The 72,089-nt window shown below is 35.3% G+C and overlaps 1 protein-coding gene and 1 pseudogene across 1 annotated transcript; one reads left to right on the top strand and one right to left on the bottom strand.

Moving 5' to 3' along the window:
• The first annotated feature begins 48,240 nt into the window (after positions 1 to 48,240).
• LOC143616299 (protein AGENET DOMAIN (AGD)-CONTAINING P1-like) lies at positions 48,241 to 50,134 on the top strand. The gene is made up of 2 exons (XM_077089172.1): positions 48,241 to 48,667; positions 49,959 to 50,134. Exons 1-2 carry the CDS (start codon positions 48,248 to 48,250, stop codon positions 49,971 to 49,973), a joined length of 435 nt encoding a protein of 144 aa, XP_076945287.1. The 5' UTR covers positions 48,241 to 48,247; the 3' UTR covers positions 49,974 to 50,134.
• A 3,907-nt stretch (positions 50,135 to 54,041) lies between these two features.
• On the bottom strand, positions 54,042 to 54,788 carry LOC143616298 (putative xyloglucan endotransglucosylase/hydrolase protein 30 pseudogene; annotated as a pseudogene).
• Between the last annotated feature and the right edge of the window lie 17,301 nt (positions 54,789 to 72,089).

Here is a 72,089-nt window from a genome sequence, read left to right as displayed (position 1 = left end):
TTGATTAAACACCCGAATAAAGCTAGATCTAGATCCAAATGGCTCATACGGCATCACGAGGCTGTGGTGTCGGGTTCTGATATGTCGGGTCAGCTGAGATAATGATTCCTTACCTTCGGTTGGTCTTAGATCATTGAAAGGATTAGTATAGAGAGTGTTTGGCTTAAGTGTGTGTTTTTGATGGTGGAGGCTAAGGTGTAGAATGATGGAGATGTAAAGGATTTAGGGTTTAAGGGGTATTTATACTCTTTAAGCCCATGGACCTTAGGCTCATCTTTCCTTTTAAGTCCATAATTAAATTCCATCTAATTAGCAAGCCATTCTTCTATCTTTATTATTTATTTATTATTCTACTAACGCAAATTAAATTGTTCCAACGCAATTAATATATTAAATACGACACTAGGAAATTTCGGGATGTTACAACTCGGTTAAGCACTTGTTTTCTTATTTGTTTCTTTCCAAACCAAACTCATTTAAATTAAGTAATAATTATCATAACTTAGTACTCTTTTAAAAACTAGAATAAAACAACCCAAACCATATTTTTAGGAGAAACAATAATTATAAACCAAAGTATCTACGTTTCCTTCGAAATTATAAACCGAACAATCAAGCGTCCAAATTTTCTATCTCTTTCTTTATTCCCCGAACACTATTGTGATCCTAGTTATCTTACCTAGGGTCGCTCTTTGAACCAGATATCGTCGGTTCACTTGTTTGAGATCGCGCTCGTCTTAATCTTGCCCTACTTTCCAAAGCGAGGTTCTCACACCTCATTTTTACTCTTTTAAATATTTTGGGGGTAGCATATATATCCTAGCAAAACACTTAGCTTTATTTAGCCTCATTGCCTCAAACTACAATTCACATCATCAACTCGTGTGTTAGCACTTGCTTGTATGAATCATGCCCCTCTGTTTGATTACCATTATTATTATTGTTGCTTCATAACCGTAGTAGCCACAAAAAGTATGATCATATGCTCCCTTACTATTTAGACTATATGTCAAATACAAAAGGGCCTCATCGACATTTTTACGTAATCTATTACTTGCTTGTCTAATATGCATGTTCAGGGAATTGTATGATTTTGCCTCATAGTATAATATAACATGAAAGAAACCGTACTGAGAAGTAATCTCTATGGATCTTGTGAGACGTCTATTTGTGTCAGGGCCATGGATATGTAACTTCTCAAGATATCATCTTACCGCCTTATGCAAAAATTGTTGATAATACACATCATATAGCTAGCTTGAAGGAACCCATTGAGTTGGTTATTGGATTACAAATAGAGAAAAATCACATATATCTTATAAAAGCGCCAAATACCTTTCAAGATGGAAGTTATCCTATAGATCATGTATTCATGTCTGTTCGAAATGCGAATCATAGTATTCATTCTTATGAAAATGGTAACAAAAAGAGACTATTTCTCGAAACATGGACAAATGGAAGTTTTACTCCTAAAGAAGCACTTCAGAGCCTCCCGGAATTTGCATACATATAGTATACCACTTAATTACCCTATTTCCTTTATGGGAAGAAAGAAAATTAAGGAACCTGCAAATATAGGTAAAACTACAATTATTGTTAACCAAGGAAATTTGTTTGTGGTAAAGACAAGATACACTTGGACCAGAAAAACCTGTTCTCAAAAATAGATTATTTTTAGCACGTGTTTTTGTGGTAAAATGAACTCAAATAGGGGTTTCTGTAACGTATTAATAAGTTATGCCCATGCTGCGGGTTGTTTCATGCCATAAATAAACTCCAACACTCAAGAAATCTGTTGGTGGATTCACATATCTTACAACCGACACAATCCTCCGTTCTTCGAGCAAAAGCTATTTGTTTAGCTTTACATCCGTCCCAAGGGATCATTTCTAAAACATCCATAAGACAACCTCGGACACATTGAGTACACCCGATACATGTACCATAAATCTTTGCTGAATGTGACATTGAGAATATCTATATGTGAACGTGATAAAGTTTCCATCTAGTAAACCGAAAAAATAAATTATATATTTAAACACTAGATGAATCAGTGAGTTCCACGTTTTTCTATCTATTTCTAGATTGACAGTGCCAAAATAGTTTGATTTCTTATCTTTGTGATAACATGATCATATCTTACATGGCAGACATGCTAATTTCAATTAATTTACTAATTTAAATTAATTTATGAAATGATAATGATAATTTATAGTATAATATTATTTATTCAATAAATTTGATTGATTTATATGAGTGATATTATGTTACGATAAATTGATGAAACAATAGCAAGTCCAATAGTGGTTTCAGCAGCTACAATAGCTATAACAAAAATAGAAAAAAAATGGATCCTTTTTGTTGACTCCTATAAAAAAATCATAAAATGTTAAAAATTTGAGATTAACCGCATTTAATATAAGTTCAAGACACGTAAGAGACCTAACCATATTTCGAATTGTAATCAATCCATATAAACCAACATAAAATAAATAAGCATTCAAAAAAGTACTTATTCGAGCATCATTAACCAACTCTTATAAATCTCGATTCATTTCAATATGAACAAGAATTTAACCAATTGGATTGAATAGAATATAACGAGTAATACAACAAAGTAATATATTGGTAATAGATTAAACTATTAAACAATATCTATTTTATACAGAAAGTCAAATAGAAAAAAAGGTAAGAAATGTGATAGCTCATAACAAGGTTTTTCTAGTTATAGATTTATTATTGACGAGCTACAACAATTGTGCCGATTAACGCAACTAAAAGAATTATTGAAATAAGTCCTAACGGAAGAAAAAAATATGTTGATAAATGAATCCCAATTTGTTGACTATTACTTACCAGATCTTGCTCTACAATCTGGTTTGCTTTTGTAGTCCAAATAATCCTGTACCATGACATATCTGGAATAGTAGTAATTAATGAAATAAAAAGACTTGTACAGACCACAAATATTACTCCATCTCCCACAGTCCAAAGAAGTAAATCTTTAAAATATTCTGAACCATTTATGAACATCACCGCAAAACTGATTAAAATATTTATGGCCCCTACATAAATAAGGAGTTGCGCAACAACTACAAAATAGGAATTCGATAGAATATAGAATAACGATATACAAACAAAAACAAATCTCAATGAAAAGGCAGAATAAATACGATTGACAAGTAATACTACTCCCAAACCCACCCTAATATAAGACCTAATCCCGGAAAGACTAAAAGAAAATCATGTATTAGTCCAGGTAAATCCATTATATATACGAGATAAATAAATCAAAATCTTGCATAACTTTATTGACACGGCCAGGAAAAAAAAGTAACTCCAATTTTTTTCTATTTTATAATAGTTCTTAATTATTCAATTTGAAAAATTCCATTTTCATGGATATGGATTGATGTAGATGTGGTTATTCGCCTAATCTCTCGAAGGGGTAATTTGAACCTATATATTTTCAAATCATCAATCATCAATATAGACTATAGAAAAAAAATATATTTTTCATATTAATATAAATTAAAACGCAATTCTCACCGCCTAATCCTAATTAATATAATTATGAATATAATTGTAATTATTCACCAAAAAAAAGCCTTCATTCTTTTATATCAAAATGAGTTCTTAAGTTTTATTTCAGGCAAATCTAAAATTGTTCGAATTGTGTAATCGTCAATTATTGACATTGGTAACCGACCCAAGTAATTTGATTATAATTCAATTTGAGACGATAGTTACTGATAGACAATTTGTTGGACAATACTAAAAGAAATTACCACAAAAGAGACATATTCCGAAATCAATGCTGTAATTAAGCAATCATTTGTTTTGAATACCAATTTCCAATTTCCAATCAACAACAGGCACATCTATAAGACATACACGAACACATACTTCCAAAACAATACATTTATCAAATTCAAAGTGGATTCGACCGCAAAAACGCTCGGATGTCATCAATTTTTCATAGGGCATTGAATAGTTACAGGTAAACGATTCGCGAGTCATAAGGTAATCATGAAACCTTGACCAATATACCTTGCGGCTCGTACTGTTTATTGGCCATAATTTATGAACTCAGTTACCATAGGAAACATATCGTGAATGTCTATAAAAAAAATAAGATACTTGTTTCTTTCTCTTGTTCGAAACAAGCCGTGAATTGTAACATCCTAGGCATATCCCACATCGGCTGTGGACAAGAGAGATTCTTGGTTCATAAGTAAATGCCCAGCCTCTTAAATCACCAACGCGTTTTTTGCTTAATGCCAGTGGATGAGAGGATAGCTCCACAGTTAAGCATGCTTAGCTGGAAGTAGTAGCAGGATGGGTGACCTCCTAGTAAGTCTACACCTGGGAAACCAAAAACAAATCAGTGCGCTCTTCGTGGGCAAAGCGGACAATATTGATGGTGCGAGGGGCCGGGTGTTAATAGTGGTATCAGAGTCACTCTTGTGCCATTCGGGATGGTGGAGCAAACCTCATCAAAGACGATGAGTCCCCGGGGTGTCGTGAGGTACACCTTAGGAAAATCTCACATCCTGGATGGGATGGTGGGGCAAACCTCATCGAGGACAATGAGTCCAAAGGGGGGATGTTTGTAACATCCTAGGCAAATCCCACATCGATCGTGGACAAGAGAGATCATTGGTTCATAAGTAAATGCCCCGTCTTTTAAATCACAAACGCATTTTAGGCTTAATTGTAGTGGACGAGAGGAGAAATCCACAGTTAAGCGTGCTCAGCTGAAAGTAGTAGCAGAATGGGTGACCTCCTGGGAAGTTTCCACATGGGCAACCAAAAATATATGCGTGCGCTCTTCGTGGGCAAAACGAATTTTCATTTGGAGCGTTGTTTTAACTATCCAAAGTTCTGTATTATGATTATATAAAAAAATTAAACCTTCTTTTCCTCAAAAATTTAATGGTGTTATTTAGTTTCCTTTAATTTCGGGACTAAATTCTTTAAAGTATGGGAGACTGTAACAACTCGGTTTTTTCCATATATTATACCCACCCGCCTTTATATTCAGGAAATTTTACTAATAAAAACACCGGGTTTATCGAGTAATAATTATCAAATCATTAATTGTTTATTATTATTTTTTTAATATTAAAATATATGTAAACAAAATTTCATTGATATTGATTTTGAACCCTAAACTTAGGTTTTAACCTATTATTTTTCCACACCCAAAGTTTAAGGACTAAAATGCAAAATCTGGAAACTATTATACTTAAACCCATTAATCAAACCCGGAAACCCGTTTTGAACCCAACACGCGACCCATTTCTTGTTCTTGTAGCTTAATCTTCGCGTTTTAATTGGAATTGATGTTATCTAATTCAGAAAACTCGATTAATCTGATAAGTGTTAACATATATATCAAACCGTCATTAATCAATAAATCGAAATGCTATATAGACTAACTGATAATCCAATTAAACTTTTCGGCAAACCCTATTCAATCTCGCGTCCAACATATTGTAACCGGTTAAAGATCTTGATCCCGTTTCATCGTCGGCTGTCCATCCAGAATTGACCTCCTTTTGATCATCATTGAAGGTAATAAAACTAGGTGTTGTGGTCATTTTTAGTCTGTAAACATAAGCCCTAACATCAATTAACCATACGAAGAAAAGATTTATCAATTGCAAAATCTAGGGTTTTACCAGTAATGTTTTTAAAGATTATTTCTTGGGTGTTAAACAACTAACACACCCAGCCGGCCCAGTTGGCTGGGTTTTTGTGCGCTAACCTTGGAGTCGATGGGCACCCAGTTCAAGTTCTAGCTGGCCACTTTTGTCTTTTATTTTTTTTTTCGTTTGATTTAACACTTTATTAATTAAACTATAATTAATAATAAACAATAAAGTAATATTATTATTTATGTAACCGACACCGTATATTGACGTTTTCTGGATGATTACTCGTCTTTGTATTTTAACCATTATATACGTATGTGTGTGTATATATATATATATATATATATCTTTATAATATATGTATATATATACACATTTTAGTTATTAAATAAATGATATAGTAATTATATAAAGAGTACATTAACTATAAATTTTCCGTAAACCGATTTTCGTTAAACATTCGAAATACTTATTCATTTAAAATATTGCATCCTACACATATATATTTATTTAAATGTTATTATTACATTTGTAATCAATTACGTAAACATTTATCTATTCAAAAGTTTATATACTTGTATTTTATTAATTCAAATAATTATAAGTATATCTCAATTTTATATTAATCAGAAAATTTATTTTATTTATCTAATTATTATTTTATGTATATTTGATATTAGAACTAGTTATATAGATTTTTAATTATTAAAATGGGTTATATATTTACCACATCAAGTGTAAGCATATGTGATGTCAAATAATAATAAAAAAAAGTAATGTTTCTTGTAAATAATAATCACTAATATCAATCTTTGCAATAATAATTACTATAAAAATCAGTTTTCGAATCAATATATTCTAATCACAATCATAATTCAAATCACATTGAAATTCTTAATTCATTAAATCGTGTATAACGTACTTTTAATTAATTCATATTACTATTATTTAACTAGTAATTCTTGACGGTAAATTCTGAAGGGTTTATCTTTCCCACCTCATCCTTTGTCTTTTGTTCATCTAATCAGGTGAGTATCGCATTCCCCATTTTACACTTATTTTTACCGTTTTGGGGGCGTATGCGTTACTATATATTTTCCTATTTACGCAAATTGCAACTGATTGTCACGTGTGTTTAATGATTTATACCTTATGTGTTATATGCTTATATGCTCTATTTGAATCGCATTCGGAGAGGTCCGGCATAATCTCATAACAGTATGATCATACGACCGTCGTAATAGCCATCGTTCAGTTTATCTGTCATCGTGCTTATCGACAACTTATTTATTTTCTCATTGGTTGTATTGCTTATGTCATTTGACATTGTTGCATTCATATATACACCAAATCTGGTGTGCTACTCACTCAACCTCGTGTTGATAAACCTTTTGTATTTTAACGCATATGCTAGGTCATCGTGTGATGTGATGTTCAAGCTGTTTGGAAGAAAACTTAGGATCTGCATGATAGAGATAATAAACAAGATTATGAACTTTGATATATTTGTTTTGTTTGAATTATCTGAATGGTGGATTTTGTATTTGAATACTTTTGGTTTATTTGAATTAATTTAATAGATATTATAACTTTAAATATTGCATGAAAGTACCTTGAGAGCTGTGAGCAATTAGCTCACGCCCTGACATTTCCGCCGTAGGTTGGGTTGTGACATGAATATCAAAGTCTTTTTTTATAGTGAAACAAGTTGGGAAGAAGTTGTTAATAATAGATTACCTTGTGGGAAATTCCCAAACTATTTTTAGTTGACCTTTAATTTATATATATGCTACAAGTATGAATGTATGGTGAAATTATCAAGATCGAAGACATTAGATTGCTTTAGGTTACTTTAAATAAAACAATGTAATAGTTAGTTTGCTTTGTTATGATGTTATTTACGTTTTGATACATAAGATTTTATATGATAATGATAATATTGTCGTTTTAATAGTGTCACTGTTTTGTGCAGTCTATACATTATGCCCGGCGTTAGTTTGCTTTGTTATTATGATATTTCTGTTTCACATCTTGCTACAGTAACGCTAGAGTGAATTAGCTGAGAAAAGTCAATTACATGGTGACTTAAAGTTAAATCCATCTAAAAGTGATCATGGGGACTTTCAACGCCTCCTTATGTGAAGCAGGATTACACCGCTCATTAAAAAAGGATAACTTATTTGTGAAAGCCAAGCCAAGGAGATGACACTTTACCCATTAAAGAAGCCTAACTGACTCGAGGGTGCTCTTACATAGCCAATAAAAGGAATCCTTTTCACTTGGTATTTGGTAACCTTCATTCTAATTCTCTCACTCTCTTAAAATCTCAATATACTTACTCATCTCTTTAACACCACTCGAACTAGTATCTTATTTTTATGTCGGTGGCTGATCACATAAGCCCCCTCCCCACCCCTCCTACGGTAAGGCTAACGATGTTGTTGTTCTTAACAGGTTTAGGAAGCTCTGAGCTGAAAATATCATGCCTTCTTTATCTTTAGTAAACTATATCCTTGTTGAAGAACAATATAAAAATTAGGATAACATTTAATTTAGATAACATGCTAACCAAAATAAATTATTTATATTTTTAATAAAATCTAGTCTGTGGCATTGTAATAAATTTTGGGTGGTTTAAAGGAAATGAAATGGGCAAAGTATCGGATGATTCAATTACCAAACATCTTTTTTCATTCCCTCGTAATGGTTCATTTTATTCCGCATGTTATTCATGCATATTAAATTATATCTTAGTTTTTATAAATCTTATAAAATAACATTATATTTTTCTTAATAATAAATACTCATTTTTAAATGGAAATGACAAAATAGACATCTTTGACCTTTTTTTTCTATTGTTTTTCAAAAATTAGAAGGGTGTATAAACTCTAGAGAGTTGTCGGCTAGAAACCTATTACGGAAGAAACAAAAAAGTTAAAACATGTCAATTTGGCTAATTTTTCATATTTTTAATTAGGGGTGGGCAATATACTGAATTAACTGAATCAAAACCAAACTAATCGAAGATCGAACTGAAAAAACCGAACCGAAGCATTAACAAAAGGTTAATTCTTTGTTTTTATGAAAAACCGTATTTTCGGTTTCGGTTCGTTTCCATTTTTACCAAAAAGAAAAAACAAACTGAACCGATTAATGGTGATGAAGATTATGAAGACTGATATTGAACTTTTAAGATGAACAAGATGATAAATGAAGATTACAACTAAACTTTTTTATGTTTTTTGATTAAGAATTTTGTTAAATTTTAAACTCTATTACTCTAATAACTTTGTATTCATTTGGTTCCACGTAAAATTCCCTCGCAATGGTCCATTTTATTCCGCCTCATTCCCGCATACTAAACACTACCTTAGTTTTTATAAATCGTATAAAATAACATTATATTTTTCTTAATAATCAATACTCATTTTTAAATGGAAATGGCAAAATAGAGAGTTGTCAGCTAGAAGCTTATTACTGAAGAAACAAAAAAGTTAAACATGTCTATTTGGCTAATTTTTCATATTTTAACTAGGGGGTGAACGGAAAACCGAACTGAAGCATTAACCGATGTTTAATTTTTTGTTTTTTGAAAACCGAATTTTTGGTTTCGATTCGGTTTTCCATTTTTAAAAAAGCTAAAAAAAAAACCGAACCGGACCGATTAATGGTGATGAAGATTATGAAGACTAAGATTGAACTTTGAAGACGAACAAGATGATTGATGAAAATTAGAACTAAACTTTTTAATGATTTTTTGATTAAGAACCTGGTTAAATTTTAAACTCTATTACTCTAATAACTTTGTATTCGTATGTTTCCATGTAACATGCATCTAATTTTGTTTTTTTGTGTTCAATATATTTGTGGTATACTAATTACACTCTTACAAGCTTAAAATTATCCCCTTTATTTTTTTTTTCCAATGTCTACATATAATTGAAAAAAACCATTATAACCGAAACGAAAAAAAAAAAAAAAACCGAAACCAAACGGTTTTGTATATTCAAAAAACTGATGACTTCAGTTTTGATTTTAGTTTTACCTGAAAACCGAACCGAACCGAACCAAATCGAAAAATACAGAACCCTATTCTTAATCCATCTTATGGTAAAGTAAATAAATATGATGATATTTAATTTAAAAATGGTATCTATATTAATTTATTAACATTTTCAATGAAATTGGGTGTGTTATAAGTACAAGTGTTCATTTGCTTGAGCTTCACGCCGCTTAGTCCGCATTCACTCGGTCGGGAAACCCTAAACCCTAGTCTTCTTGTTCTTCAACACCAACTCCAAAAATGATGAACACAAGATCCAAAACCAAGAAAAAGAGGCAGGAGGATTCCGATCATCAATCTGGAGCATTGGTTGCTTCCAACGATGACCTTTTAATTGAAATCCTTCTCCGGCTTCCTGTCACCTCCGTCCTTCGCTTCAAATCTGTATCCAAACAATGGCTATGTCTTTTGAGTCACAGACATTTCACTACCCAGTATGATAATTATAATAATTTTTCAAAATCTCCAGCTGGTCTTTTTGATGACAGCGGCAAGTTATATGTTCCATTTGATGTCGAAAACCGATGCACTCCTCGGCCTTTTCGTAGCCTCAATTTCTGCCGTGACCGTAGTTTCAGGATCCTGCAATCTTGTAACGGATTGCTTCTTTGCAGAAAAGGGTACGGAGATTCACGTATATATTACTTGTTGAATCCCACCACCAAGCAATTTGCAGTCTTACCGTCTGTCCCGGGAGGTCAGAGAGTTCGTCAAAGCATCCGTTTTATGGCTTTGGCATTTCATCCAACAGATTGCCCTCACTACAAAGTTGTTTGTATTCGCACAGTACATGCCCATGAGGCGTTTGTTGTTGGGATCTAGAGGTCATTTGCATTTAATACTATATCGTTTTGGCCCAGATAAATTACAGTTGAACGTGTATGAGTTGAGCGATCATTTGGGGTGGTTTGTCAAGTATCAAGTAGACCTTGTTGTACTTACCCGTGCTTTCCCAGGGATGTTCCGGTCGAGTTATTATGATTTTAAAGTCGTTGATGTGGTCATAGGTGAAGAAGAAGAAGATACATTTGTGGTGCTGGTGACCCCTGGAAGGATGATAACCTATAATGTGCATGACAAGAGTTTTAAGCATATACATAGGGTCGTCAGCTGCTTCTCAACTTTTCATCGTTACACCAATACCTTAACTTGTTTCTAAGAGACAATTAGGTTTGTTTAAGTTTTTTGTATTTGGATGTGTGTTTTAAACTTATAGTCTATTAAGTACTTGTTTTCTGTTGTTAAAAACATATTTTATTTTGAATTATGAAAGTAGGTTTTTTCTAGTGCTTCAAACGAGTTCAGTTGATTGGGTTTGATTGTTTCATAATCAATTTGTCTCGCTTGTAACGTGTTTTGTACTTTAATTCAGATTCGGCGGATGGATTTTGAAGCCGCTTGGTTAATCCAGAACATAACTAGGTGAAGATGCTGCATCAAGCATGCAAACTTACCAAGATCAGGTTAGGTAAGATCATATAATTGCTGTTAGTTTTTATCTACCGGGTACTAATTATGGATCAAACTGAAACGATAAGTAAAGTTTTGCTTATTTAGAAATTTGAATTCATTTACTTGTAAGTTTAGATTTTGGCTTAACTGGATTGTGCATATATATGGCGCCTGTTATTTTGTGTATGTTCTGTTAATATCAGTTATCTAGCCATTGATATTTATACAACCATATGCACTGTTATGCTTATTTACATGTAAAGTGAGGAGTTTCATGATAAGCAATTTGTTTCGGTTTTTGTTCTATAACTTGTATGAGCATGAAGCAAGTCCAACAATTCCTTTTCGAGACAGCGTAATAACGGATAACTTTGTTGCAAATTTTTTGCTAGTATATATGTTATCTCATAAAGCAATCTCCTTTAATGGCGAATCTTTAGGCGTAACATAAACTATTCAAACACAAGAATCTGTTTGATAGTACAAATCTAAATACACCCTTGAATGGAAACAATCAGATAATGGATACACACGCAGAAGCCTAATTCAAAACTTGAAACTAATGAGAGAACTATATATATATCACAACTGCAGACCCTAATATCATTTACGATTATGTTGTGTTTGGTTGTGTAATTGGTTTTTGTATATAGACATAACATTGGGTTTTTGACTATCTGTTATTGCACTTTTTAGTTTTTAGAGTGTTAAAAATTATTCACCTACACTGTTATATAATTTTATAATAAGCAAGTTTGGGTTCTTTTACATCGTTGACTCTTGAAAGACAAAGTCAAACAACAGATCCTACGTATTTCAAACTGATCTAAGCACAGTCTACAGACGTTGTTAACAGGTTTAGGAATCTCCTGAGGATATCATCCATCATTTACTAAGCCATATTCTTGTTGTAGCAATAATACAAAAAATATAAAATTAGGATAACATAAAATTTTGATAACATGCTAAACAAAATTAATTATTTATATTATTTATTTTAATAAATTAAGGTAAAATAAATTAATAAAAGTTCATGCTAATTCGTTTTTCTTAAATTTAGAAAATGTTATGAACAAATATCGTTCATATACATAATCGATATATATATAAATAGTGCGTATGTTATATTACCTATACATAATTACGCTTTGATATATCGTCAAAATTCAAGAGCAAAATCTTACGTTGTTGCGATGTTGACCAAATAGAGGTGGAGAATTAGGAGCGAAAAAAAGGCCTTTGGCTAAAGGTTGTACCCAATCAAGGTATCACTGACGGGTCATAGAAATATTTTATTTTTATCAACATAACAATATATTATAAAAATTGGTTATTATTTGCATGATTTAGACTTGCAGTTGGATGTCTATGGCATAGTGGGGCTTGATTAGGATGCTAGTTAACTTATTGTATTTTGTTGAAATTTTGAACTTATTTTTTATTTGGTAATTGAACTTGATTTAGATATGTTTTTTTAGCTATTAAATGATATTTTAGACTATTGAATTTTAAATGATATGTTTTGAATTTTTTTTTTAAGTCTGAGCCTAACAAAGGTGAGCCAACTCGGTTAAAAAGCAAGCCGCGCTCGAGCTTAAATCTTCAGCTTTGTTTCGAATCCTAGTCTGGATGAGTCGGTTCGGTTTACAATTGAGCCAAACCCGAGCATGTCATGGCTTGGCTCATAAACAACTATAATCTAGTCTTACCGAGTGATGCTAATAATTGATAACTGTATGAGTGGAGACACTTTTTGGGTTCATCTTGGGTTCTTTTTTGGGTTGAACATATGAATAAAGGTGTACAGACAAAGGGTAAATTGCCAAAATAAACAAGTTTGACCCAATTTTTTTTCAAAATAGACATGTTTAATTTAGCCTACATCTCTACAATCATTGAGTTTTTGACCAATAAAAAAGTGACACATCAGCGAAGCCGGCTAAGAAGGAACATGCGATCATTGTTGATTTTCCAATGGTGAGAACATAAGATTAAAGAAGGCGGCGAGAGTGTTTTTTGTTAAAATTAGGATTTTGCCTGAAATTGGCGTGATGTATATGTGAAATCAATCGAACTGATAAGTCAGCGAAGCCGGCTAAGAAGGAACACGGAATTTTGTGAAAAGTAAACGGGGCCATATTGTAAAAATTCGGCACATGTTAAAGACGTCTAAACTTAGCCTACATCTATGGTTATTTAGTTGGCATCCTTGACTCTTAGCCGACTTCGAGATATGTCTCTAGTCACTTAGATGGCTCCAAAAAATTTGGATCAAAATTGTTTATTTTGGTAATTTACCCTTTTTTGTGCACCTTTAGACTTTAGTTGATAGTAGATACTTTCAACCCAAAAAAGAACAAAAATCAACAGAAAAGCCCAAGATGAACCAAAAAGATGTCTCAGCTCATAGAATTATCAGTTATTAGCATCACTCGGTAAGAGTTAAGACTATAGTATAGTCGTTTATAAACCAAGCCATGACAAGCTCGGTTCGGCTCAATTATAAACCGACTCAACCCGACTCGGATTCGAAACCGAGCTGAAGATTTAAGATCATGCTCGGCTTGTTTTTTAACCGAGTTGGCTCACCTTTGTTAGGCTCAAACGTTAAAAAAAACAAAATAATTCAAAATATATTTAAAATTCAATAGTCTAAAATATCATTTAATAGCTAAAAAGAACATATCTAAATCAAGTTCCTTGTTTAATTCAACTAGAGATGCACAAAAAACTAGATCATGACATTATTACATTAATTAGTTGTGTCGACCATCTAAACCCGTTTAGTTATAACTAGAGACACACACAAAACCCAAACATGAAAAAAAAAACAGACCTAGAATTTCACTACCCAAACCGTAGGGTATAAATATGGTATGTATATATCAGTACCAAAAATCATACCTGAAACGGGGTTTTTACTATCCAAAGTCGTTTGGAAACTAACTACTCAAGATACACCAACCACAATGTGTTGTTAATCAATGGTTCAAAAAAATAAATATTTATAGAGAACTTATTTGAAATATACACTAATTTTTTTCATTCATATTAAAAACAAAAAAACATTAAATGGCTATAAAGCCTTATAACTAATAAACCACCACCCTTCATCAATCAACTCTTAATCAAACGGTCCAACGAAATAGAAATTCATAGAGAACTTATTTGAGATACAGACTAAATTATCTTTTTTCATTCATATTAAAAACAAACAACCATTAAATGGCTATAAGCCTTACTACTAATAAACCACTACCATTCATCAATCAACTCTTCTTCAAGCAGCATATTCTGGAACCTTGTGGTAGAATACATGTTCAATTAACCTAAGTATCATGCACTTAGCAACCGTCAAAGGATAAATTTGAACAATAATACAGCCCGTAAAAGCAAAGGCAGTGGTTCCAAAGCACAAGCATACATGCAAACAATCTAGCCCAAATGTTTAGAGACGGATCCGCCGAAGAACGACGCTAATGATATTCCAAACCAAGCCAAAACACGTATGAGGAAAGCATACATGTACCAAATACAATGATTGATAGTTTATACCCCTCTTCATCTTTGTGAAGATGCTTGGAATGCTTTAATTATGTGAGATATATCTCTAAACTTTTTAGAGGGTTGTAAGTGGTTTTGAGTTAAAAAGAGAGAAAATTTCAAAGAGATACGTTAATTTGAACGAAAACTATTCATTCTCTATTTATTTTTTAATATATTTAAAATTGGTTGTAAGTGGAGGAGAGCAAAAAGATAACGATATAGGTAAAAAAAATTATGTAATTGTATATAAGAGAAAAAATGTAGTGTTTATAATATAATTATAGAGATAGTGTCACACCCAGCCATAGCGAAATGTGGGTGCACGATGTTCATGGATAATCACGGTTATTGATTAACGCAGTGGTCCAACATGCAATGTGATGCTTGTATATGCCCAAAAATTTCTTCATGATTTTAACACCCTGAAAAACACATTTAAAATGTCAACATAATGTTGATGGGTTCATAGGTTTTAAATGCATGATTAAACTCATTGATTTGAAAAAGTTGAGTTTCAATATTTAAAATATATATGGCAAATAATGATTTCTCAAATAGATACTTTCATGATTAAATCATTTATCAAAACCTCATGTTATCATGATTAATTTTTAGGTAAAATACTAAGTTTGAAATATGCTTGAAAATATATGTATAAACGGTTAAGAAATTACTTATCAACATATATATCTACTTTGAATAATATACATATTTTAATGAAAGTTTAAGTAAAAGATTTTATACACACTATATATTTTGTAAACCGGCATAAGAAAATCGAGTAGTTATATATATAATATAATTACACTTGTTAGTCATATTAAGTGACGAATATTTTATGATAACCAAACTAAGTGTTCATGTATATATAACTATATATACATTTAAATATGTATGTGCCTTAAAAACATTTAATAACTATATTTTGTTCCTACATACATATATTTTAGAGTATAGTTTAATCGAATTATTTGTAACTTAAAATACTATACATAATCTAGTTATGTAGAGAACTTTATATCTAGTAAACACAATATTTTAATAAATAATCGTAAATAAAACTTTTAATACTCTGTTTTTTATCATGAAAAATATCTCTAAAAATAATAAGTAACGGTTTTATAAATTTAAACATACATTTAACACTAATAATAACTATTATCTCTATTGGAGTTCATATATTTATTCAAAGATAACACACATCAATATATCTAAGTTTTATAACCATATATAAACTAACATAATGCTAGATTCATACTATTATAATATATTTTAAGTTACGTTTTACATCTGGGTGAGCACTTATAACATAAAATCTTAAGTGTATAAATAAAAGATTATGTTAGACGTTCGATTATAATTTGAAACGTTACCTGCATTATATTAAGGGAGATGATGATGATGCTGTCGAACGCAAAGATGAAGATTTCATGGGGAAGTTACAACAGGTATAACTTCAATTATTATGATATATGAGCTCACTATAAATGGATTTCGCCTATTATGGTGAAGAAAAGATATTGAACTTAGAGCACTCCAAACCAACTTCTAGTAAATTTCACATTCTTGCTTCATTATAGTGCCTTGTTTGTTAGGTTGAAAGATGGTTGTGATGAGACTGAGTTGGTTTCGGTTTGAAAAGGGCAGAGAAGAAGAGTTTGGTGTGCTTGTGTATGTACTTTTGTTATTCGAAAGGGGTGTGAGTTTTCTTCAAATCACCTGGTGTCTTATATAACCACTCGAACCATATTTTCAAACTTAAATGTTATTTTGATAATGTATGTGTATGAATCGTTAATGTGAATGCATGGGGAAAGGTGGAATTGAAATGGTATGGAAGAAACATGGATCCGTTCCTCTGGTACGGGTCCTGGATCCAATGAGTCCACAGGGTAAAATACGATAATTACTAACACAGCATGAGCACTACTTCCCAAAGTCCGATGACCTGAACCTGCAAAACAGACACCGTGAGCCTCGTTACAGGAAGGACAAGAGGGGGGGGGGCTTTCTGTAACCACCCTCCGGCGTGTGAATCAGTATCGTTCGTAAAGGAGAAAGTACTGAAGTAAACAGACTAAACGTAATCAGAGTATATGTGAGTCAGAATGCAAGTGAGTGAATGAATACATCATGCAGGTTGACAAGGTATTTATAGCCGAAGGATGTAGGAATGTGATTGGGCCAACTGTCCTCTTCTGGAAAATCTTTGATAACTGCCTGGACGCGTGTCCTCTTATGATAGGTTGAGCTATATGTCCCATGTGCATGGGTATAACAACCTGGACACGCGTCGCCCAATGATAGGACAAATTGCACCCTGGCCATGTGCACGGTTATAACAACCTGGCCATGTGTCCTTTGCTCATTGGCTGGTAGGTCACGTATTCTTCAAGTAACAATCGTGGACATTCTTCTAGAGGATAGTTAATTGGTGAAAACTGTCTCGTTGGCATTGCCTTCCGGTCATTTTAGCGGACAGATGTCATGTCCTGCGGATGACTTCCGAGGGTGCCAGAATGCTTCCGCGCGTGGTATGAGGACGTTCTTCCTCTACCGTGATATGCGGGTGATCCATATGTCCCGCGGGTGGCATATGAGAAGCTCCTCTGTGACCCGCGGGTGGTACTTAAGGGTATATGGGTCTTTCTGGTACCCTACCTCTATAAGTCCCCCAGTCCAGTGTTTCTTCCGTGTGAAGTATTTATGCCGGTGAAATTCTGGACTTAATGTATGTTGGGGGTTTTTGAATTTTGAAGTTAGGTAGAAAATATCTTCTGTTGGTATAGATAATCATGAAAAAAGGACAAGTTGACCACTCGCAAGCGCGTGAACAGATGATGGAACGTTTATGACGGCTGTCATTGTACCCGACTGTGCAACTTTTTCTCTTTTTCGAATTTCTCACATGACGTGGAGGTTGCTGATTAGGCGATGAGTTTCTCTCTCCATTGTTCATATCCCACTGCATTAATTGCGATGGGTATAAATAGGAAGAGATATCTTCTAGTCGAAGTTTTATCGTCTATAATTCTTGATTATCTTCTTGCTTTCTCTCTGATACAATAATGATATCTTCGTATATCTTCACCAAAGCTTATTATAATGTCGAACGTTCAGACCAAGGTTGATGAGATAGAAGTTTCATGGGATCGTACGAAGTACGAGAGGCTGCTTGTGACTTACGGCATTCCACCGGAGTGGGAGCCGGAGTTTCCTTCTCCGGGCTCTATAGCCAGTCTATCACCGCCTGGTAAAATGGTTGTTTATTCAGATTATTTTGTTTATGGGAATTTCCGTTTTCCCATAACGAAATTTTTCATGAAGTTGCTGACTGCTTTTGGGATTCATTTATCCCAGTTGCATCCACGTACTGTAATGCGAATTCACCATTACGAATTCGTATGTACAGCACATGATATGGTGCCACACCTTGACCGATTCCCCGTCTTCTACCGTCTTACCAATCGTAATGGTTGGTATACGTGTCAAGGTTTCTCCGATCGAAGTATCGGATATGAAGTTGAAAAGGGATCCGCCGACTGGCGTAATAAATTTTTCTGGATATCCGAGGACGTGGTTCCCGTTGCCATGGTCCGTCGTCTAGTTAATTCTGCGTTGCCGGACGTTGTCACGGCTGCTCATGAAGGGCGCGATTGGTTCCGCACTCTGATGGCGGAGCCGACACCAATGCGGGCGTTACCTGAGGAGGCCCTGGTGTGGGCAGGCATGAGCCGCTTATGGCCATCGGAGTTTATGGAGCCTATTTTTGTCGACTTGAATGAATGTGAGTTAACCTTGTTGCTTCCTTTCTTCCTCGAAGTTTTTTATGATTAAATCTTTATCTTTGCAGGTCGAGGTTCCATGCTCAATGCCCTTTTTGAGGACAAGGGTTGTGTGCGAAAAAGCATCCGGGATGCGGGCGACCAACCCATTCTTGAGAAAACTAAGAGTCGGTTCCTCTTTCCGACCAAGGTTCGAGCTGAGCCCATTGTCTCGGACGCAACCTTAGAAACAGGTGCGTATGTTCTAAACCCTCACCTGCTTAATGCTGTTACTTCTGATGGGACGATCGCCATTTTATTATCGAGTGATGATGATGGCGATGCCTCTTAGTTTCCACCTCTCAATAGGAGAGGAACTCTGATGATGATGCCCCTGAATGTTCCTCTGTCTCTTCTCTATTGGCAGAATTGGAGAAAAAGAGGGCTTTCTTGGCTTTTCAAGGAAGTCAAGCGGGTGCAAAGATTATGGACGCTGAGGCGGGACCTTCGAGGAAAAAACGAAAAACTCATCGTCCCAAGAAGCCACAGTATAGTCTTGCTGAACGCATTGATACAGTAGAAGGCATGTATTTCCTTTTCTGTGTTTTACTATTTTGAGATATTAGCTAAGTATAGCTTTCCTTTTTGTAGATCCATTGATCTTTGGGGATGATGTATCCGAGAGGATACCCACACCAACTCCTCAAACTGAGAAGCAACCATCTCCTCCTCCAGAGAGGATTACGGAAGATCGGCCAACGTCTCCTCTGCTTGAGGTGGCAACAGAAGAAAGGCAACCGACTCCCCCTGTTGATACTACTTTTGAGGGACCAAACATCTAGTCTGGAAATGATAATCATTATGACTACCTTTTTCAGACTGGAAGTGCTACTAGTTTCCAATGAGACAACCCTGTCATGAATGGGGAGGGTTTCAGGATTAACGAGTCTCCTCCTCGTCCTCCTCCCCAACAATCATCCTCAATCCCAGTTCGCCTTGAATCCTCAGGTTCCCGTTACTATGGGGACGCGAACTTGGGAGATAAGTTTGACTTGTTTTTCCCTCCTTGGGATATTACTAATGTTCTCGGTTTTCTGACCCTGACACTTGTATGAGCTTTGTCAAACAATGTGTGCCGCCAGGTGAAATGGTGCACCAGCGTGACCGTTCCCGCCATGAACTTCACACTGACCATTCCTTTTCCTTGGCTAATTCTTTACCCTGTAGCCAGGAAATATTGCAGGAATGGCGTACTATGGGCGGGAAGCTAGGAGAAGCTTATCGAGCCGCTAAGGCTGCGAAAAAAGAAGTTTAGGAGCACCATGTTGCAGCCAATACTGCTAAATGGAAGCAAACGGATGCAGAGATCGCCCTCAGGGGCGAGCAAGATCGGAACGCTACCGCTGCTCGCCATTGGAAGGAAGCCTGTGAAAAGCAGAAATCCCTTCTTGAGGCTGCCCGGGCAAAGGCTCAAAAAGAAAAAGATGATTTGGCCCGGGCTCAAGAAGCAAACTCGGCCTTGGAAAATTAAGTGAACCTTCAAGGCACTCGAATCCAAGAGCTTGAGGCGGAGCACAAGTTGCAGAGGGAGCAAGTTGAGCTTAGAGACAAAAGTGCTGCTGAGATTCAAGCTGCTTATGACTCCCTCCTACAAGCTCGTGAGGAAGCCACTACGGAATCTCAAGAGCACCAGATGCGAGCTGAACGCGCGGAGCGAGACCGTCAATGGTTCCTTATTCGAGGAATTGATGCTGTAAGTTTTTCCACTTTAATGTTCACTTCCTATTTCGTATTTTGATACGAAAGGCTTATGTTTTTATTTTGGCAGGTCATCCGTCACATCAAGGGGAGTGCGGAGCTAACTGATAGCTTTGCCAATCTGATGGCTGATTCCTCCTCGCTTGGACGTGTGAGAGGCTTTCATGAAGGGATGACCTACGCTCAGAGTAATCGCACATTCAAGGATCATCCGCTTTATGGCCATGACATCAAGCAGGAACGTGCTATACGGATCAAAGAACATGATGACCTGGTATTCCCACTTCAGAATATGCTTCCGGAGTTTGCTTCCGCCCATGACAGCGTGCAACAGTTGAAGAGCTATCAAGGTGATGAGTCTGAGGATGATTCTTCCGAAGACGCTTCACCAAAGGCTCCGGAAGATACAGCAGCTTAAATCCGTAGAATAAGATAGACTAGATTTCTAAATTCTTGTAATTATCTTTCTACGAATTTTGTAATCGTCTTTTGATATAATGGAAAGAAATCTTTTGAGAACTTCTTTTGTGAGTTTTATATTTGTGAATGTGATAATATCTTTTGAAGATATTTTTGAAATTTGAAACTCTTGCAAGTTGGATAGTTATGATGACGTGGCGGAGAGATAAACTTCTTAGAGGCAACTGACAAGACGTGTATGGCGCCCTTGACAGCCTGTTTGCACTTTCTTGAATCTCCCGCCTGACGTGGCAGTCATCTAGCGGTCCGCGGTTTCTCTCTCTTCTGGCATTTCATCAGTCGCATTAATTGCGATGAGTATAAATAAGCCACTCGTGGCTTCCATTCAACTCTTATCACTTTAGAATTCTCTTTATCTCAAACATTTAAGATTTGAACTTTCTGAGATTTCTTTGTTTATCTTACTTAAATGGCTAGAGAGAAAAAAGGTACCCCCACCATTCGTGATGTCGTTGTAAACCTCAAGGAGAAAGACTTTGATGACGTTGTCAACGTATACGGTCTGGCGTCTGAGTGGGAGACCGAATGTCCGGCAAAGGGTTCTGTTGCCACTAGTCCACCGCCTAAGAAGATGGCTGTGTATGTGGACCATTTCACGACCGGGAACTTCCGGATTCCAGTGACAAAATTCATCCAATCAATCTTGACAACTTATGGGATTCATCTCTCTCAGATCCATCCTTTTGGGATGTTGAGAATTCAACACTTCGAATTATGTTGTCAAGTTCGAAATTTTGAACCATCCGTCGGCATGTTTGTCGTGTTCTACAAAATGACCTTCCGCGATGGATGGTACAGTTTTGCTTCCGTTCTGAAGAACGGCATTGGTACGGAATGGATCCGTAGCCTTCTTGGCTGGAAGCCCAACATAAGGGATTAGTTTGAACCCCTTATGTGTTTTCTTAACAACACTATAATATGACAAACATCGATTTATTTAAGATCGAGGTCTATAAAAATATTATATAGTAATTAAATAAGGTTCTAAAAATGTTGAGTCGGTTTTACAAAATAAAAGTTTACAAAATGAATACAACTCGAGACTCGAATTTTGACGAATGTCACACCATCACCTTGCCCACTCATGGCCATATCATAAATACAAGCTACTGCATGCCTACATGGCATGCCAGTCAGTTCCCATCTATTGCATGAGCAAGTCCTTTGTTCCATATCCACAACTCTCGTCTCATTGGTTGGACATGTAACCTGATATTTTGTACTTCCATTCCAAATAACAGTGTAGTTATTGGCTTCGGCCATGATTTTGTCAAATAACTTTTTTGCAACTGGTGTTAATGGCTCTTGTGACCTAGCAATAAGCTTATGCACCACAACCATCCTTCTCATTAGATACTCCCTTATAAACTCAAGACAAGTGATAGCAGGTTTGTCTCTACCCATAATCAATTTCCTATCTCACAAAGATTGTTCAATAAAACATCACACCTAGGCCTAACTGCAATAAATTGAAGGAAATACACAATCACAAAAATTATATAAATTCATTTCAAGGACCAATGCTCTTTAGCTATTGAAAAGACATACCACTGAAATAAGCTCTTGGTCAATGCTTTGGTGGAATCTCTTTCAACCAATCATAGAGTGTGGTATCTTTATTCTGGATTTCTTTCATACTCCTTTCAAGTTCTTGTGGTGTGGTTGCAAAGGCACATTTTTGAAGCATGTTTTTGAACACAACACCTATCCACCTTGGCTTCATGTTCTCATGTATATGTCTTAAACAATACATGTGTTCAGCACTTGGAAACACCTTCTGTACAGCTGGTATTATACCCTAAAGACAACAATTAAATGCATGAATAATAATCAAACAAAAAAACCATATATGGGTAAAAAATCAAGAAAGCTAAAACAAACCTTCTGCATGTTACTTATGAAGGTGAAATTACTATTTGAATGCAGATCCAAATCATCCATCAAACATTTTAAAACCCAGGTCCAGCTAGAAGTTGTCTCAGCCACCACCAATGAGTATGCAAGTGGATAAATTCCATTATTTCCATTCATTCCAACTGCTGTCAAAATCTGTCCTGGAAATGGCCCTTTCATAAAACACCCATCAAGACTAAGTATATATCTCCCACCTAGCTTAAATCCTTCCTATAGTGCACCAAAGCATATATATATATATATATATATATATATATATAGGTTTAAGTTCAAGAGAAAAATGATTATGGACCACTAGTTTTGTTTTAAGTTTTAAATATTTAAAAATAAATAAAAAAGATGTAAATGTAACCACAAATGCACTCTCTCTCTCCAATTAATACAAATAATATAACCATAATAAATCCATCTCTAACTAATATATCTAACTAATTTACCTATAATAATTAAAAAGATAAAAACACTACTTTAGTTTTATTTTTTATTTACACATTCTTCATTTTATTCAACATAAATACAATTTATTCATATAATACTGTTTCTTTATACTAAAAAATAATTTCCAATCAATTTATTAGCATATATCAACGTGTTTTTAACACTAAATATCAGAACATAATATATTTATTTTTTAATTGGTATGCCTATAAAAATTATTGTCATAAATAAAATAAAAAATAAAATATCATACAAATGTGTCCATTAAATGTAAACAATAAATATACAACCTACACAAAGTTATATAACCTACACTTGTTTTAAGCAATAAAAACGTACAACATACAAAAAGCATACAACTTACATATGTAATTCGACATAAACAATTATATAAACTACACAAATATACACATATCCTACACATGCGTAGGTTATATGTTTTTCGTATGTAGGTTATAGGTTTTCTTATTCTTAGAACAAGTGTAAGCTATATGTTTTTATGTAGGTTGTGTATTTTTTATTGACATTTAATGCAAATATGCGTAAGATAGTTTTTTGTATTATTCATCACAGTGTAACTACGTGGTGATGGATATTGATATGTGGTTTGAAGAAATTGGTTTTGAATAAAAAGAAATTAATGTATGAATAAATTGTATTTGTGTAAGATAAAATTTTTGTGTGTAGGTTATATGTTTTTCTGTGTAGGTTATATGTTTTCGTGTGCGTGTGTATTTTATTGATGATGAATTTTGTGTATAGGTTATATGTTGTCTTATTCTTAGAACAAGTGTAGATTATATGTTTTTGTATAGGTTGTATGTTTTTTGTTGATATATAATGTAAACACATGTAAAATAGTTTTTTGTTATTATTCATTATAATGTAAGTATGTGTTGATGGATATTAATATATTGAGTTGGAAGAAATTGGTTTTGGATAGAAAAAAATTTTAATGTATGAATAAATTATACTTGTGTAGGATAAAAATTAAAGACACAAAAAATAAGTTATAAAAATAAATGAGTTCTTAATATTCAAATTATAATAATTTAATTAGTTATATTAATTAAGTAGATAAGTATTATGGTTTATTAGTTATATTAATTGAATAAAGAGAATGATTAATACTTTCTTTATTTAGCTTTAAGCATTTAATACTTAAAACAAAACTAGTGGTCCATATTCATTTCTCGCATTTCTTGCAGTAATATCATTTCTCTCTTGAACCATCCTATATATATATATATATATATTCTTCTAAACTGCCTTGTTGGACTCCTAGGGTTGCAACAAGGTTCAACATCTAATTTCACTATTGTACCTGGATTAGATCTAACAAGCTCTTTAGTATAATCCCTTATACTCCCATACTGAGCTTCATAATCTCCAAAAATGTTTTTTTCAGCCATGGCCTTAGCCCTACAAACCTGATATTGGGAAACTTGTATTTGAAATTTCTTTTGCAAATCTTCTAAAATATTTCTAGGCTTTTTGTCTGGATCACTTTTATCTGTTGGTTCAATTTCCCTAGCCAACCAATTGAAGGTGCACAAGCTAACATCTCTTGTTTGCAAACACGTGTGGTCTTTAAAGTATGAATTCACAGTCCAAGTACAATCTTGTCTAACATTTGATATGTGTAAATTCCAAGGGCAAGAGGGTTTTTGTCCTTCATTTTAGGTGTGGATTTTACTAAACTGCCCTTTGATGCACCTACTTCTTTGGTCCCACTTGAACATGCTACAGATTTCCCCTTGGAAGTCCCAACATTTTTTTCCCAACCCGTTTACTTACACACCTAAAAAGGCTTGGGTCCACACCTAAACAAATCACCCGATATCTACGATTATCATTTAGCTTAACATTCAATTGCCTTCTTGAGTTAATTGCATGTTGTTTAACCAACCACTTTATAGAATCTTTATCTACAAAAGTTTGGCCAACATAAAAAGGACAATCAACATCTTCTGCACCCCTTTTCTTTTTCCTATTGATCCTAAGAGCTTGTTGCAATGGTGTCTCATAACCACTAATACTATCAAACTCCTCTAAGTCAATCTCTTTTAAAACTTCATCTTCATCATCTTGTTCACCTTCATGACTTATGTTAAACTCCACAACAACCCTATAATCATTCATATCCACATTAATAGCATCATTTAAATAATCTTCATCTACTATGTAATCAGAATCATGCTCCTCACTATCATTACACCCCTTATCACTACCAACATCATCCCTCTCATCACTCCTAAAATCATCCTCCTCATGACTTTCATCATACCCCTTATTACTCCCATCAGATCCCTCAACATTATTGTCAATAATACCCTCATTACTTCTAAACTGATAATCCTCCAATTCACATTCAAATCTTCATCATTCCCCACTCTAAGTTCATCATGCCCCCCTTTAATATTCAAATATTTCCTAGGATGTGTTTTAAAATGTTCAACATATACCTCAATAACTCTAGTATTTTGAATATTTTCTATCAGTTCAATAACATCCTTATCACTACCTAAAGATCTTAAACCAATATCTAACTCTTCTCCAAGGAGCTTGTAATGGTATGCTACTACATCTTCATCTAAATAACCTAGGTCTTCAAACATATTCTTTAGAATAATAATTGAGAAATATTCAGAATGAACCTTATCAATAAAGTCCACATGACCTAAATCGTATGTTCTCCCACCTGGACCATTGTTAAACTTGCCACCTTGGTGAACTTCTAATGTAAAGTTATAAGGGTTGTCTGCTGAAATTTTAAGGTAAAAACATATTAGTATTGAGAAAGAAGTTAAACAATATTAAAGGATGATCGGATTAAATGAGGATTTTGATTAACTAACCGTATTCAACATCTAGTTGGAAGTCAGATGATTCTTGCCGAACAACCCACAATTAAGCTATGATCAATGATCAGATTGCTCAATTGCAGATGTTATGTTGATTATTTGGGTTGTTTGTTGAAGGGTTGATTTTCGATTGGAGGTCTAGATGTTATGTTGATTCAGCCATGATTGATGATCGGAGTTTGTAAATGATTTGAATATAAGGGTTAAGATGATATAAAAGGGATTTTATTATTAGGGGTTAAAGAAAAAATGAAAATAAATAAAATAAATAAACTTACAATTATGCCCTTGACTTAACGGACAAGTTAAACAGGGTTACGAAAAAGTACTAAAATGGCCAGTTTTTGAAACATGGAATAGCCAGTTGCGATATATTAAGAAAAAGCCCTAAAGTTGCGTAGTTGTTCAAACCACAGGTACTAAAATGGCACTTAACTAAATGATGTAATTACATATACAAATAAAGTAATTATGTAATTACATTATAGAGTAATTACTTTATGATGTTTTACATAATTACTCTACTTAATACTCACAATTAGCACGTTAATTTCATTTGTATTTGATCCAAACCATATATGTGTGTGTGTGTATTACACACACATATAGTATAAACTTAAAAGATTGTGCCCCCCCCCCTCTCAAACACTCTTATCGTGGGGGAGGACAATGTTTTCGCCGGAAATCACCCATTGTCGTCCCAAAATGATCCCACTATATAAAGACTAATAATTTATCTTTTTCGAAAGACGACATTTTATATATTGTAAGGACCCGGTCCCGGTGCCCTACTTTGCCATTGGATTTACTCATAAACACAGTTATAAATATCAGAGTTAATTAAAATTTTTCGCGAAATATAAAAACATCAAACATATTTTAAAAAATCATAGCATTCTTGTTTAAAACATTCAAATTGTCTTAAGATAAAACATCATAACTTTCCTTCACTGGATGATAGTCAACTCAATCCATGCCATTTGTCCCCCTCAAGCCAGCTCCTTCATCTTATTTGCGTGCGTGCATACTAAAAGTCAGTTATGCTGAGTAAGTTCTAGTTAATCAGGCAACAAACAATACGTTCATATATTACATACTTAACATGATTTACTTTCTTTCGTACATACATAAGTATATACCTTCATTCTTACTTTCATATTTTTGTACTTTCATTCTTTCATACTTTCATTCTTTCATACTTTCATACTATCATTCTTTCTTGTTTAAACTTAATAATACATGCATAACCATCTCTACGTTTTAAAGAGCCTTTCGCGCTATAACCTCTCAAATATTATAAAGGTCTAGTTCCTATCCTCTCAAATATTATAAGGGTCTGGTCCATATCCTCTCAGATAAACTGAGGGTCTGGTCCCTATCCTCTCAAATATTATGAGGGTCTGGTCCCTACCTTCCATACAACCATACAACCATACATTCCTTTCCATATAACCATACATACTTTGCCATACATACATTAGATATCTATATATATTTATACATATAATCATAAACATCTACATGTATACTCCTAACCTTTTCTACATTTGTTCATCATTTCAATATCATTCATACATATGTCATAAGAAATTCATATAGCATACACTTACCACTTAAGATAAGTTTATTAACTATCACATAGGAGTATGCACACAGCCCCGAAAAACATAAAAGAGAAAGGGGCTAGAAACTCACATGTGTCTTGTGCTTCTCAGAGTTAATTGTAATACCCCTCCTTAGCTATGCACGGCTAATTGTGTAATAATTATAAGTATCAATTAACTACATCTAACTATATCATCTAATCAAATCATCATTCTAATCGAATTACCATTCTAGTCGAATCACAATTCTATTCGAATGACAGTTCTAATCGAATGACAGTTCTAATTAAATGACCATTCCATTCGATTACTTTGTCAATTTGATTCGATTACTTTTCAATTTGATTCTATTACTCTTCAATTAGATCCGAACATGTTTTTTCGTATCTTTTCTTCCTAATCAAATCTTTTCATCCCATTATGCCCGTTTTAATGATAAAACGAGTTATGAGCCATAACAAGTTCGTTTTCGTACTTTAACTTGGTCCAAACGTCACTCGTATAACCTGTTTCATTCCAAACAACTTGTTTATTTTCAAGTTTACTTTTTTCTCACATAATAAGGTCTGATTTACTATCCTACCAAGTTTCATTCAAACTCGAATTCGTTTACCCATCCTTTTCACGAACCGAACACTGCTCGGTTTACCTGAAATGAAACAACTAACATGTTTAATCACAAGTTAATTACTTTATGAATAAATGTAGCCTGTTTTATTATACAACCAATTTTCATGTAAATCCTTACACGAAAGGTAAACCTTTTAAACAAAAACGTACATTTGATGTTTATGTTCAAAGTCACTCGAATAGACCAAAACCATATCAAACGAACTCGGATTTGAGTGATTCAAGTGTCCACGGAACCGTCTCGCCGTGATCTACAAATCCATCATCTCTCCGTCGCTGGAAAATGCCGCTACGGTTTCCGGAGAAGCTGAACAGGCGCCGGAATTTTCATTTTTGATCTGTTACGGTTTTGCTGATAAAAACCAGACTTCCCGACCTTTGATCGTAGATCTGATCGATGGAAATCTTCACTTATATGCCATGAACACTCAGATACAATTTGAGACTGATCCGATGGTTAGATCTCCTGTAATCGTCGTGTCTTTATGGGTGGTTTTCTCAAAAACGGGAATATGGTAAAGGAGGAGTTTGGAGGCTAGGATGGGTATGAATGAGATGGTGGCTACATCTATAAGAAGGGGTAGATTTTCATGTTTAACTTTTCATCTAATGACACGTATTCCCCTCACACTTTAGATAATTATATTTATCTTCTATATTTCATTTAAACCCTGATTCATTTAAATATTAAACGAAATTTGGGATGTTACAAGTCTATCCACCTTATAAGAGGTTTTTCGTCCTCGAAACCTGCTTAGTCCTTGTAAAAGGAATACTTCTTGTATCACATCCTTTCTTGGACCCATTAGCTTCCTATCTTACTGGTTTATCCTTTTGTCTCACAAACAGTGAGTGATGTTCATTTGTTTTAGCTGTCTTAGGTAGCTTGTCCATGAAGTCCTCGATGATACGCTTCCTTATATAGACTTAGAAAGACCCCATAATTTCCTTAATCATGATTTTATTTATTTTCCTTCAAATAGAAACATTACACTTACCGAAACAACACTTAGCATCAAATGACCAATTTTTATCCAATTACAAATTTTAGCAAATATACTTATTTGTATTGTGTTCAAAACATAAGAAAACATTTCCAGTTTCTAAGAATTATTTATTGAAATCCTTTTGTCTATTCCTCAAAATAGAATGTTTCTTACAATTCTTGAGCACATCCATTGCATAACTTGTCGGAGAACTCCTTAAGTCCCTATTTAAACTTTCTTTCATTCTCAACTCCGCATCAACACGTAGGGTTCATGAGTTATAGCTGTCTAAGATAGCTTGATCATGAAGTCCATGTTGATACATCTTCCTCTTCTTGACTATTCTAGCCTCGTCATATTCTGTGAATCCATTGATGGCTGCAGTTGCCTATCAGGTTGCTTGATATATCACACCTATATATCCTAACTAATTCTATTCCAGACATGTCCTGGCCCTTATATGGACATTTATAATACTATTCTGTCGTTACCGTTCTAGATGACTTCCCTCTCATGATCACATGATAATCAGTCACAACACTAATCATTCGTGTCAAGACTCAATTCAATTACACATAACTCTAAACCATCATTACAGCTTCCTTGCATGTCTTTCCAGCTTTATCCTTGGTTTCTTACATAATCTTGTTGTGTTACTGCTGGTTTCACCTTCTTAGCACTTGCGGTTGTTCTTGTCCGTGTAGGCAAAGAATCATGTCCTTCTACAGCTGTCACATATTACCATGGACTCATCTTCATTTGACTTCTACTTAATGGTTTCACTTTTACCAGTATATGCCTTCGTTGTAATAAAATTCTTTCCTTTCGAAACCTCGATATAAATCGAGTTCTAGACAAATGAGTTTCAGCTAGGATTTGGCCTCGAAGATCTCCATGACGTGGAATCCTCAGGCGACCAAATCTGATTTTCACATCATAAGTATTATCTTCCAAATCTCGGTGTAACCAGAAAATTCATTTCTTTTTTATCTTGCTCTCATACTTTATACCTTCTATTGCCTAGCAGATCTTGCTCAGGCAATCCAAAGTGCTAACTAATTTATACAGCTTAGTTTTCAGGATAATCCCTTCACCGTTACGACTTAGTGTGTCAGCGACCACATTAGTCTCTCAAGGGTAACACTTGATTTTACAATCGTAATCCTTTATCAATCCCATCCATTTCTCTGTCTCATCTTCAGGCGTTTCTGATTGAAGGAATACTTCAAAATCTTATGGTATGTATAGATGGTACACTTGAAAACCTATCATACAGTTACTCTTTCTTCAGCGTCTCCCACACTTCTCTCAAGTGTTCAGCATGGTCGGAATTGTTCCTTGAATATTTCAAGATTATCATCAACAAAAGAAATGCCATATTTTTTCAACATCGGATAGCATACCCTATTCATCATAACCATATATGCTGTTGGAGGATTCCTTAATTTAACGATATCACGAGAAACTCTTAGTGTACATATCGTATCGGAAATGTTGTCTTAGGGATTTCTACATCGTTTACTTTCAACTGATGATAGCATGCTCTGAGGTCTATTTGCAAGAACCAACTAGCACCTTGTAATTGATCGTACAAATCATCAATCCGTAGCAACGGATATCTATTATTCACAGTAAGCTTGTTCAACTCGCGGTAATCTATACACATTCCTATACTTCCGTCTTTCTTCTCCACAATATCATCGGTACACCCCGCAAAGAAACACTCGGCATTAAAGCACCTTTTTCGAGGAGTTTTTGCAGTTGGGACATTACACTTTCATCTCGGACAGCGCCAGGTAGTAAGTTGCTTTCACTACGGGTCATGCTCCTGTTATTAATTCTATCTGAAATTCTACTTCTCGTTCCGGTGGTAACCCCGGAAGGTCCTCTGGGAACATCTTTCATTTCTTCTATCTCGGTCGTAGCTTTGACAACAAACGCCAGGTAGGCATTGCACCCTTGCTTAACAAACTTTCGGCTTTTATCATCAGCATGACGTTAAGCCTTACACTTTCCTTAACACCATAAACCGTCAGTGCTGCCATCCAAAGACTTCAACCTTATAAACATACTCTTACATGTTATATAAGCTTCAAACTCAAACAGCAAATTCATTCCTAAATGACAATGAACTCTCTTAAGGTCAAACAATAAAAGTAACAAGGAACTCATGTCCCTCTATTTCTACCTTAAAATCCTTAAGTCATTCTCATACTTTAACGAAAGTATAGCTAGTGGTCTCTTCCATAAGGTCTCACGTACACAACTACGTTCTTTTTAGCCTCTTCCTTTCATATTCGCAGGACTATGTAGCCTCATTGTTTCATGCATTTTCAATTAGGATACCTTTAAAATCACCCATCCATATCCATCATCTCTTCTTTCTCATCATTCGTTTCGTTACTCACGATCCCAGAAAGTTCCCTTATGGAGTTAAATATTGCAGGTATACTACTTATCTTGACTCATTCAAGTTGCCTTATCTCCGTTTCTTTCATGTTGATTCCACTTGGATTTCCTAGTTTGGGTTGCCTATGATGCTTTGGCGAACATTTTTGGCATTGAAGTGCGAAACAAATGAGCAACTCCCTTAGTGTATTTTACTACAAGCTCCAAGGTGATCCTTCCTCATTACTTCCTTCAGTTGGAGTCCTACTGCTTCTGTATATCGTTCTGTCACACATTCTTCAAAAGGGTGTCTAGTTGGCACGTGTCCTACCACAGCATCCAGTATGACCTCCTTGTGCCCGTCCCTTGGTATCAGTCATCTATCTTATCTATAAGGAAACACAAACGTTATCACTCTAGGAATTATTTAGCACGTGATTTGTAAGGTAAGTAATTAATGAAAGCGGCCAAGTGTAATTAACTCTTTACATTACTCCTCACGTTCTACATACTTCCATTTATGATTTCACTTGTGCTAGTTTCTACTTCTCACACAATCATGTAAACATGCATATAACCTACATTCTTATCCCTAGCAATTAAGCTAGCATACACACATTCTTTCCCTAGTAATTAAGCTAGCATACAAACATTCTTTCTTTAGCAATTAATCTAACATCATATATTATTCCGCATTCATTTAACATGCATTTACATATATTTCTAAATCTTTACATGAACTTAATCATGGATTTCTTGAACTGAGTTTCATTCTTGAACTGCTTGAGCGACACATGGATTTCTTGAACTGGCATCTTCTTTCGTTTCTTACTTAAGTTTCATTCTCTGTTCGAGTCTAAGAATGTAGGATGCTTATTTCTCTCGAACTTAAACTCTGATACCAACTTGTAAGGCCCCGATCCCGGTTCCCTACTTTGGCATTGGATTTACTCATAAACACAGTTCTAAATATCATAGTTAATTAAAACTTTTCGCGGAATATATAAACATCAAACATATTTAATAAAAGCATAACATTCTTATTTAAAACATTCAAATTGTCTTAAGATAAAACATCATAACTTTCCTTCACTAGATGCTAGTCAACTCAGTCCATGCCATGTGTCCCCCTCAAGCCATCTCTTTCATCATATTTGTCTGCGTGCATACTAAAAGTCAGCTATGCTAAGTGAGTTCTAGTTAATCAGACAACATACAATACGTTCATATATTACATACTTAACCTGCTTTACTTTCTTTCGTACATACATAAGTATATATATACCTTCATTCTTACTTTCATACTTTCGTACTTTCATTCTTTCTTATTTAAACATACTAATACATACATAAATATCTCAATGTTTTAAAGAGTCTTTCCCCCTATAACCTGTCAGATATTATAACGGTCTGGTCCCTATCCTCTCTAATAAAATGAGGGACTGGTCCCTATCCTCTCATATACTATAAGGGTCTGGTCCCTATCCTCTCAGATAAAATGAGGGTCTGGTCTCTATCCTCTCAGATATTATGAGGGTTTGTTCCCTACCTTCCATACTATCACACCCTGACCAAAGGCGTAACATGCCGGGGCGTAACGTATTGATTGAACAGTAGCTCAGAAGACACAAATTAAAGTGACAATAATTATTTAATTCATTAATATCAAAACAAGTACACAATTATAATAATCAGAACAATTACATCATATTTGTTGTTTGGATAAATATCCTAAGGTAAAAACTAATATCTTCAATCTTGATCAATTTAAATTACTTGTACCTGTAGCATGTATAAAAATAAAGTTTGTCAACACGAATGTTGGTGAGAATACATAAGTTTTAGTTGAGATACATATATAGATTAAAACCACAATTCATATGTTAATGTTGAGCATCACAATTCCCATGAAAAATGTAAACAACTAAATAGATGTGGACCAGTTCCTATTGATACAAAATCAAAGTACTTGGGTAAGTGTATGATCATACTAGATGAGGATAGATGAGGATGAGATACCAACCACCAAACATAAAATAAACAATTAAGCACATAGAGCATTATCATAGAGCATGCAATAATCACACATAAACATATATTGAATTGTGTTATGAATAGATGAATAAATTAAAATGAGTAATTTAAATAAGGTATACATGTCACCCCCAAAATTTAAAAGATGAAAAAGGGGGATATGTAAACTCACATGAGATATAAAGGGCGGAAACAAGTAGATGGTTTAAGCGAGTTAGTTGATCGCGCGAGAATTCCTGACCAGTTGTCCTAATTTCAAGGGGATGAAAGAAATAAATATCTAATTGAATTCAATGTTTTAGACGCGATAAAATGGATTAATAACGGATTTGGGATCTATAAAACATAATATAAATTATCACAAATTTTATGAAGTTGGATTAAAAACAAAACCAATTAGACATAAATACAATTTACTTTCAATTCTTTAAACAATGAAACACTCACTTTAATATCATATATATATATATTACGAGAGAGAGAGAAAAAAAAGATGTGTTTCTAAACGTTAGGACGAGTCAAACTACTTTTAGATCAATTATGTATTTAATTATTATATTAGGTTAAATACAGGAAATAAATAGATTTATTAATATATGAAAAATTATATGAGTGTGTATTATACGTATAACGGAAGGAAGCATTTTAATGTGTGACGGTGTTTTGTCCGTTAAATGGTTAAAAAAAGTAAGTATCTTTTTAATATATTCATAAGATAATAATATATAATTACAATAAAAGAAATAAACAAAATTTAACAAAAACGGGCTAGGAGAGACTCGAGCCCGGGTCTCTCCGGTCAAGAATCCTAAAGAAAATCGCACCAGCCAACTGGGCTGGTGTCTAACACGTTTATAGGATGGAACTGAAATTATTTATACACTGTTTCAACTCAACCCAAAATCATAATATAAACCCTAATCGATTAAACCCAAAATCCGATCAAGTTTCCCTCTGTCAATACAAATGGACAGAGGGCTTTTGTTCTTGAGATTATAACGAAGTAAATGCACAAAAAAATTACCCAAAAATATGTTGAATTGAATGAGAACGAGTGAGCTAGGGTTCGACAAGAAAACGAGATCAAAACCGCTTCTGGACTACTTCTAGGCAGAAATTGTTATACGGTTTTGCTTATAGTCGATGTAAGGAGTGTGTAGGTTCCATCTAATTACATTATAATAACGTATTTATAGGTGGATTAAGATCAAGTTTAGCCGCGGTCCGCATTAATGTGAAATTGATTCGATTTTGATTTGTGATTTATGTCAATTAACAAGTATACCATCTAGAATGAAGCTGTAACTGTGTATGAACTGTCAATTGGTCAAAATCCTGGAAAATCAGGCTCGATGGTGGGGCTGGTTTGCATCTGTTGTGGGAAAGAAAAAAAAGAAAGAAAAATAAATAAATAAATAAAATGGGAAAAGAGAAAGGGTTTACGGGATTGAAGAGAGAGGGGGAAAGATGGAAACAAATTTGGTTTATTTACTAATTGGTCCTTGATGTTCGGTTTGGTGTCAAAAGGTGCAATAAGGTTTAATCAAGGATTTAAAATGAAATCTTCAAATACTCGTTTGCGAATACTAGAACACGAGGAAAATGTAATTGCATAATGGAAATAAAAATTCATCAATTTAGTTAATAAGTGTGAATCCAAAAACAAATAAGATTTTTAATAATGGGTCGGGTTTCGGGTTTGAAAAAAATAACGAATGTTACTATATTCACAACTTTTTGAAAATTTCGTCCCAAAATTATAGAAAAAACCATAACAAAAAGAAAGAAAGTAAGTGTCAAGAGATATTATATTTTTTAAAAAAAATAAAAATAAATAACACAGATCTTCAAGTGACCCAAATAACGCTACAAACGGAAGAAATGATACTCACACTTATATGTAGAATGTACCAGCGGCGTATCCACCATGCCCTTATCACATCGATATTTGTACCGTTACCAAAATCACCCTCTGTTCTGGGTTATGACACACAACCGTATTAATTATGAGTTCCATGCGAGGATTTTCATAATTATGTGTGCACTCGTAATTATTTAGATCGTCGCATGATGCACATGGTTCGTCCCGTTGTGCGGGTTCGAAAAACAAGGTAAATGAAACACTTTTTAAGTCGATAAATAAATGGAACTATCTAAGCAAGAGCAATAAATAGGAAAAATAAATAAATAAATGAGTGAAATTTGATTAGGATAAATAGCTAGTAAAAAGTTTTGCAAAATTAAACGAAATTACTAAGTTACTCGTCAAAAGTAATAGTAACTAAATTAAATAATTAGATAGAGGGAATTTTTTTGAAATAGAAATACTTATGATGACAACAAAGTTTATGAATAAGTATTCACATAGTCAGGTTCACATATCAAACGAATCACATATGAGGCTCGAAATCAAGATTATACAAATCGGATGAGAAAAGAGTACCGTGAGAATGAGGTGAGTTTGGAGGGTTTGGGTAGCCATGTATTAAAATATCGAAATAAAATTTGTGTATGTGACTCCTATTAGATAACTATGTTGTCACACCCTCAAAATCCACTAACGGAGTTTTACCGTCAGAGGGTGTGAACTAACAGGGTCGGAATCATTAGTTATAATCAAACCATAAAAACGTTTAAATGAAAATAAGTGCGGAAGCGTAAAAACCAAAAGACAAAAGTTGCGTCACGCGGGACGACTTAAAAACCCAAGTAATAATAGTTAAAAACATGTTTGCATATCAGAATGTTCAAAAACCATGCATGATCCTATACCGCGCGCCCGCCTCGGCTACCTGAGAATAACATACTAAAAGTGTCAACACGGGTTTGGTGAGTTCACAGGTTTAAATAAAATAAAGCGTTCAGCGTTTTGCGTTTAGCGTTTTGCGTTCAGCGTTTTGCGTTACCAGATAGTGTTAAATCAATTATATATCGATAGGTAGCTAGCCTATACAACAAGTATTACTAAGTGTTCGACACCGAAGCTGACTGTTTATCAAGTGCCTTGTCACCAGGTCATCCAGACCATGGTACGTGTTAGCCAAAATTACACCCGCTCGACCTCCAGTCGAGTTTAGCGTTGGGTGGGGTTTGTCAAACCCAGTAGTACTACTCAACAGTGACTCGCTATTCCAAATATTAACCGGTTCGATGTGTAGGACTTCAAATGTTTCGTTTGCCACTTAGCCTTTACAAGTGATATATAATTTACTAACAAAATCTTAAATGCGTTTATCGGAGTATGTTATCTCCCCCAAGTGAAAAGCGTTTAAAACAGTTTAAAGGGGTAAGTGAAACTCACTGTTTGCGAAGAATTCCCAAAATAAATCACCAAGTGATGCGCGTCACAGAAAACTCTCTCTAGCGTTCTAAAACAACAAGGAGATTTTCTAAGTATCGGAACTAATATCGAGTCTCTAGACCCGGCACCTAATTCCTAAGCACAAGATAGTTTCGTGTTTGTTTGTGAATCGTGTGTGACTTAACAAGTACATTTGTGATACGATACGTGTGTGAGCAATTATTTACGTGTCATGTATTAAAAATGTACATCACTAGCAATTACTCCCCGTAAGGGCAATTTGGTCACACATAACAATTAACTAGCAATTATTCCCCGCAAGGGCAATTTGGTCAAAACACGACAACTATTTAGCAAGTATTCCCCGCAGGGGCAATTTGGTCAAAACATAACAATTATATAGCAAGTATTCCCCACATGGGCAATTTGGTCAAAACATAACAATTAACTAGCAATTATCATGTTTCATGCATTTTCACAAAATTCAGCAGCTAGTTTCACCGAGACAGAAATTCTACTTGAAAGATTGTACTATTCCACTGATCATAGCATCTCAATTAATTTACCAAAAATCATCACTAAAGCATGCATGTGTTAGGTGTCGAGAGCATATTTTATTTTATTTTTATTCCAGATAGATTTCTCATAATGATCAAAACACTACAGCAAGCTCATAACAGTCAAATTCATGCGCAACAGAATGTTATTTGAAATTCCTGTTAAATGAAAAATCCAACAAATGCAAGACCACTTGGGTTAGGTTCCTAACTCAATAAGTCAACTTCCAGAAGTGGAACCAACCTAATTGGTCTCGCAGTTCATGAGATATAACATTTACAAAACAACCTAACAGCAGGTCTAACAACTCAGCTTTGCACAACGTTTTTGTAAAATCATAAAGGTTAACTTTTATACGTCCAAAAATTGCAAATTTATATTCTTTAGAAACTAGACTCAACCTAGTTTACTGTAGTATCAATTATCTCAACCAATTTTCACCTTTACACCCCGTTACAGTCAATTAAACATCAATAACACAATCTGTCCAGAAACTGTTTGCATCCAAACTCAACATATTAACTATCTATGAACCATAATTCATTCATATAACACTCTAGACTCCATAATCACTATCCATGCACATCAATTACACATTACATACATGATTAGGGTTTTTGTTTGAACTCAAATCAAAGACACAACAATTAACATGTAACAATGTCAATTCTAGTTATCAAATCATCATCAATACATCATCAAATCAAACAAAGATCATATGAACACAATATATGAAATTTCCAGATTTTAGGGTTTATAATTATACCTTCAAAAGCACAAAAATAAGCAAGAGGAAGGTAGAAGATGGCTAGAAACGGATGTAGGATGCTTCAATTGTGAAATACAAGATCAAAATCAAGAGATATATGTGTGTGTGTGAGCCGATTGTGAGGAGAGGGGGAGGGGTAGGCTGCCGTCGGTTTTGGGGAGAGGGAGAGGGAGAAGAGGTTAGGGTTTATATTTATTAATAATAATAACATGTTACACTTTAGTCCCTCAACTTCTAGTTTGTACTTTTCTAGCTTAATTAACTAATTCTAGCACATTGAGTTAACGTTTATAACAATGTTATCACATAACACATAAGTCTAACACATAATTATCACATAATTATTGTTTTGACATTTTTCGTTTATTCACCAATTGTTTGCGTCAACTCGTTTGCGTTTCGGTGCAATTCCCGAAAGACTACACATGTAGTAAGTGTCAAGCGTCATTTAAACCCTAGTTTAAATGTAATGAAGTGTGCGTTATAGATTCAATGATCTTTAAGTTTGAATTGACGGAGTTGAGTTAACGGAGTTAACGGAGTTAACCTGAAATTGACGATTGTCACATATGTACAACACATGTTCATACTCCCAATTTCCAAAATGTTTGTAGGAAATCGGTCATACGTAGTGTATGATACAAATACGGTACTATTAGATAACTATACACATCGCCACGCACATAGTCCCGGTAAATAACCGGTCATAGACCACTTAAATCATGATAATAAATTGTGTAATAATAAATAGTGTACTAAACGACAAAATAGGAATAAATGATTGATTGAAACACCATTAATAATAACCAAAATTCCATTCATAACAAAACTAGAGATTTAATAAAGTCAATACATTATATTTAAATGAAAAGAACTAATTAAAAGAAAGGTCTTTTGCGTAGCATGTCTTCATAAAGGGTAGGCTTAGACTTGGGAACCGTTGATGTAACACACTTGTCCTTGAGCACCTATAGTAGCTTGGTTATCTTAAGGTTGGTTGATTGGGATTTGGTTGACTTGAATTAGTTGAATGGGTCGGGCTTGAATTGCTTGGATGGGTTGAGCTTGGATTGGTTGAAGTTGATTTACTTGGGCTTGATAAGCTTGATATTGAGTGGTTTGAGTTGGGTAGGATTGAATTTGGTTCATGTGTGCGAGTCTTGGGCATGCATTGCGAAAATGGCTAGGGTCTCCACAATTGTAACAAGCTATAATAGTTGAGGGTGCTTGAGTAAACGGCTGAACATAAGGTAAAGTTTGGGGTTGGGTAAGAGATGAGGTAAATGGTTGCATCATGAGTTGGTTGCGTTCACGACATGTGGAAAAGAGGTGACCAAATCGATTGCAATGGGTGCATTGTTGACACTTGAGGTTAGGAGAATGGTGAAAGTTACATGTATCACATAATGGGTGGGGTCCTGTGTAGGGCTTCTTGGTAGGTTGGGTTTGCGATTGGGCCAAGACATAGTTTTGGGAATTGGACTTTCTTTAATTGTTGCGGTAGTGGGGAGAATTGTTGTTGTTGTGCTTGAAAGATTCGGGCTTAGAAGACTTGGGTTTGGGAGATTCGGGCTTAGGTTCTTTAGTGGGCTTGGATGCAGGCTTATCATTGGGCTTCTTGGAAATTTTCCGCGTCAAGGTCCCGGCCTTAACGTGGTTTTCGGTGAGGGTACCGGCTAAGGTGATTACATAATGGAGGGTTTGAGGGTCACGACTTATGACGGAATCTTGGATTTGCATAGGCAAACCTGAGATGTACTTGTCGATTGAACGTTCAAGGTGAGTGACCATGTAAAGGATGAGAACGCTCAGTTCATGAAAACGATCGTTGTAGATGGCGTCATTTCCACTTTCTTGTTTCAAATTCCAAAACTCCTCTTCCAACTTCCAAAGCTCATGTTTCGGGCAAAACTTCTTGGGCATGAGTTTCTTGAGGTCATCCCATGGCAAGGCCATGGCAACCTCAGCGTCAATCGTGCGCTTCACACTGTTCCACCAATTGAGGGCATTCTTCTTGAGCATGCTTGAGGCGTAAGTGGTTTTCTTGTCCTCAGGAAATTCACAATGGAGGAATATGCTCTCCATTTCTTCGAACCATTGGAGGATAATGGTAAGCACCGTTGATACCGAAGTATTTGGGCGGGTTGGCACTCTTGAATTGTTTGAGGGGGTAAGCAATTGGGTTCGGAGTTGTGGATGATGAAGAAGCATTCACAGTTTCCAATTGAGAGATGATCATTGGGAGGGCTTTCACGTTGCCTTTAGCAATGCGGGACAACATGCTGCGGCCAGAGTTGCCGGTGCGACGGTTACGGTTGATAAGGCGGGAAGAAGACATGCTACAATGACGAAACGTGAAAAAAGTTTATTATGTTTTTGGAAAGAGAAAAATTGAATAACTATGTGAAATTTCGAGTTTTGTGAAAATTCATGAGAATACAAAATAAAAATTTTAATAACCTTAACTTAGAGTATTGATAATTTGAGAAAATATTCATGCTTAACAAAATAAAAAAAAATTAAACAAAAATCTCATCGTTGATTTAAGAGTGTGATCGTCACATGACCACGTTTGATACAATGAGGGTAGCAGATTTGGGTACATTTGGTGTGATATGCTTTGGCCTAATAAGTTCCACACCCTCACCGAACACTCCAGGAAGGCAACCAGGTCTCGCGGTTGATTGAGATTTATGCAAACTGCACTTCCTTAGGCTCGCAAGCCTTGGTGTCAAGGGTTCGGTAAACAAGTGTGTCCCTCTTACAGTTACTAAATATCCGTCCCACGAATCATCCTCAAGGTGGGAGGTGAAAAAGCCGGATTTCGTAAGGAATTTCCCATTTTTTAAAAAAAACAATCGTCCTAAAGTTTTGAAAACAATTTTGAGAGTGAGTAATGGCCTAGGATTAAGTGTGTGATTTTGTGTACAAGAATAATATTAAATCATTAAATAGTATTTAAGCTACTGCAATCAATAATATAAATCATGGTGCAAACACGTAAAGGCATATCACGTATAGGGACCCTATGCATGCTACTAGGTCGTTATATCTAACCACCTATCTTATAGCCTTCGGATCTGATACCAATCTGTCACACCCCGACCAAAGGCGTAACATGCCGGGGCGTAACGTATTGATTGGACAGTAGCTCAGAAGATACTAATTAAAGTGACAATAATTATTTAATTCATTAATATCAAAACAAGTACACAATTATAATAATCAGAACAATTACATCATATTTATTGTTTGGATAAATATCCTAAGGTAAAAACTAATATCTTCAATCTTGATCAATTTAAATTACTTGTACCTGTAGCATGTATAAAAATAAAGTTTGTCAACACGAATGTTGGTGAGAATATATAAGTTTTAGTTGAGAAACATATATAGATTAAAACCACAATTCATATGTTAATGTTGAGCATCACAATTCCCATGAAAAATGTAAACAACTAAATAGATGTGGACCCGTTCCTATTGATACAAAATCAAAGTACTTGGGTAAGTGTATGATCATACTAGATGAGGATAGATGAGGATGAGATACCAACCACCAAACATAAAATAAACAATTAAGCACATAGAGCATTATCATAGAGCATGCAATAATCACACATAAACATATATTGAATTGTGTTATGAATAGATGAATAAATTAAAATGAGTAATTTAAATAAGGTATACATGTCACCCCCAAAATTTAAAAGATGAAAAAGGGGGATATGTAAACTCACATGAGATATAAAGGGCGGAAACAAGTAGATGGTTTAAGCGAGTTAGTTGATCGCGCGAGAATTCCTGACCAGTTGTCCTAATTTCAAGGGGATGAAAGAAATAAATATCTAATTGAATTCAATGTTTTAGACGCGATAAAATGGATTAATAACGGATTTGGGATCTATAAAACATAATATAAATTATCACAAATTTTATGAAGTTGGATTAAAAACAAAACCAATTAGACATAAATACAATTTACTTTCAATTCTTTAAACAATGAAACACTCACTTTAATATCATATATATATATATATATATTACAAGAGAGAGAGAGAGAAAAGACGTGTTTCTAAAAGTTAGGACGTGTCAAACTACTTTTAGATCAATTATGTATTTAATTATTATATTAGGTTAAATACAGGAAATAAATAGATTTATTAATATATGAAAATTTATATGAGTGTGTATTATACGTATAACGGAAGGAAGCATTTTAATGTGTGACGGTGTTTTGTCCGTTAAGTGGTTAAAAAAAAAGTAAGTATCTTTTTAATATATTCATAAGATAATAATATATAATTACAATAAAAGAAATAAACAAAATTTAACAAAAACGGGCTAGGAGAGACTTGAGCCCGGGTCTTTCCGGTCCAGAATCTTAAAGAAAATCACACCAGCCAACTGGGCTGGTGTCTAACATGTTTATAGGATGGAACTGAAATTATTTATACACTGTTTCAACTCAACCCAAAATCATAATATAAACGCTAATCGATTAAACCCAAAATCCGATCAAGTTTCCCTCTTTCAATACAAATGGACAGAGGGCTTTTGTTCTTGAGATTATAATGAAGTAAATGCACAAAAAAATTACCCGAAAATATGTTGAATTGAATGAGAACGAGTGAGCTAGGGTTCGGCAAGAAAACGAGATCAAAACCGCTTCTGGACTACTTCTGGGCAGAAATTGTTATACGGTTTTGCTTAGAGTCGATGTAAGGAGTGTGTAGGTTCCATCTGATTACAATATAATAACGTATTTATAGGTGGATTAAGATCAAGTTTAGCCGCGGTCCGCATTAATGTGAAATTGATTCGATTTTGATTTGTGATTTCTGTCAATTAACAAGTATACCATCTAGAATGAAGCTGTAACTGTGTATGAACTGTCAATTGATCAAAATCCCGGAAAATCAGGCTCGATGGTGGGGCGGGTTTGCATCTGTTGTGGGAAAGAAAAAAAAGAAAGAAAAAAATAAATAAATAAAATGGGAAAGGAGAAAGGTTTACGGGATTGAAGAGAGAGGGGGAAAGATGGAAACAAATTTGGTTTATTTACTAATTGGTCCTTGATGTTCGGTTTGGTGTCAAAAGGTGCAAAAACGTTTAATCAAGGATTAAAAATGAAATCTTTAAATATTCGTTTGCGAATACTAGAACACGATGGATATGTAATAGCATAATGGAAATAAAAATTCATCAATTTAGTTAATAAGTGTGAATCCGAAAACAAATAAGATTTTTAATAATGGGTCGGGTTTCGGGTTTGAAAAAAACGAATGTTACACATACTACCATACATCCCTTGCCATATAACCATGCATGCTTTGCCATACATACATTAGATATCTATATATATTTATACATATGATCATAAACATCTACATATATACTCCTAACATTTTCTACATTCGTTCATAATTTCAGTATCATACATATATCATACATAAGATATTCATATAGCATACACTTACCACTTAAGGTAAGTGTATTAACTATCATATAGTAGTATGCACACAGCCTCGAAAAACATAAAAGAGAAAGGGGCTAGAAACTCACCTTTGTCTGGTGCTTCTCAGAGTTAATTGTAATACCCCTCTTTAGCTGTGCACGGCTAATTGTGTAATAATTATAAGTATCAATTAACTACCTCTAGCTATATCATCTAATCGAATCATCATTCTAATCAAATCATCATTTTAGTCGAATCACAATTCTAATCGAATGACCTTTGCATTCGATTACTTTGTCAATTCAATTCAATTACTTTTCAATTCGATTCGATTACTCTTCAATTAGATCCGAACACGGTTTTTTGTATCTTTTCTACCTAATCAAATAGTTTCATCCCGTTATGCCTGTTTTATGATAAAACAAGTTATGAGCCATAACAAGTTCGTTTTCGTACTTTAACTTGGTCCAAACATCACCCGTATTACCTATTTCATTCCAAACAACTTGTAAACGTTCAAGTTTATATTTTCTCACATAATAAGGTCCGATTTACTATCCTACCAAGTTTTATTCAAAACCGATTTCGTTTACCCATCCTTTTCATGAACCGAACACTATTCGTTTTACCAAAACGAAACAACTAACCCTTTTACTCACAAGTTCATTACTTTATCAATAATCATAGCTCGTTCTATCATCCTACCAATTTTCAAGTAAATCCGTACACGAAAGGTAAACATTTTTAACAAAAACGTACCTTTGATATTTATGTTCGAAATCACTCGAATAGACCAAAACAATATCAAACGAACTCGGATTTGAATGATTCAAGTGTCCACGGAACCGACTCGCCCCGATCTACAAACCTATCAGCTCGCTGTCCCCAGAAAATGACGCCACAATTTCCGGAGAAGCTGAATAGTCGCCAGAATCTTCATTTTGAGTTGTTACAGTTTTTCTGTTAAACCGGACTTTTCGACCTCTGATCAAAGATCTGATCGGTGGAAATCTTCATTTATAGTTTCTGAACACTCAGTTAAAATTTGAGATCGATCTGACGGTTAGATATCTGGGAATCGTCGTGTCTTTATGGGAGGTTTTCTCAAAAACGGGAATATGGTTAAGGGGAGTTTGGAGGCTAGGATTGGTACGAATGAGATGGTGGCTACATTTATAAAGAGAGGGTAGGGTTTCATGTTTAATTTTTCATCTAATGACACTTATTCTCCCCATACTTTAGATAATTATATTTCTCTTCTATATTTCATTTAAACCCCAATTCATTTAAATATTAAACGAAATTTGAGATTGTTACATATATCAAAAATAATAATAATAACCATCCTAACAAAACGCTAGGGACTTAATGAGTGACATTGCCATGGTGTCAATCTGCCATGTAGGATTTGAGGGGTGAACCGGTACCCACTAGAGGTGCACGAATAATCCAAACTTGAAATCGGACCCAAAAAAAACCCATAACTGGTTATTTCATACCTGGGTTTTAAATACCAAAACTTGTACTCGACCCTACCCGTAGAGTACGGATAAGGTATGCATTTCGGTACTAAACCCCGAACCTGAATTGGACCCAATTTATACCCGGTTATACCCGAAATCCCGAACCGGTTCCATACCCGAAACCGGGTTTTTCCAATACCAGAAACCGGGTATTTCAAATATCCGATCTAACCCCGAAAAATATCTTAAAAATACCCGGAAAAATACACCTAAAAGTGCAACATCTTAAAAAAATCCAATCTACACCTGAAAAATACCGAAAAAAAAGCCCGAAAAAACCCGAAAATAGGGTTTTTCAATACCCGAAAATAGGGTATTGAAATACCCGGTTTTAGAATACATGTTCTATAACCGACCCGAACCCGATGCATAGGGTATAGTTTTTAGAGATAATACCAGGACCCGGACCCGACGCGGGTATTACCAATACCCGATTTTCCAATACCTAATCATACCCGAACCCGGTTCTATTCCCGAAACCGGGTATTTGGAAAACCCGATTTGTGCACCTCTAGTACCCAAACGGCCACACCACTCAATCTTGCACTCTTACTAGTTAAACGACTTTCTTGGGGTGTTCACATCTGCTCTTTGTTGGGCTGAACTTATTTATCTATTATATCCATTTATTTATTCCGTATCTCATCGTAATTACTTGCTACGTAATAAAATTAAATACTTATAAAAAGTGTTGTGCAAAACGTTATCAAACACTAGAAATATAAAAGTCATAGTTATTAACTCTGTTTATAAAAATATAACTTTAACTCATCATATTTACAAAATTAATCTTGCTTAAAACTTACCAAAATAGTAAAATAGGCATTTTGAGTACGTTATTCTATTAGGCCATGTGTAGTGGGCGAAAAAAGGGGCGAAAAGTGGGGGATTTGGGGCGCGAACACCGCCCCCCTAGACGAATTGTGGGGCGAAATGTGGGGGGCGACATTAACTTGTCCAGCGAATTGTTCTTCTTGGTGGGGCCAGCATGTATGGATTGTGTGTGTATATATATGCATATGTATATGTATATGTATATATGTTGTGTGTGTATGTATATGTATATATGTTGTGTGTGTGTATGTATATGTATATGTATATGTATATGTATATGTATATGTATATGTATATGTATATGTATATGTATATGTATATGTATATGTATATATGTTGTGTGTGTGTGTATATATGTATATGCAAAATGAATCCTAGAAACAACCCGAACCAACCGAACCACTCATTCCCTCCTTTCGGACAACACTATGGTTCGCAAAACCAACCGAACGTGAACTTACAATGGAACCCGATGAACCTAAACCAACCGAGCTAACTGTTTCAATTTCCCGACCCGAACCTAAACATGTACGCCAACCGAGCTATATGTTTTTTTATATTTTTAGTTATGTATTTTTTTTAGTTATTTTTTTGGTATTTCTTTTTAATTTTAATGCAATTTTATTTAATTATTTAAATAAATTGGTTTTTATTTGATTATCTTAATTATAAAAAATTATTAAAAAAAGATACTATGGGCCCAACTTGTAGCCCCTACACCATTACACCCCAAAAACAAAGTCGCCCCCTTTGCTGACTGGGCGTCACGTGTCACAATTCGCCCCCAATTGTAGCCCCTCCACTACACATAGCCTTATAGACTTAGAACTCTAGCCTACAACTTTATAATCATCTTCATATTTGTCCAATAAAAATTCGCCATGTAGATATAGCCGATTAATCATATACGTCACTTTTTCGGTGTTGAAATTTACGGAAAGTCAATAGGACCCTTCGAAGTTCTAACCAACCATTATACGATACGTGTCTCAAACAGGGTAAATTTAGTCAGGGACGTCTCGTGGGTAAGCTAAATGAGGCCATGACTTTAGGCCTCCACTTTAGAGGGTCTCCATATTTAATTAGAGTTATGTATTATGAGATTTTGAAATTATAGTTCTTCTAGAATTAGTAACTCATTGATAGGTCACAATCTAATGAGGATTGCTTCATATCCATTATCAGTGCATACCATCCATATTCTGTAGTTCTTGAATACTCTCTAGTGCTATACGCATAAAGAAAAGAAAAGAAAAATGCTTCAACATTTTAGTTAGTTTTAGGCCTTCAAAAACATTGAGCCGGCCCTGAATTTAGTCTACAAATCAAGTGTTTTAGTCATATGCAAGTGGGAGAAAAAAAAAGATGCCATTATAGTTTAGCTTTGCTTCTTTTAACGCACTTAGAGCATTCTCATCCCGTTCCCTATAATTATGTGAGAGAAGTTTGCAAATTATAGGATGAGGTTGTGAGTGTAAATTATAGGGTGGAGAGAGAAATATAGTGATTTTTTTGTAAATTTGGGGAAATATTTACATTGTTTCCCCTGTTTATTTTTTAATATTTGTTGGATTGGTTGTGAGTAGAGGAGTAATAAAACTGTAATGATAAAGGTATAAAAAATATTATTTAATTGAATATGAGAGAGAAATGTAGTGTTTTTTAGTGTAATTATAGAGATAGGGATGGAGAACGGGTTGAGAATGCTTTTACACTCGTTTAAAAAGCTAGAGTTTTAACTTTAAAATAAAATAAAAAAATATAGCCTACATAGGATACATGTCAAGTCATGGTTATCTAAAAATGAGTCATCCTAAAACTTTTAAAAATTTCAGTACTCAAAAAATATCTGTTAAAAAATTAGCTTCTTTAACCGGCATGTCTCTCGTTTAGCAATCAAGTTATCTTATTTTGGTAAATTTCCTACTGAAAATTTGGCCAAAAGTAAAACTCTAATTTTTGAAAAATAATAATGGTTTTATTCGGTAAATTTTCCCTCATTCAGTTGACATCTGACAGCTTAGTTTTCAGGATTTTATAACTTTTTAATTTTTCCAGATGGCCCCAAATCCACCCTTCAATTTACGTCACCCTTATCTTCTTCTTTAAACTGTAAAGAAAAAAATGCCATTAGGGTTTCATTATTCACATCGACCCAACAGTAAAATTTCTCTTGTTCTGTTTCTTTAATCTTTAATAATTTCCAGCCAAAAAAAAAGAAAAAACATGTCGTTTAAAAGAGGTGATCAAGTAGAAGTCTTGAACAAAGAAGATGGTTTCAAGGGTTCATACTTCCCAGCAAACATAATCTCCACTATCTCCAACAAAGACTACATTGTCCAGTACCGAACCCTTGTCGAAAACGACGGATCAGGTCCCTTGAGAGAGATCGTATCCGTCGATAAAATCCGTCCGAAGCCGCGGGAGATTGTGGCGACTGACTTTAGTTTGTCCGAGGCGGTTGACGCCTACGCGAACGACGGGTGGTGGGTTGGGAAGGTTATTAAGGTATTGGGGTCGGAATACCTGGTGCATTTTGAGACTTCGGGTGAAAAGATTGCATACCCGCTGAGTAAGTTAAGGGTTCATCAAGAGTGGAACCCAAAGGATGGGGTTTGGGTGATTGGGTCTATTCCGAAAAAGAAGGTATTGTAAATTACTAAATTTACATGTTTATTTAAACGGGTCGTGTTTAGGTTGACGTGTTTGACCTGTTTTATTAAACAAGTGGACCCACTCACTTGTTTAGTGGGTGTTTGGCTGAGCTTCTAATTTTCTTATTTGCTTTTTAAAAAACAAAAGCAAAATTGAAAAGCCTTTTTGAAGTTTTAAAATGGATGTTTAAGAGCATTCTCATCCCACCCCTCTTTTTATGTGATGGGTGTTTTTATAATTTAGTGAGTGATTTAGTGTGCTGTGAGTGAAGAGTTTTTATATTTTAGAGAAAGTAGTGATTTTTCTGTATATTTGAAAAGTTACTGTTCATCCCCTATAATTTTTTAATATATTTTGAAAGTGGTTGTGAGTGAAGGAAAGAGAAAAGGTAATGATAAAAGGTATAAAAAATATTATTTAATTGAAATTGAGAGAGAAAATATAGTGAGTTTTAGTGTAACTTTTGGTTTAGGGATAGGGGGTGGGATGAGAATGCTCTAACAAACACTTTTTGCTTTTCAAAAATCAAATAAGCAATTTTTAAAATTTCAGCCAAACACCCCTTTAGTTGTTTAACCCATAGCTTGTTAAAAGCTTGAGTTAAGCTGAGTTTAAACGAATTTGGGCTCTGAGGTTGAGCCCAAAACAAGCTTATTCAATAAACGAGCTCGAGTAATTGTGATTGAGCTAGCTCATGAGCCTAACTAGCTTAGTATTTGTATAAATTTTATTTAATATTTTGAAAAATATATTTTTGTAATAATAATAATTATGATATATAAAATTATGATAAGAATTCGTTAATAAGTAATAAACGAGACGAGTCAGGCTATAGAAATAGAGCTCGAAACCGGCTCGGCTCATCACCTCATTTTGATTACTACCCTCAGCATGACAACCTGTTTGACCCTTTTAGATGAATTTGTTAAAGGGGTCGTGTTCTAGTTACACGATTATAATCGTGTGCGGGTTATGGTTGAAGTTTTGACTCATATAAAAATACTGGTCGTGGTCGGATTAATATTTCAACCCATCAACCCCCCTAACTCGTCAACTGACACAATCGACACATCTGGTTTTTAAGCAACTGTTTATGTGATTCTGATTTATAATCACTTTGAAAACACATATTCAAGAAGGGGTTGTTGACTTTGAGCCGGGTCAAACAATCTATCATTAACCGAGAGAAGTTTATTTAACGTCCTTAAACAATCTCCTTGCAAAGAAAGAATACGAACTGTGATCTCGATAGGATTATGAAAGTATTGTTGACTTTGTGCAGGGTCAAAGATCCTAATGCAGAGCTGGGAATCAATGTCAACCTTTGCAGGTTTTATATCACAGTGGCTGTAAATTGTTTCCTTTGTTTCTTGTTTTGAACTTGAATGTTGTGAGTGTCATTTGTTTTCAGTTGCTTTTAGTTTACTCAAAGTAGCTAATGTTAGGTTATTATTAGCTCCTAGTTAAGTTTGAAATTGGTTATTATTTAGACACTCTCCCTCTTATGAATTGTGTTAACTTTTTCTATATGCTCTTATTGATCATTATACTGTATTATTATTAATTCTGCGGATTTATATATGCAAAGAAGTTGTTAAAAAATGAATATGTTTTATCTTATTTAATTTGGGGATATATAAGCTCCAAGCAATGGAAATTGTAACTGTCATCTTGGAATGTCCTAAACCTGCAACTATTTCAGTTTTAGGGTATCTTGAAGTTCATTTGTTTCCACAAGATTTGCATAATTTTTTCCAAGTGTTATGTCATATTGTTTAGGTCATATTGTTTATGTCCTCCAGGTTACGTTTGAAGTCTTCTTTGGAGTGATGTAGAGTATACAACTATTAGTCACAGATTAGATGTCCTCTTGGCCTTTGACTGCTTTCGTTAGTTGAAAAAAGATGATAAGAAAAAATATATTGTGAATGGAAGATCTAATGATACGATTTAAAAGCAAAAAGGTTTGATCTTTTTTAACCCTGCCATTTTGCTGAACTGTCAAAGATCTAGCGATCGATACGATTCAGTGTTAAAAAAAACTAGGCCCAAACTGGCAAACAAAACTGTTTTGGCTTGGCCAACCAGGCGGTTCAGTTTAGTTTTACAAAAATCGTACTTGCGTGTCGGTTCAAAATTTTCATCAAAGCCAGTCGAACCGAATCATGAAAACCTAGTAATGTATTTACTCCTGTAGGTTTACAGATCAATAGTTAATTTGTATTAGATTGTTGTTTTGGGCCTCTCATGAAATTTAGACATGTTATTTTAGGCCATAGATGACTATTGTCTAGTCTTGTATGAGTGGTCCAGTGGATAAGCCTTTATATGGTTGTGTAACTTTATAAGTTGGCTGTCCATCTTTTCAATTTTGAATTTTATACGGGGATTGAACTCTTAACCTCTTATTCTATACCCTACTCGGAAATAGCCCAACATTCTATGTGCTATTGATTATACACATGTGTAGATATACATTAAATGCATGTAAATAAACATAACAATAGTTGGAAAAGTATTCAAGTAAGTTTTTAGAAAAAATGAGTGGTACTTTCTCCATAGCCATACATTGTCTAAAGAGTGGCATGTTTTTAACCACCATATGGTTGGTCATAGTACAATTAAAATTGCAAACAAGACTATAGTCAAAGTATGCTAGTCTAGGATGTTTGTCGGTTTGTGTCACGCACATAACACTGCCAAATAAGAGTTTTTTTCCTATGTAACCTTAAAGTTTCTTCTTAATACACACAAAATGTAAGTGCTACAACTGATAGTTATACAATTCCAAAGTGTTGTTTATTGTAATTTACATGGGAAGTTGACACATCCCAAATAATCCACTATGTGAAATGTCTTAGCATATGCGTACATGTAGTTTTCTTTCACAAATAACCACTTGAGAATGTGTAAATCCCAAAACATTCATAGGGGAACTTAATCCATCTCAATTTAAGCATATACGTGCACTTAGCTAACTTATTCTAGGATATGAAATTGTAACTACATTTGCTATCGAATACTTTTCCTGGTCTTGCCTCGATTTCCTTAGTTTCGGCATTTATAATGCACTTGTTGACATTAATATAATCATTAAATTATATTAATCTTCGTCGTAAAATAATAATATAAAGAAGCGACTTCAATACTTATTTACTTAAACATTTGTTTAATTTACTAAGAATTTTCACGTTCACATTTCAAGCATCATGATTCATGATGTATTTTATCTCCTTTTGCATTGTACTCTTTATTCATGGTTGACGTGAACACGGATTGTTTAACTCGATCTTTTTACATAATAATACTTTCTAAATTTGCATATTATTTTTATTTAATTATACTTTTTGTTTAGCAATTATGTTTTAACCATGTCAACTTATTTTTAAATTTCTGAATTTTGGCATAAAAGTTCCCTGATTGTTTAAGTTATTATATGAAACAAATTCTCAAAAATTAGAAAAGGTAAACCAATAGGTTAAAACAATTCAACTTGCGAACCAGTTGGGTCAACACGGACACGGCCCGTTTAACTAAACGAACTCGTAGGCCTAGCCCGGAATAAGCCAATGCCGTAAATATCGTGTTAGATTTTTGTCGTATTAAAAACTCATACCCTTGATAAAATTTTCCCAACTAGTTATTGCTCCATGCCTTCATCAACGGCAAAATTGTCCATGAAACTCACGTATCACCCGTTACACAAAGACACCAAATTTCTCTCTTTACTAGTCAAGTCTACACCTATATTTTCAACCTTCTTTATTACATCCACCCCTAAGAACAAAAAAGTCAAAACTTCATAGGTCAATTAAAACTCCTTGAAATTGTGTACACCCAAACCCACAAGATATTTATCTGTCATTCCTAAAAGAGTTCTAGTTTAAGCATTTAAATTTCATTCAAAGTTTGGGTGTCACTTGTTGTAAAACATTTGAACCAGGAAACACTTGTACTAACATTCGCAAGATGAATAAAGACGTACAACGATAGCAAGCCACCAGGCCGTCTTCGAGAATCGTTAAAAAAAATTGCCAAAAGCGAGTATAAATTTGGGTCTTAAGTAAAATATAAATTCGATAACTCATATATAAAAAGTAAATGATACGATGATAACTGAGGTATAAAGTTGATCATTTGGCCTAATACAGTTTTTTGTAGATTTTAAATTTTCAGGCCTCCGAAATGATCGGGCCGAGATCGGTCAACTTCCCTACCTCACCATCCCTGCTGGCCCTGAATTTACGATAGAAAAAACATATGAATATAAAGTCGTTCATTGACCAACTTGATTGGATACTCTTGGCTTAACTAGCGACACTTTAGTGTAATAGGTGCTCGATCTCTTCTCGAGAGGTTGAGGGTTACCTTGCATTTAAGAAAAACTTGAGAGATTTTACATATCTAAGATTTAACTTAAACGTTTACCAATCATCAAGGATGCAGGATAATCTACTCTAATAATATGTTACTAATATATTTGATAGGAATAAGAACCAAATTAAAAGGGTATAGCAACATAAGCGTATTCCCAAACAGGATTTAAAAACAAATATTTACTTTACAAACTTTGAATTTGAAAAGTGATATAATAATATGCTTTCATTGTAATTCACCGAAATTCTTTTCAAAGCCAAAAAAAGCCTTTAGAATCGCTGTATTCAACTTTGATGATAACAATACTCGAATAGTGTAATTATTATTTCTAACATACTCAAGTATGACTCACTTTAACTTTAGTTTAAATATATATTATAGAAAACAATTCCCTCAATTATGACTTATTGATTCTCGAATATTGGATGTATTATATTGTTCATCATATGGATCCACCCATAATACCAAAGATGGATCATCATTAAAAACAAAATTGTTATACGAGACAAAGGCCAGGGCCGGTTAAAAAGCTTTAAAAATTGATCTGTATCAAAGTTATAAATTTAACGCGATGGTGGTACTCAGTCAAAAATAGTTTTGAATGCCAAACAAACACAAATCCAACGGGCAATCTTGAAACCTGAAGTATTCGGTAGGCGTATTCAGGTGTAAGATAATTAATTTTAAAAGTTTTAAAGGATATGCTACAAGAATGGGACATATTAGGTGAAATGGTGATAGCCATGTATGCTACAATACCATGTATGTTGTTTTCCTTTATTCTTAAGTAAATAAATAATATTATATTAATTCACTAATTTTAAATTTTAAATTTTTTAATTTTCTTTTAATAAAAATATTATATAAAAGAAAAAAAAATCTAAGAAATGCATTTGAAAATCCTGACTATTAATTTTAACAAATTATGTATGCGTATACTTGATACCTAACAGGTATAGTATATACTTTTAAAATCGGGTATGAACTGAAATTACCAATACTGATCTAATTGACATCCTTGCCTATAACAAAGTGTTTCATAATCCAGCTAAAATCTAGCATGCATCGTTTTATTCCCATTAACTCTAATATGTATACATTACCAATATTAAATACAATGAAAAATTCAAACAATCCATTTATGTAAAAAAGAAAATAAGATTATAAAATAAAACCACTCGTATTATACACAACCAACTTCCTATAGTACCCTTAACTAATCCTCATCCTGAATCTCAAATATCTGATTGCTCAAACCATGACTTCTTTTCCTCGAATGCCTTCGATGCCTACGATCAAAATCCGGTCTCCCAGTCTCCTTAAACCGTTGCCTGAGCGTCGAATCAATCACACGTTCAGGTGGTGGAACCGAGTACCTCAAAGTATCGTAACAATACGAATAATACATGTACTTTTCTCTAAACCTTTTCATGACGGACCTTTGTCTAGGTGTAATGTTATTGTAATGAATGTTTTCTAGTTGTTTGTCCATCCGAACACAGTTGTCAGATTGAAGATCTTGAATTGGGTTTGAAACACAACCGTGTAGTACGAGGTCAGTCATCTCGGTGACGAAAGGGGCGTATTTGTAATTTACTTTGTATTTGCCACCATTTGTAGCCCAATTTGAAGCATCCCATATGGTGGCATATAGTGCCATTGGTTTTGAAGGGAAATCAGCACCCATTTCTTCGCTTCTTAAGATTTCCCTTATAGGAACCTCATCAATGTAAAATCAGAAAATTATAACAAAGAAAGATAATAAGAATAATTTTTTTAATTCAAAATTTGATTTCGATTAGTTCAAACTTGGAAATTATGAAAAATATCATGGTTGGACCGGATTAGTAATATGTCACATAACTGGTCTGGTTAAATATACTAAATCGCGTTATTTGTGAGCTAGATGATGTGTTTTCACCGAATTTAACTTTTTTTTGTTTTTATATTTCAAAATCTCATATAGCAACTTCAAGGCCGGCTCAACGTCCTCGGAGGCCTAAAAATAACTAAAATGTTGAGGCATTTTTCTTTTCTTTTCTTTTCTTTATATGTATTGCGCTATAGAGTATGCTAGAACTACAAAATATGAATGATATGCACTGATAATGGATATGAAGCAATCCTCATTAGCTTGTGGCCTATCAATGAGTTACTAATTTTAGAAGAACTCTAATTTCAAAATTTCATAATACATAATTATAATTTAATATGGAGGCCTTCTAAAAGTGAAGGCCTAAAGCCATGACCTTATTTAGCTTACCCACAAGACGGCCCTGAGCGACTTTATTACTTCAAATACCATATTCTGGTCATTTTAAACTTTGTATCTTGTTAACCCTATAAATCTACATAAATGAATAAACTAGTTGTATATTGTTTTTAATAAATAAATAAATAATTACACATATTACTTACTCCCTCCGTCTCATTTTAAATGTCATGGGACCAAAAACACACAAATTAAGAAATGTTTGATAATTTTATTTTATGAGCTGTAAAATGACAATAGTATTTATTAAGTTATTATAGCTAAAAACCATTTTTTCTTCCTTGGCTAAAAATGACATTTAATAGTAGGGCACAATTGAAAATTGAATTTATATTTATAGAAATGACACTTTTAAATGGGACGGATGGGGTATTTTGAAAGTACTCGTGACATTATTTGGTTTTAATATCCAATTTAAAAAGTGAACCGTTAAGTTGTCAATTTCAATTACCGGTCTAATTACGAAAACATTGTAAAATAATAATATTAAAAAAAGTTATATATTTAGTTAAATTTTGAAAAAAAAAATTAAAAATAAAATCACCAAAGATTTTTAAACAGTGGAAACAAAAGACGTAGAAAGATATTTTATTCTCTTTCTGGACTAGTTAAATCAAACAACTAAAAATGCTAGAATTTTAATAGAATTGCCTTGACTATGCAACTTTATTGGTGTCTAATGTCTTTTCTTCATCACCCATTTTTCTTCCAAGTCCAAGTCTTAAATTTTAACACGTAATTGACTTTTTCAATATAATGCATCAATATTCTATAATAAAATAAATAATTTCAATCAAACACGGTAACTATTAAAGGGAATTTAAGAACGTAACGTACATGATTTTGGAAGCAGTCCACAATATTGTATACCGATGGTAGGCTTTTGAAGGGTCAAACCACAAAGTGTATCTTTCTTCTCTACCTCTACTAGTACTTCCGTTACCGTATAAATTTGTCTGAAACCTCCATGGCTTGCCTTTTTTGTTGCCTAAGAACTCGAAGTCGATGTCTGCATGAAGTACATCAAATTATATCATAAGTCATAACTCACTGAATTATATCAACTTGTATATCCAAAAGAATTAATTCAAACTAACCAAAATAAAATTAAAGAATAATATTTCCGTGTGTTGAATATAGTTAAATATTAGTGGGTAGTAAATAGATTTTAAAAATAAATGATAAAATTAAACAATAATTATTATTATATATATTAAGTCAAATAAAGTTGTGGAGTTACGTACATAAAATGGTACAACGATTCCGGCAGTGTAATCAGAAGGTAATTTGATTCTAGCACTGAATAATCCATGGTTGTACATATCCGAAGATCGGAAACCAGCCCCTGAAATTGTTTTTTCAATAATTTATCAGCAAACAGAATCCAGTACAAATAAAATTAACCAGCTAATCAATTAAAAAAAAAGAAACTTGTCAGAGTAATTATTATTATATTATTATTATTCTACAGTTTTTAACACAGTAACTAAAGAAGCATGCTAGTTCAAAATTTGTAAAATAATAATAATTACTCTAGTTATTTGTACGTTAAATTAATTTGTATAGACAGAGATAGAGTTGATGCCTGTGTATTGATCGAGGTGGAGATGGACCGTGTTGTCATCGTCCGAGCGGAGGAGATTGTTATCACCTCCAAACAGTTGGGTGAATCCGTTTTGGAACGAAACAATACGCGGCAGAGCCGTGGTGGAACCGCCCGCAAGCAGGAGTATTAGTAATACACATACGGTGGTTTTAGAGAGAGAATTAAAGAACCGGTCGTTCATATTGAAGAAGTTGTGTTTTTGTGACAGAATACTTTGGTTATATATTGTTGGTATGAACGTATGATGTGATGATATGATTAATAATATATCGGATCGGGTGGGCTAAGGGTAGTTTGGTAATTACAGGTGAGATGAAAACTGGCTGTATGTTTCAATATTTGTGGTGGCCGAGGATATATGCGTCATGTTTGGTTGGGATGGATGGATGGACGCTTAGGAGTAGTTTGGTAATTTGAGGGTTAGGAAAAAGATTTGTGACGCGTATCAAGCAAAAACCCCTTTGCGTATAACACAAGCGTTACAAAGGTGTGCGTTGAAAGCTTTGAAATCCATTAGTAAATGGAATATTTTATTGTTTTTTTTAACCTTTAGTCCATAAAATAAGTTAAAAGATATTTTTTTTTGAAGGATATAAAACGTAAGGGGTAGATTCAATTTTTAGAAAGAGTGGTGAAATGTTTGTAAGATAAAATAAGACACAATTTTAATTTAACCTTAGTTGAGTGGTAAAAATGTTTAGTTTATATAAGAAAATCATGGTTTAAATCCTGTTATGATGGTATATTATTCATTTGGAGTAGTTTATGAGTAAGAAATGAATGTTTATACGAGTCAGCATTCAAAGATAAAAGAAGAATGACAACGTATCATAACTAAAACATCAGGAAGACGTATTTACATAATTCTTGTAATTTTATATTTAAAACTGATTTGTAATTTAAGTTGCTCTAAAATCTAATCTATTTTTGTTCAAGTCACATTCTTGAATTTCGCTGTTGTTATAAGTATCACTTGATGAAGATAATTTATTAAATCACGTGTAAAATCAATATATTAAAATATGGAAAGAAGTTATGGGGTAAGTTGCATGCATTAAGCATGGATTAAAGGGAAACAAAACCCCCATCAATTAAGGCACGAGCGTGGCCTTGAAAGGTGTCTCCAAGGAAGTAAAGTGAAACAAATGTATAGCCCCCAATCGTGAAAATAGGAAGAGATTGACCAACCCATGTGGTCTCCTAGGTGACATCTTAGGAAGTTACCGGTTTATATTAAAAAATAATTACTAACTGATTTATTTTATTGATCAGGAATTTTTGGAAAATCTAGACATGAGTTTTCTTTAATAAAATATTACACGTATTTTATTTCATACGAAACGAATATTTGTTATCATATTCTCTCACATTCCCTCTATCCAGTTCAGTCATGAATTATCAACATCCACCATTGTCGCCTTCCTATATTAAAATCTGTGTGCATTGTGGTGTGGGTGCATATAAGGTGAAGGCGGGGCGCGTAGGAAGGATGATGAACGGTAGGGAGTGACGTGGATGATGGTTCATGTCTTCTCCAACATGGTTTTTTTTAATGTTTTTTGTTATGATTTTATTAACACAACACATTTCGAGTCATGTATGTGCACGTGTACATTACGTACAAAGGACCTACGTGCCACATATGCACACATAAACATGAAGGTACATATTATGGAGTACTTATACCATCTTAAATCATCTATGAAAATAGAAACTATAATACCATCATATAGTTATCTTCTCTTTATGTTTATCCTTCAACCTATTTGATTGTGTTTTCCTTGGTAGCTACACAACGAATTTAGAAAATATGCATCTTTATTTCCTTCTTTTTTCCTTTAAAGTATTCACACTCCGTTTGAAGTATGGAATCAAATAATATCAATACATGTATCACAAATGGTCCCTTTCTAAATAATTAAAAAAATTGAACCAACTAAAGTAATATTTAATTAGGAGCACAATATAAGAAAAAGTTTATGAGGAAAAAACAAAATTAGTGATATTCTAAATTTAAAGAAAATGAAGTTTAAAGTTACAAAAAAGAATTACATTAATTTGGAACACTTTATCTATAAGTTACTAAATTATTAATTTTGGTGATTAGAATATTTTATGTGGTTATCCCCTACTATGAATGGACCAACATGCCCAATGACAAGATTGCCCTTTACCCTCGGTCCCCCTCTTGTTATTTCTTAACAAAGAATATTTTCAATTTAGTCAAATAATATTAAGCTTGTTCAGTATTAATAATTATAGTCACATACTTGAATCTTGATTAGGCTAAAAGGTATACTTCATTCCTCTTACTTGTCACGTTTGTATCACCTTAATGTCAATCTAGATTTTCTTCTATCATTTAACCTCATTCTTGAACCTTACTATGATTCATTCTCTTCATTCTCCATCATTCTTCACCATTATATTATTTAATAATTCAAAGAATTTTAAAAAATTGAATGGCTCTCTCCCCTCATCATTTGAAATGAGGAGCACGACCATGGTCAGCGAGCTATGAGAAGGGGGGGTTGTTTCCAAGGATTTCACTTGGTGATCGAAAATGGCCAAATGGGATATGAGTGAGATTCAGTCACCCATATCGCCCAACCTAATAAAACAGTTTTATATTAGGTTATTTATATGCTATATACCTATTTCTTATTACATATCGTCTTATCGGACTCGTCTTTTTATGTTCTTGTGGTTATTTATATGTTAGGTACCTATTACTTACCATCTTACCCGACTCATCTTTTATGTTTTTATGTGGTTAAAGGATATCTAAATAGTTGAGTTAAATACTCTAAGCCTGATCTTGTATTCACCTAAACAATCAAATTAAAATATTAGATACTCAACTAACCTTCTAATAACAACTATAGAATTTTATCAATTTCAAGTTTATTTGATACTATTTATGCAAACACACAAGTATCATCTAAGACCATGAGTAGTCATAACTCTCTACCCCCAGGCATTATGCGTCACATGACGCCTAATCAAAGTTATGGTTTTTACAAAAACAGGGTGTAGTCATAACTCTCAGCCCCCAGGCGTTATGCGCCACGTGACGCCCAGTCACTATTATTTTTTTTATTTTTTATTAAAATAATCAAATAATAATAATATATATTAAATAGATATTACTTTAAAAATCAATCCATCCCTACCAACCAACATTTGTGACATCTGCCCTGATCCGACCCGACCCAGGTACCCGTTTCTCTGACCCGATCTCTCTTTTATTATTTAATATTTATACTTATATTTTACTTTTAATAATAATATATATTTTCCTTCCCGCCTCTTTCTCTCTTTCTTTCCGCCGTCCCCTCCCTCTTCCTTCTCTCATTCCGCCTTCTTTTCCCTCTTGTCGCCGTCCCGCCCTTAAGCCTTGTTTCCCTCTAACTCTTTGCTTGTCCTTTGGTTCTTCCCGCCTAAGGATGTCTGCAGCTCCACGCGCCAGACTCCTTACATGGAAGCCTGCGTGAAGACATCTTGTTCCTGCGATGCGTGAAGAGAACTCTTCTCGCAGCGCGCTAAGAATGCATGTTCTTCCCGCAATGCGCTAAGAATGTATGTTCTTCCCGCGATGCGCTTAGAATTCTAGTTCACGCAGCACGCTAAGGATGCGATTCTTCCCGCAGTGCGCTAAGGGTTGTTGTGCCAGCCTTCGCGCTCGCGCACTCAGCCTTCCCGCGCTTAACCCTTGTATCTTCTGTTTAAATCTAGCCGTTTGCTTTTGTGTTGTCTTATCTTTTGAGCCGTTGACCTAACCCATCTAATGTCTGAAAAGCCACTTTTGGCGCAGCATGCGCACCAACCCCATTGGTTGACAGATAAAGTGACTGACATAATCTTTTGAGATCTGCTTTTGCCATGCTTGACCAGTACCTTTATCTGACCTGCCCATGCCTTTTTACTGTTCGCTGTCAGCTTTATCTTGCCCCCTGCAGCTGCCATATCTTTTGATATCTTTACTTTTCAGAACTTTTTACCGTTGATATCTTTTCTTTTACTTTTTGAGATCTTTTCCCCTTTTTCTAGGGTTTGTGTCTCCTAGGGTCTTCCTATATATAATAATAATATTTTCATAACACATCACACACAAACACTTAATCTCTCCTGTTCTCTTGCTCCTTGCTCTCTCTGCCGTCTTCCTCTCTGCCTCCGTCTTCCTCCCTGTTCTGCCCTGCTTTTCCGGTAATATATATATATTATATATAATAATTTACTTATTTAATTATGCTAACTTATTATCTAGACCTAAAACCGATCGTTGAAACATAATCTTTAAATATAGGTTAACTTTGCTTGTTTAAGAGTTGATTCTTGCATATCTTTCACCGCATCGTTTTTCAAGTGAGTTATCTCGTATCTAATCCCTTTTTGCTTTTAATGTTTTGGGATGTTCATGTGTTCATACAACTTAGAGTCTTAAACTTGTTTATGAACTTTAGTCGCGCAGTATCCCATGTGTTGAGGACGTAGACTTGGCTGTTTATTTGTATGTGTGGATCATTAACCGTATGGACGGTCTATTCCGCAGTTTTCATGGTACCATTAGATGAACACGGGAGAACTATCGTTTATGATTTTCTCTTTTGTTACACTTGCACAGTTAGTCTTGTTTGTGAGCTCAATTGTGAGCACTGGCAGTCTTGTCTCTTAGAGTTGGTCCCGATCAGATTACACCCTTGTTGAAAACCAGACATACACATGTTGCGCGCAGATTTATTGTTATCTATGTATTGTACTAAACTTGATTTCTCACCAACACGCAAGTGTTTGACGTTTATTTTAACACATGTTCAGGTTTGCAGTAGCTGTTTTGGAGCTTGTGGACACGTAGGACGTTTTTACTTTTGGACCTAGAATTAAAATGTATCAAGACTAGTTAATGTTGTTTGAATGTTATAATTTATAATATATTGATTTATGTTTGATTTATGTATTTTATTTTCCCCGCTGCGCGTGCGCGATAAAATGTGTATTAATAAATATTGACACCAATAGTGTCACGAGTAATGAAACAATATGTGGCGCCCCGATGTTTAATCCGCCTTTGGTCGGGGTGTTACAGATTGGTATCAGAGCTCGTTGACTTTAGGATAGGTGGTTAGACGTAACGGCCTAGAATACCTAAGAGTCCCTTCTCGCGCATGAGAGAAATCTCATGTTTGCGCGCTTATTGTTAATTACTCGTTATTTATGAATATGCTCGCACTTGCGCAGTATATGATTTTATGTTTTATTCCGCGATATTTCGATTTTTGTGAATTTCGATTTTTATTGATTTTACTTACATATTCGTTTGTTGGGATTGAAAATCCGAAAAGTCATGGTGATACATGAATAGTTGATTTTCAATTTCCATTTACGATTATGTTCTGAGGTTGGAGACTTGAAAAGTCATGGTGATACATGAATTGTCAACCTCCAATACTCATTTTCTTGTATATTTTATATTGAAGATTGGAAAGTCATGGTGATACATGAATCGTCAATCTCCAATACTCGTTTACTCGTATATTTTAAATTGGGAATTCGGAAAGTCATGGTGATACATGAATTGTCGATTTCTGATTCGAATTTGTTACCTTTATTAAGTCTGCATTTTGGGTCATTTATTTTACTTTAACTTTTGATAGTATCTAACTCTGCGAAACCAAGCTTTGTAAGATTAAAACTTTGCGCTAAAACCAAGATATTAACTAAAATTAAAACTTTTATAGAATGCCTCCGCTATCTCGCCGATTTCAGAGAAGAGAAGCCTCGCGCATGCGTAGACAGCAACGTTCCCAGGAAATGGCCGCCGCAATAGCCCAAGCTTTGAGCCAAAACAATACCAACACCTCGAGTTATAACATTAAGTCCTTTAATGCGGGTAACCCTCCGAAGTTCACAGGTCTTGAAGGAGCCACCGTGATGCTCCAATGGCTCGAAAAGATTGAAAACACTTTCCTCCACACCCAATGCCCCTCAGACAGACGAACCCTATATGCTTCCAGTGTCCTGGAATCCAGAGCGCTTACATGGTGGAATGGAGTAACTCATGCGCGTGGCGCAGAGGCTGCTTCTAGCATGACATGGGAGGAATTCAAGGAAATTCTTACGCGAGAATTCTGCCCTCCCAACGAAGTTAAGCGCCTGGAGGAAGAATTCTGGAACTTGAAGCAATACAGCGGCGAAGCGCGCGAGTACGCGACGCGCTTCCATGAACTAAGCCTGCTGGTCCCTCACCTTGTTACCCCTTCACGCCGAGCAATCGAGAAATTCCTTGGGGGTCTCCCCATGGAAATTCAAGATTCTGTATGGGCCAGAAACCCAGTTACCCTCTCTGACGCCATCGAGTTGAACGCTGTGCTTAGCGACAACCATGTCAGAGCAGGAACCCTGTTCCTGCGGGGAACTGAGAAGACCAAAACCACCAAAACTGTCCCTGAACCCGCAGAAACCAAACCAGAACCCTCAAACCGTAACAACCTCAAGCGCAGGCGCAAGGCCTATGCGCTTACCAACCCGCCCATTGTCCAGCAACCCATTTATCAACCCCCAGTTTACGCGCCTAACCCACTGTCAACCTACCCAGCACCTCCTGCAGTCCATAACTATGCCTTAACCAATCCAGCACTCCCTGCCCCGCCAACTAAGAAACCTTACACAGGAAACCATCCCTTTTGCCCAACCTGTAGATTTCACCACCCAACCCAAACCCCGTGTCGACTTTGTACCCGATGTGGCCGTACTGGTCACACTGCTGAAAACTGTAGAGTCCTTCCCGCAAATCCAATTGCGCCAACACCACCAGTCTACCCGCAGAACCCACAATCAATCTACCAAAACCCACGACCCAGATCGTGCTTTAACTGCGGTGATCCAAGTCATTTCCGGAACGCGTGTCCAAGACTACAAGTTCAGATTACGCAAGCGAATCCGGTGAACCAAATTTCGAACCAAGTGACGCGTGGACGAGCTTTTAACATAACCGCGCACCAAGCGCAAGCGAATAATGACGTAGTTAATGGTACATTTTTACTTAACGGATTTTATGCTTCTGTACTTTTTGATACTGGCGCCGATCGAAGCTTTATCTCTCGCGCCTTCGAGCAGAAGCTTGCGCGAACCGCGCAACGATTTAAAAGAAGATTTTTCAGTTGAATTGGCTAATGGTGAAATTATTTTAATTAACTCAGTGATTAAAGATTGTACGCTTAATCTTAACGAAAACGATTTTCTGATCGACCTCATCCCTATGCCTCTTGGAAGCTTTGATGTTATTATTGGTATGGACTGGCTCTCGCATAATCGCGCCGAAGTTATTTGCGCCAAGAAATTGATTCGCATACCTCGAGAAAATGGTGATCTTCACATCTACGGCGAAAAACCCTCCAGTGGTCTTAAACTTATGTCTTGCGCCGAAGCCCAAAGACTCATGCGGAAGAAGTGTATTGCATTTCTAGCCCATGTGGTTAAACCCGATGAAGGAAAGAAGCTTCGCGATATCCCTGTTGTGCGTGATTTTCCTGAAGTTTTTCCTGATGATCTTCCTGGTATCCCTCCCGCTCGTGAAGTCGAGTTCCGTATTGATCTTGTCCCTGGTGCTTCCCCCGTGGCTAAATCTCCTTACCGTCTTGCACCCGCTGAGATGCAAGAATTGGCCAGCCAACTTCAAGAGTTGACTGCTAAAGGATTCATTCGCCCTAGCTCTTCGCCCTGGGGTGCTCCGGTGTTGTTCGTTAAAAAGAAAGATGGATCGTTTCGCATGTGTATTGATTACCGCGAGTTGAACAAACTCACCATTAAAAACCGGTATCCCTTACCGCGTATTGACGACCTCTTTGATCAACTCCAAGGTGCCTCTTGTTTCTCGAAGATTGATCTCCGCTCTGGCTATCACCAGTTGCGCATCCGCGATGAAGATGTTCCGAAGACTGCTTTTCGAACTCGTTATGGCCATTTTGAATTCTTGGTCATGTCCTTCGGTCTAACCAACGCACCCGCCGTTTTCATGGATCTAATGAATCGGGTGTGTAGGCCTTTCTTGGATAAATTCGTGATCGTGTTTATCGATGATGTTCTGGTGTATTCTAAGACCAAGGCCGAGCATGAGCAACATCTTCGGTTGGTGTTGCAGAAGCTTCGAACCGAGCAGCTCTATGCTAAGCTTTCCAAGTGTGAATTCTGGTCTGATGAAGTACAGTTTCTTGGTCATGTTGTAAATAAGATGGGTATTCATGTCGACCCATCCAAAATTGAAGCAATCAAGAACTGGATTACGCCATCCTCTCCTTCTGAGATCCGTTCCTTTCTGGGCTTAGCTGGTTATTACCGGCGTTTCATTTCAAACTTCTCAAAGATCGCTTTGCCTTTAACAGCTCTTACGCACAAAGGTAAACCATATATTTGGGGCTCGAAGCAAGAAGAAGCCTTTCTGACGCTCAAGCGTTTGTTGTGTGAAGCTCCTGTTCTAGCGCTACCTGAGGGAAGTGATGATTTTGTTGTGTATTGTGATGCCTCCAACCAAGGTCTCGGTTGTGTTCTTATGCAACGAGGCAAGGTTATCGCTTACGCATCAAGGCAACTTAAGGTTCATGAAAAGAATTATACAACTCACGATCTCGAACTTGGTGCAGTTGTTTTTGCCTTGAAGATCTGGAGACATTACCTTTATGGTACTAAGTGTATCCTCTACACTGACCATAAAAGCCTTCAGCATATCTTTGATCAAAAGGAACTTAACATGAGGCAACGCCGATGGAACGAACTCATCAGCGATTACGATTGTGAGATCCGGTATCATCCTGGTAAGGCTAATGTGGTAGCCGATGCGCTCAGCCGAAAACCCTGCCAACTTAACTGTATCTTGCCGCGCACGCATCTTCACTTTGCGCCGATTCAAAGCAACCTTGAATCGCGTATTCGTGACGCGCAGCGCGCATCCATCAGTAACGGTAACCTTCGCGCAGAGTTAGCGTGTGGCGCGGAAGCATATTTTGTCCCTAATCTGAGTGGAATTCTCTGCTATCTTAATCGCATCTGGATCCCCTTTGATGAGAATCTTCGCGCTGATATCCTGAGTGAAGCGCACAAATCTCGGTATTCTATTCATCCTGGCGCTGATAAGATGTACAAGGATTTGCGCATAACTTATTGGTGACCCGGTATGAAAAAGGATATTGCTGTGTTCGTAGCTAAATGCCTGACTTGTTCTAAAGTGAAAGCTGAACACCAACGCCCATCTGGTTTGCTCGAACAACCAGAAATTCCTACGTGGAAATGGGAATGTGTAGCGATGGACTTTATTACCAAGTTACCTTTGACAGCAAGCAAACATGATAGCATTTGGGTAATAGTGGATCGATTGACTAAATCTGCTCACTTTCTGCCCATATCGTGAAAACTACCGTGTTGAGCAACTCGCGCAGCTTTATGTCAAGGAAATTGTCTGCCGCCATGGTACTCCTTTGAGCATCATATCCGATCGCGATGGCCGTTTTATATCTCGCTTTTGGAAATCTCTCCAATCTGCGCTAGGAACTCGCTTGGACATGAGTACGGCATATCATCCTCAGACTGACGGTCAGTCTGAGCGAACTATTCAAACTCTTGAGGACATGCTCCGATCTTGTGTTCTTGATTTTGGAGGTAATTGGGATTCGCACCTGCCTTTGATTGAGTTCTCTTATAATAACAGCTATCATTCCAGTATCGGTATGGCCCCATTTGAAGCACTTTACGGTCGTAAGTGCCGCTCCCCGATTTGTTGGAGCGAAGTGGGTGAAGCTCAAATCACAGGACCCGAACTTGTTCAAGAGACAACCGATAAAATCGCCAAGATCCGTGATCATCTGCTGACTGCCAGAAGCCGACAGAAGAGTTACGCAGATCGTAGGCGAAAGCCTCTCGAATTTCAAGTTGGTGATCTTGTTCTCCTCAAAGTGTCGCCCTGGAAAGGTGTTGTCCGCTTTGGGAAGAAGGGTAAGCTTGCTCCTCGTTATGTTGGTCCATTCAAGATTCTCGCGCGTGTGGGAAAAGTTGCCTACAGACTTGACCTGCCGCCCGCGCTCAGTAATGTGCATCCAACGTTCCATGTATCCAATCTCAAGAAGTGTTTAGCTGACGAGAACCTTCACATTCCACTTGATGAAGTTCAAGTTGATGAAACTATGCATTTCGTTGAGAAGCCTGTTGAGATTATGGATCGCGAGGTTAAGCAAACCAAGCGCAGTCGTATCCCTATCGTGAAAGTTCGTTGGGAGTCCAAGCGCGGAGCCGAGTTTACATGGGAAAGGGAAGATCAAATGAAGATCAAGTACCCGCACCTGTTCTCTGCGCAACCTACTTCGAGATAAATTTCGGGACGAAATTTCTTAAAGTAGGGGAGACTGTGACATCTGCCCTGATCCGACCCGACCCAGGTACCCGTTTCTCTGACCCGATCTCTCTTTTATTATTTAATATTTATACTTATATTTTACTTTTAATAATAATATATATTTTCCTTCCCGCCTCTTTCTCTCTTTCTTTCCGCCGTCCCCTCCCTCTTCCTTCTCTCATTCCGCCTTCTTTTTCCCTCTTGTCGCCGTCCCGCCCTTAAGCCTTGTTTCCCTCTAACTCTTTGCTTGTCCTTTGGTTCTTCCCGCCTAAGGATGTCTGCAGCTCCACGCGCCAGACTCCTTACATGGAAGCCTGCGTGAAGACATCTTGTTCCTGCGATGCGTGAAGAGAACTCTTCTCGCAGCGCGCTAAGAATGCATGTTCTTCCCGCAATGCGCTAAGAATGTATGTTCTTCCCGCGATGCGCTTAGAATTCTAGTTCACGCAGCACGCTAAGGATGCGATTCTTCCCGCAGTGCGCTAAGGGTTGTTGTGCCAGCCTTCGCGCTCGCGCACTCAGCCTTCCCGCGCTTAACCCTTGTATCTTCTGTTTAAATCTAGCCGTTTGCTTTTGTGTTGTCTTATCTTTTGAGCCGTTGACCTAACCCATCTAATGTCTGAAAAGCCACTTTTGGCGCAGCATGCGCACCAACCCCATTGGTTGACAGATAAAGTGACTGACATAATCTTTTGAGATCTGCTTTTGCCATGCTTGACCAGTACCTTTATCTGACCTGCCCATGCCTTTTTACTGTTCGCTGTCAGCTTTATCTTGCCCCCTGCAGCTGCCATATCTTTTGATATCTTTACTTTTCAGAACTTTTTACCGTTGATATCTTTTCTTTTACTTTTTGAGATCTTTTCCCCTTTTTCTAGGGTTTGTGTCTCCTAGGGTCTTCCTATATATAATAATAATATTTTCATAACACATCACACACAAACACTTAATCTCTCCTGTTCTCTTGCTCCTTGCTCTCTCTGCCGTCTTCCTCTCTGCCTCCGTCTTCCTCCCTGTTCTGCCCTGCTTTTCCGGTAATATATATATATTATATATAATAATTTACTTATTTAATTATGCTAACTTATTATCTAGACCTAAAACCGATCGTTGAAACATAATCTTTAAATATAGGTTAACTTTGCTTGTTTAAGAGTTGATTCTTGCATATCTTTCACCGCATCGTTTTTCAAGTGAGTTATCTCGTATCTAATCCCTTTTTGCTTTTAATGTTTTGGGATGTTCATGTGTTCATACAACTTAGAGTCTTAAACTTGTTTATGAACTTTAGTCGCGCAGTATCCCATGTGTTGAGGACGTAGACTTGGCTGTTTATTTGTATGTGTGGATCATTAACCGTATGGACGGTCTATTCCGCAGTTTTCATGGTACCATTAGATGAACACGGGAGAACTATCGTTTATGATTTTCTCTTTTTGTTACACTTGCACAGTTAGTCTTGTTTGTGAGCTCAATTGTGAGCACTGGCAGTCTTGTCTCTTAGAGTTGGTCCCGATCAGATTACACCCTTGTTGAAAACCAGACATACACATGTTGCGCGCAGATTTATTGTTATCTATGTATTGTACTAAACTTGATTTCTCACCAACACGCAAGTGTTTGACGTTTATTTTAACACATGTTCAGGTTTGCAGTAGCTGTTTTGGAGCTTGTGGACACGTAGGACGTTTTTACTTTTGGACCTAGAATTAAAATGTATCAAGACTAGTTAATGTTGTTTGAATGTTATAATTTATAATATATTGATTTATGTTTGATTTATGTATTTTATTTTCCCCGCTGCGCGTGCGCGATTAAATGTGTATTAATAAATATTGACACCAATAGTGTCACGAGTAATGAAACAATATGTGGCGCCCCGATGTTTAATCCGCCTTTGGTCGGGGTGTTACAACATTCCTCCCCTTCCATCCATTGCCGAAAAAGTTGCCGGAAAACATCAACTCGCCATCAACATCCAACCACAACATCACCACCACCCAACAAAACCCTTATCGGTCACCACCACCAACAGAGGCCACTGTCAAATCATCTCCGGCCACCGTCAAACCATCTCCGGCCACCGTTAATGGCTACATTACCACCACCTCCTCCTCCTCTTCCATAAACCCCTCCAACGGTTAGAACTTTGAAAAGGGTGCCATTTCTTGCGTTATATACAAAACCCCGGAAAAAATCAACACCCCAAAACGCTGGGGGGGGGGGGTGCCCCCGACGTTATACCTCAAAACGCCGAAGAAAACTTGCCATTACGGATGGTCTAATATCATCTATGTTGTAAATGTATTTAGGATTTCGAAAGGCATGTTTAACGGATGAATCCTGCCTTTAAATCATTTATAATTACATTATTGGGTTTGCATATCGGTCCATAAGAATCGAAACTTTGTTTTTAGTAGGATTGGGTTTGCTATCCAAAAGGGGGTTGCGGCGCAGCTTGTTGCCCGCTTACCTGCCACTTCATTGTAAATCGTTTGGATGTTTCTATGATATTAAGTTGAATTTATAACGAAATTATTGTTTAAAACTTTAAACTTTTAATTGCATCTTTATTAATTAAAAAGAGTAGATACGATAATTGCACATGGAAGCACCCCCAGATATTGATTGAATTATAAATAAAAGCTATTGTTTAAATGTCAATATGCCCCTTTCATAACTTCGTAACATAAGAGCAATACAATCATAAAATACAATAAATAGATTAAGATAAATGATAAAGTTAAAAGTAAAGTACGGAAAAAAAAGCATACGTTAAAAAAATCTTGTTATATTTTTGTCGTTATGCCATTTTACCTACACTCGTCGTTAAATGGCTCACCAGTCACCAACGCGACAATCCTCATTAAAGAGTTGGTAGATCATTGTAGCAATAACCAGACTAAGTTAAACTTTTTGTTTTGTAATAGTCTTTCAATTATTTTTATTTTATAATTTTGTGTAAGAATTATTGAACCGAAGGGTCGACTTTTTGCATTTGAATGGTTGGGAAAAGGTTCCATAACTCAGCTTGGCATGGTCCAAACCATGTGTCCAGAGCGATCTCCTCATGTAAATTTCTCTTTTTTTTTTCATTTTTTAATAATTGACTTTATTGATAATCAAATAAAAAAATTACTTTAACAAAATATTTTATTAAATACACTTGCTATGCTAGAAAGTTAGAAATAATATATAAGAGCTTGCTCAACTAAAACTACATGTACCCGGGCATTTTATGTCATGTGGCGTCTAGTTATCATTTTGGAAAAACAAACAAGTGTCGTGGGAAAATACCCCCCAAAACGCCTCTCTCTTCTTTCTATCTCTCTAGCTCTCTCTCACATAAGAATCAGGTGTTCCCGGCGTTTTGGACCAAAACACTGCCCCCAAATGTCCGACTTCGGATGGTCTAACTAAAGGTTTTAAGGATAACATTTTGGTGTTTGTCTTAGCTCTTAAACATAGTCTTTAAAACTACGTTTATCGATACTCGATAACACACATATAGGAACTTCGATCACCTGCATAAAATACTCGTATAATGCGCACATAAGCCATTCACTTGTGTAAAATACATGTAAAATGCATATCTAAGCACTTTAGTTGTATAAGACATATATGCCCTTTACATGTATAATAAAGAAAATAAAGTGAAACCATAAGTATTTAGCAAGAATTTTACATTTATAGTTTAGAACATCTTCGGTTAGAACCAGGATGTTTTTATTTTCTAATTTTTATTTAATTTTCTAACAATAATAATAATAATAATAATATAATGAATGATTTCTTATATTAGAACGTAGGATATTCATTTTTTTACGACAAATTAACTTAATCCTAAAATCTACATATATGCTTGCAGGGTTCAAACCCTCCACCTCTATTATAAAGGGAATGCATCATATAACCATACAATGTCCATTAGGGACTAAAAAGTAGCATGTTCAAAGAACAATATAGCGTTTCTTGCGATAGTAAAAAAATCTCAAATAATCAGCTTTCTTACTGAAAAAAAAAAGAAAAAAAAAACACCACATGTAAGCAATTCTATTTTGATTTTGTTCTTTTGTACAACATACAAGAAAAATTGTTCTTAATGTTACTTAAGGTGGGAAGGGCACCCGTAGCTTAACCCATAAGTACCTTTTCCATTAGCCAATACTTTTGTGGCAACTCATTTTAAACCGTTACAACCCAAAAATGAAGATTGTGACCCGCTATTGGATCACTGATGGTATCTATGGATCTACCCATGCCATCAAGGCATTGACAACACTGTTTCCTCCTCGATCGACTATGGTTTGCATGAAATGTTGCGTAAGCCCACTTGGTAGACATTATTGTTTTGGTTCACATAGTTGTTTGTATTCCTGGTTAGGGGTTTGTAGCTTAAAAATAGAGAAGAAGATAACAGAAAATCAGGTAAGTTTTTGCCATTGTTTAGATAACTATATATATCGTAAGAAAAGGGTATAAGTTTTTTTTAATTAAATATCTGAACGACTCCGCTCACTTTCTCATTCTGAGTTCCATCGGCCGCACAACCTACTCGGACTACCTGGGTGGTGTGCGAGGGGGTACTTACATACTCACTAGGTGGGCGAGTATGGCTCCTCTTCCATAATACAATTATAGCATATCGTCATATCAATACATGTATATTACATAAATTTACAAATAAATGCGAGCAAAAGCTCATACAACTTTAACATCTATTTTATAAAAGTAACATAATCAAAGAATTCACTACTTCCTAATATTGTATACGACA

Source organism: Bidens hawaiensis, unplaced genomic scaffold, assembly GCF_021521415.1.
Source record: "Bidens hawaiensis isolate Kalapana, Puna unplaced genomic scaffold, B.hawaiensis_p1.1 tig00046720_1, whole genome shotgun sequence".
In the NCBI taxonomy this organism is placed as follows: domain Eukaryota; kingdom Viridiplantae; phylum Streptophyta; class Magnoliopsida; order Asterales; family Asteraceae; genus Bidens; species Bidens hawaiensis.
Note: the sequence above shows the minus strand (reverse complement) of the source record. Positions and strands in the feature narration are given on the sequence as shown.

Coding starts and splice junctions, on each gene's coding strand:
- LOC143616299 (XM_077089172.1), top strand. CDS start 48,248: ATGTCGTTTAAAAGAGGTGATCAAGTAGAAGTCTTGAACAAAGAAGAT.